At 37.9% G+C, this 72,089-nt stretch overlaps 1 pseudogene across 1 annotated transcript; it reads right to left on the minus strand.

Moving 5' to 3' along the window:
* Positions 1-15,142: 15,142 nt before the first annotated feature.
* Positions 15,143-15,628, minus strand: LOC311601793 (small ribosomal subunit protein eS10-like; annotated as a pseudogene). The gene has a single exon. The product of its transcript is annotated as a small ribosomal subunit protein eS10-like (transcript).
* Between the last annotated feature and the right edge of the window lie 56,461 nt (positions 15,629-72,089).

Genomic DNA, 72,089 nt, shown 5'->3' on the forward strand with positions numbered 1-72,089 from the left:
TTGTTAAATCTGACAAGTTGAATCTTAAATGTGTATAGAAAAACAGAAGTCCAAAAATAACCAAGAAAATTATATAATACACAGGAAGAAATTGTTTGCCAAATAACAAGGACCTTTATAAATCTACCTCTAAAATAGTCTACTGAGCCAGATATGGGAGAGTGCATCTTTCTAGCACTCTGGAGGCCAAAGAAGCTAAACTTCTGTGAGTTCCCTCCAAGACCAGCCATGGTAGCAAGATAAGACCATGCCTCAAAAAAAAAATAGCAAACAAAAACTGTACCATGATAAGTCAAATAAATCAAAAGAACACAGAGTAAAGCCCAATAGTTGATTCAGGAGTGGATTGTAATTATATTCATATGGATAAATAGCTAGATCTCTAGAACAGTAAAAAAAGAAGAGACTCTCCATAAGTAGGACTGAAGTAACTGCAATACCCAGGGAAAAAAACTGACTACTCCCCTTTCTTTCACCATATAAGCAAGCAAGCTCTAGGAATATTAAAAACCTAAATAAGAAAAACAAAAATGTAAAATGATTAAAAGAACATATACATGAACACATTATGGCCTCAGTGTTTCTAAAATAAAAGAACACCACAAATCAAGAAATTCTTGGAGCCAGGTGTGGTGACGCATGCCTTTAATCCCAGCACTCAGGAAGGCAAAAGCAGGTGAGTTGAGGCCAGCCTGGTCTACAAAGCAAGTCCAGGACAGCCAAGGCTACACAGAGAAACCCTGTCTCAAAAGACCAAAAATAAGAAAAAATCTGCTTGGCAGATTAGACAAATCAAGATTTATAATATATAATAGTCAAAATATTGTGAAAAGTCAAGCAGGAAAATGTATTTGAAGTATATACAATAAACAAAGAATTCATATCCATAATATCCGTAATACATAAAAAGATTCTGATTTTTTTAAAATGATATAAGCTTTGTAAGAATGGACAAAGGTTATGGTTAAGAAATTCACAGGACAAGACAAACCTAGCTGGCAAACGAAGGACAATATGGAGAGATATTCAAATGCACACCCCTAATCAGGTATGGAGGGGCAGCGCTGAAGGTCAAATCCCAGAACTTGCATATGGTAAAAATGATCAAGCACTCACTACAGCCCCAATCTCTGTTTGTTTGTTTTAGATGTGTGTGTGTGTGTGTGTGTGTGTGTGTGTGTGTGTGTGTGTGTGTGTGTGTGTTTTATTTGCTGTGTTTCTGAAAAAGATTTTCACTCTGGAACCCAGGTTGGCCTTGATCTTCACATCTTTCTGCCCCTGCCTCCCAGGTTTTGTGATTTAGACATGTATCACCAATCCCAGCAAACGTTTTTAAAATAAGATACCATTTCACATCCATCACATGTATATGTAGTGGTACATAGACTTTGAAGAACTGTAAGGCAGATAAATTTGGGAGACAGTGAGGATTGTCTCTGAATGCTGTCCTAGTGTCTCTGTCATTGGCTTTCTTTGCTAATTTCACTTTTTAGCTTTCATTAACAAATAATAATTGTATGCATATGGAGTGTGATGTGTTATATTGATCCATATATACATTGTTGGATGATAAACACATGTATTACTGCAGATACTTGCCTTTCATAATGAATACAGTAGAAATCTATTCTTTTAGCAATTTGAAAATAAACATTATTAGTTAACAGTTGCGTTGTGTCTTAAAATCTTATTCTACCATTTTTTTAATCCTTGAACCAGTACTTTCTAATTGATTCCTTTCTATTCTCCTGAGTCCTTGTGATCAACATTCTCCTCTCTACCTCTAAAAATTCAACGTTTTAAGATTATGCAAATAAATAGTACCATCTATACTTTTTGCCTTTCTTTATCTGGTTTATTTCACTTAGTTTAGCATCTTTCGCATTCATCTATGTTGTTCCAAATGACAGATTCTCTTTCCTTTTAAGGCTGTATAATGTGTTTACACTGGTGGGAATTTATACTGATTTCATCTTAGAAATAATAAATAATACTGTAATATTTCATTGTACATAACAATGCAAATATCTCTTCAATCCTATGATTTAAAATGTTTTATATATCTGCTTAGTAGAATTGCTTGATTATATGGTAATTATATTTTTATTTTGGAGGAACTTCATGCTGTTCTGCACAATGGCTACATTAATTTTAACTCCCATGAACAATGTGCGTCAGTTTACATTTCTCTATATCCTCTTCAACACATATAATCTTGAGTCTTCCTGGTAACTGCTGTTGTAACTGGCTTGAAGCTCATTGCAACTTTAATTTTCACTTCCTTAATGTTTAGTGAGAATTTTTCATATTTTGTTGAGACATTTGTGTGTCTTCTTTTGTGAAATTTCTGTACAAATGTTTCTCCTACTCTGTGGCTTGTATTTGCATTGCTAGTTATTTCCCTGGTTGGCTAGACCTATAGAGTTTGCTGCAATCCCATTAGTCTGTTTTTGTTTTCATTGTCTGTGTATAGGGGGGGTCATATTTTTTTTAAAAAAATAACTTTCTAAACTCTTTACATATTTCTCCTATGTTCCTATGTTTTTTCTAGAATTTTGTAGTTTTAGATATTACACTTAATGTTTTTATCCATTTCAACTTAATTTTAGTATAGCTGATAAATAAAGGCACAATTTAATTGTTATTCATGTAGAGATCACGTTTCTGCAATGGTATTCACTGAGAAGACAGTTCTTTTCCATTGTAAGTTCTTGGCAACTTTGTCAAAAATAAATTTACCATAAATTTGTGTGTTTATTTTTGAATGTTTGTGTATTTTTTAAGGCATAAGGCATACTTAAATCCATATTAGTAATCTGAGAAAGCTACAGGCTGTGTCTCATTCTGGAAAAGGCAAAATTATGGAGACAGTGGTTGCCAGGGTTTGGAGGGATAAGTGAATAGATAGAATATCGAATATTTTTAGGGCAGTGAGATTATATGATACTATAAATTATATATATATATTTTTTTTTCCAAATGCACAGCACTAAACATGAATCTAAGTGTAAATCATATATTCTGGATGATAATGATGTCTAACTGCAGGGTCATCAATTGTAACACATACATAGTCTGGTACATCAGGAAATGTAGCGAGATGATCTGTACATGAAAAGGGGAGTGATGCTTTAGTGACACTGTCTTCCCAGTCAAATTTGCCATGAACTTAACACTGCCTTAAGCACGAAGGTCTACTTTAATTACTGAAAAACCTAATGCAAAAAAGAGTTATAGGCTTTAAAATAACAAGAGCTCCCAGTCATGCAGAGTACCAGCTTCATAACATTGAACACTTTGCTTAACTTCTTTAAATCTTGGGTTTTGCATTTTTTCAATGAAGATACTTCATAGTAATTTTCATGAGAATGAAATAAGATAGTATAAAGTTAGGTTGGTGTAGGTAACAGGATAGGAAATTCCAAACCAGCCTGGGCTACATAATAAAATCCAGCTTCAAATAGAATCAATATAAACTTTACAATTTTGAGAATTGACATTTCAATGACCTTTAAAATTGTGTAAATTGCTTTTGGTAAGATGGCCATTTTTAATAACATGAACTAGGGAAATCCTTCCATCTTTTGATGTCATCTTCAATCTCTTTTTTCAGAGATTTGAAGCTTTTTTTTCAAACAAGTCCTTCACTTGCTTGGTTAGAGTTATTCCTAGATATTTCATTTTGCTTGTGGCTATTGAGAAGGGTGTAGTTTTCCTAATTTCTTCCTCTGCATGATTGTCATTTGTATATAGAAAGGCTACTGAATTTTTTGAGTTAATTTTGTATCCAACCAATTTGCTGAAGGTGTTTATCAGCTGTAGTAGTTCTCTGGTGGAATTTTGGGGGCCACTTATGTACACTATCATTATCATCTGCAAATAGGAATAATTTGACTTCCTCCTTTCCCATTTGGATCTCCTTGACCTCCTTTTGTTGTCTTATTTCTCTACCTAGAACTTCAAGAACTATATTGAAGATATATGGAGAAAGTGGGCGCCTTGCCTGCTTCCCAATTTTATAGGAATTTCCTTGACTATCTCTCCATTTAATTTGATGTTGGCTATTCACTTGCTGTATATAGCCTTTATTATGTTGAGGTATGTGCCTTGTTTCCCTGATCTCTCCAAAGTTTAAACATGAAAGGATGTTGGATTTTGTCAAAAGCTTTTTTTGTATCTAAGGAGATGATCACATGTTTTTTTTTTCAGTTTGTTTATATGGTGGATTTCATTGATGAATTTCCATGTATTGAATCATCCCTACATGCCTAGAAAGAAGCTTACTTGGTCATGGTGAATGATCTCTTTAATATGTTCTTGGATCCGGTTCATGAGTATTTTTTTGAGCATTTTTGCATCAACGTTCAAAAAAAAAATTGGTCTGAAATTCTCTTTCTTTCTTGGGTCTTTGTTATGTTTAGGTATCAAAGTGACAAGCAGGGTGTGGTGGCACACGCCTTTAATCCCAGCACTCAGGAGGCAGAGGCGGGCGGATCGCTGTGAGTTCGAGGCCAGCCTGGTCTACAAAGTGAGTCCAGGACAGCCAAGGTTACACAGAGAAACCCTGTCTCGAAAAACCAAAAACAACAACAACAACAAGAAAAACAAAGTGACTGTGGCCTCAAAGATGGTGTTTTACAATGTTCCATCCATTTCTATCTTTTGGAATATCTTGAAGAGAATCAGTACTAGCTCTTCTTTGAAGGTCTGATAGAATTCTGCACTGAAATCATCTGGCCCTGGGCTTTTTTTTTTTTTTTTTTTTTTTGCTTGGGAGACTTTTAATGACTACTTCTATTTCTGTAAGAGAAATAGAGAGCTATTTAATTTGTTTATCTGACCTTGATTCAATTTTGGCAAGTGGAATCTATCAAGAAAATTGGCCATTTCCTTTAGATTTTCAAATTTTGTGGCATACATGCCTTCGAAATAGGATTTTATGGTTCTTTGTATTTCTTCAGTGTCTGTTGTTATACCTCCCTTTTCAATTCTGGTTTTGTTAATTTGGATGGTGTCTCTCTGCCTTTTAGATAGTTGATGGTTTGTCTATCTTGTTAATTTTCTCAAAGAAACAGCTTCTGGTTTTGTTGATTCTTTGAATTTTTCTCTTTGTTTCTACTTTATTGATTTCAGCCCTGAGTTTGATGGTTTCCAGACGTCTACTCCTCTTGGGTGTTTCTGCTTCTTTTTTTTCCAAGAGCTTCCAGATGTGTCGTTAAGTTGATTATATAGAATATTGCCAATTTCTTTATAAAGACACTTAGTGCTATGAATTTTCCTCTTAGCATCACTTTCAATGTGTCCCACAGATTTGGGTATGTTGTTCGTTCATTTTCATTGAATTTCAGGAAGTCTTTAATTTCGCTCTTTATTTCTTCCCTAACCCAGGTATCATTAAGTAGAGAGTGGTTTAGTTTCCATGTGTGTGTAGGCTTTCTGTTATTTCTGTTGTTGTTGAAGTCCAGCTTTAGACTTTGGTGATCTGATAGAATACCAGATATTATTTCAATCTTCTTGTATCAGTTGAAGCTTGCTTTGTGACCTACTATATGATCAATTTTGGAGAAGGTTCCACGAGGTGTTGAGAAGAAGGTATAATCCTTTGTGTTTGGGTGAAAAGTTCTGTAGATATCTGTTAGATCCATTTGATTCATGACATTAGTTAGTGTCATTATTTATCAGTTTAGTTTCTGTTTCAATGACCTATCCTTCAGTGCAAGTGAGGTATTGATGTCTCCCACTATTAATGTGTGGGGATCAATGTGTGATTAATGTTTTGTTGATAATCCTTTTACAAATGTGGGTGCCCTTGTATTGGGATTATAGATGTTCAGAATTGTGATGTCATCTTGGTTGACTTTACCTTTGATGAGTATGAAGTGTCCTTCATTATCTCCTTTGATTAATTTTTGGTTGAAAGTCTATTTTATTAGATATTAAAATGGCAACACTGGCTTACTTCTTGTGCCCATTTGCTTGGAATACCTTTTTCTAGCCTTTTACCCTGTGGTAATGTCTATCCGTGTGACTGAGATGTGTTTCTTGAATGCAGAAGAATGTAGGGTCTTGTTTATGCATCCATTCAGTTAATTTGTGTCTTTTTATTGGAGAATTGAGACCATTGATGTTAAGGGAGATTAATGATCAGTGACTGTGAAGTGCCTTGATTTCTATCTTGGTTGTAGTAAAGTGTGGTTATGTTTTTGCAATGGCACAGTTATCTGTTTCCTATGTAATTTTGGTTGTAGCTTGTCACTTTGGTTTGGAGTTTTCCTTCTAATAACTTCTATAAGGCCTAATTTGTGGAATTTGTGGAATTCACTGTTTGAATTTGTTTTTGTCATAGAATATCTTATTTTCCCCATTAATGGTTATTGATAGTTTTGCTGGGTATAGTAGTCTGGCCCGGCATCTGTGGTCTCTTAGGGTATGCAGGACCTCTCTCCAGGCCCTTCTGGATTTATGGTCTCTGCTGAGAAGTTGGGTGTAATTCTAATAGGTTCACCATTATATGTTACTTGGCCCTTTTCCCTTGCCACTTTTAAGTTTTTCTTTGTTCTGTACATTTTGTGTTTTGGTTATTATATGGCAGAGAGATTTTCTTTTCTAGTCTGTTCTATTTGGTGATCTGTAGGCCTCTTGTATGTTTATTTGCATTTACTTCTTTAAATTGGGGAAATTTCCTTCTATGATTTTGTTGAAAATATTTTCTGGGCCTTGGAATTGGGCTTCTTCTCTTTCCTCAATACCTATTATCATCAGGTTTCATCTTTTCATGGTGATTTCTTGGATGTTTTGTGTTAGGAATTTTTTAGATTTAGCATTTTCTTTGATGGTTGCTTCCAGTTCTACGGTTGTATCTTCTAGTCCTGTAATTTGTTCCTCCACCTCTTAAATTCTGTTAGAGAAGCTTATCTCTGTATTGCTTGCTTTCTTTAAGTTCTCTTATTCCCATTTTCTTCTGTCTGTTCCTTTATCATTGTTTCCATTTTCATCTTCAGATCTTGAACGGTTTTATTGATTTCCTTCATCTGATTGTTTGTATTTTCCTGAATTTCTTCCAGTGCCTCTCTATTGGCCTCTTTTATATCTTCAACCTGTTTGGCTGTATCTTCCTGCATTCGTTTACAGATTTTATTCATTTCCTCTATTATCATCTTTATTACTAAGGATCTGGGGTGATTTTCTTGTATTTGTGTTTGAGTTCTCCGGGTTGCTTTCTTCAGGATAGCTAGGATCTAGAGATGCCATATCGTTTTGGTTTTTGTTGTTTATGTTTTACACTGGCCTTTAGTCATCTTGCTGTCTCTGAGGTAGCTTCTAGTGTTCTTCACTGAAAGTTGAGAGTGGATTGTTGGTGAGTGATTATAGGTTGTGGGCCCTTGCCTGTAGGGAATCAGGGAACTCTTCCCTGGAACAGACAGGTGACCTGGTTTCAGCTCCAGGAGACTGCTCCATACCCTGGGCTCCTTCCTGGGTCAGCAGAGGTAGGTGCTAGTCCTCTGCAGCCTCAGGATCAGTTTGAGGTTGTGTAGGTAGAGCTAGTTATGGTTGTCCTGTCTTTCTCTAGGCTTTGAATAACCCTGCCCTTGGGCCTTGGAGTTTTGGTTCCTAGGCTCAGATCACCCTAGAGTGCCTAAACCCCTGCTGCCTTTTTGCAGTTGTTTAGGTTTCTGCCTGATCCCTCTAGGTAGTGTTGCCTAGGTTCCACAGGCCAGGGAGAGAGCAGTTATTGCCTTCTGAATGTTGGTTAGATTTCTGTCCTATCCCCTCAGGACTGCCCAGCCTCTCCCGAGAGTGTGGGAGGCCCTGCTGGGCTGTGGAGTTTGGCTATTCCAGGTCAGTTCTGCCCAATTGTTCAGGGACAATCTGCTGGGGCAGTTCACTAGGTTTCTGCCTGGTCCCATATCGAATGTGCAGCTGTGGCTGGATAACGTATCCGTAGCTGCCTGGGTCCCTGTGTGACACCTGGGACTCTCTGTGGACTGGCGTGGGGCAGGTGGCAGTGGTCTTAGGACAGATCCACCCATTTTCTGAGATTTCCCCAGGTGGGTTCCAGTCCAAGCCCTGGGGACTGGGCCCCCCTCCTCCATGGCCTGTTGGATGACCTGAGGCCAGACCCACCTGTGGTCTGCACTGTGTGTACCCGTCTCACCTAGTGTTCTCCATATCTTGCAGTCTGTGGCTCCCAGTCAGGTCCCTAGTCACCCTCCTGTAGATCAGAAACAGTACATGTTCGGCACTGCTATCTTGGAATTCCAACCTCTTCTTTTTTTATTTCAAATATTATGCTGAGTCCATTTGTTGTTGCTCATATATGCTGTTTACTGGTGACTATGTAGAGTTATATAACCTAACAGGAGAAGACTGATTCTTTCTCCCAGCTCTTCATCTAGGTAAGGGGAGTGGTGAGATTTCCCCACCCACATTAGTATGTCCAAGAGTATTATCCTTGGTCAAGTCTTGATTATGAAACAGAATTTCTAAGATTGTATGAGTGGAGCTTCCCTGTCATATATAGAAGATATTGACTCATAGCAGACATTCTGATCCCCTGACACTTACAATCTCTCTGCCCTTTCTTCCAAAAATGTTCTCTGAACCTTAGATGTAAGGGTTGTGTTGTAGACGTAGCAACATGGACTGGATTTCTGTAAGGACCTCTGTCAGCTGTGAAAAGAAGCTTCTTTAATGAGCAATAAAAGCTACACCTATCAGTGGATTTAAGAATAAGTGTCTATAGTGCAGTTAGAAATTATACCCTTAGGAAAGTGGTAATAGTAGACTCTCATGGCTTCACTAGTCACAGGAATTTTTCCAGGTTTACAGTACCAAGCATGAATTCTCTCTTATCAATTAGACAATTGGACAACTCTAGATTATTCCCTAGCACCCTTGGGAATATCTTCACTTACTGGTAATTGTTGTGGTTCATAGTTTTTAAACTGGGTATGGTTGTTGATTGTTCTTGTTGTCATTTGGCACCTTGCCTAGCACCTTCAAATACTTTAAGAGTTAACACTCAGGTAAGAGGTTTCCAGGTCATATCCAGTTTGATTCTTACAAGTTCAGTGTATGAAATGTGTGGTGTATTCAAAAATGGGGATTGACCTTCAAGTTCTGTGAGGCAACTAAGAAAAACATCAGTAGCCTATACTGTTTAGGGAGTCTCTTCATTTCCCTTGACTAACTGGAGGGTGTTTCCCATGCCTGGCAGTGGAGTTTTTGCTAGCTATTCTGTAGATATTCTAAATATTCTATGGGGGAGAGCATTATTTCCCCAAGTAGCGTTATTTTATTCAAATTATATATGCAAATATAGTATTTATATTTTATATTAATTTATGTAGTATATTTTTATGTGTTACATAAGTTTTAAGTAAACATAAAAGGTTTGGCTGTGTCCTTTTGAAAAATATTGTTTTGTGTTTATTTTCAAGGTTGTATTTTAATCAGAATATTTCTCCCTTCCCTTTCCTCCCTCCAAACTCTCCCATAGAGCCCTCCTCAGTCTCCTTCAAATTTGTGGCCTCTTTCCTTCATCAAATATAACTGGTGCATACATTTACAGTTGTATATACATATATATTCCCAAATATAGTCTGTTGAGTCCCTGTAATGTTGCTTATATGGGGACCTAAAAATACAACCTCTGCAAGTAGCTAAATTAATTATTTATATTTTATATAATCAAATACTTATAGTAATTAAAATAATTTCATGTATTTTCAATGAATCTTAAACACAAGAGCAAGGTTATCATTCCCATTTGAAAACTTCAAGAGCACTGTAGAGAAATCTAAAAGACTAAGACTAAGTTCTGATCATAATCCCATGGCTACATCACTAAATCCTCTTGAGTATTTTGCTACCTTGTAAGAGGCCATGGATAATTCCTACTCCACCCAACTTGAAAGGTTGCTGTAAATGAGAGTATAAAATAATGTGCCTGGTTATGGTTTGAAAGTTTAAAGGGCCATAAAAATGTAAAGGATTAATAGTAATGTAAAGAAATGTATTATTTCTTAGCCGTCTCCCTTTAAACCTATTTAATCTCTAACCCATTCCATATTTGTTCATTCCACAAGTCTGCACTGAGAGCCAACTTTGTGTCAAGCATGCTGTTGGGTCTTGGAGGAAGAAAGATTAATAAGAACCTGCTACAGAGACATTTAAAGTTTAATGGAAAGACAAACATGACAAAATCAATTTGTTATAAAAGTGTAATAGAAAAACAAACATGAAAATCCTATTTTATAATGTGATGAATGCCTTGGGCTACATAGTATATATGCTATGAGAGAACAGATGAATAAGGTAATTATTATGAGGAATACCATGGAAAGCTTCACAAAGAAGGTGACATCATTTCTGAGCTCTGAAGGATGAACAGCACATTTCCAGATGGAGAAGATAACATTTCAAGCTGAAGGAAATGCATAAGTAAGTTCATATAGGAGTACAACACAGGATCTGTATAGAGATGATGCTATTTAGATGAAGCAAATAAAGTAAAATGGGAGACTGGCAATAATTAATTATGTCTGAGAAGAACCAAGAAATGGTAGTATGTACCTATAATCTCAGGACTTAAGAGGCTGAAGCAGAAAGATCCTGAGTTCAAGGCCAGCTGGAGCTACATAGTTAACTTATCTCAAAAGGAGATATGCCTATGAAGCATCGTTTTCATTGTGGAAACTGATGGGACTCTATCCATGTGAAGATTTGCATTAGCTAAAGTAATGGAAATTGGTGAAATTACTCAAGTATAAGGCAGGCGACAGTAGAGTGATTGCAAATGTCAACATTTAACAACTAGGTATAATGAAAGGGCTAAGTAAAAAGACATCAAGTTGAAACTAGGAAGATTTTATAAGATAGAGGAAAAGGGGCTATGACAAAAACTGAGAGAAAAGGTTTATTTTTTAAAAAAGTGAAGTGTGAAGTGCTAAATAAACACTGAAAGTTTAAGTAAAATTAGGACTAACGCGTATCCTTTGAATCTTTTTTGGACATTTAATTTTCACTTGCAATATTTTTTAAAAATACAAAGGTCTCTGAAAATGTCAAATTTGCAGCTAGGAAATGCACTGGCCAATAGCTCCTTGTTTTCTACCCATGTGGTGTGACCCTTCCCATACAATACTTTCCAAGTTCACCAATTAATGTGTGCTCCAACAGCTCAGTTCCCCCCTTGTTCCTGAGCTGCCAGACAAGGAAATCGCCTGCATGCTTCTTGCAACACTTGTAATCAATTTCAGCAAAGTAAAAAAATAAAATTATAAAAAAGGAAAAAGAAGAAAAGAAAAGAACCTTAGCCTCTAATGGAGCTGACCATACAAACCTCCCCAGGGTGCAGGGGTTTATGTGCTGTGCCTGGACTATGTTAAGAAAATTAAAACTGGATTTGTAACAAAAGGGCCAAAGTGTCAAATCACTAAAAGCAGAAAATTCCACTTGCAGCACAGATGCCAACTCTCACACTGGTTTATGATGAGAGAAAGTGAAGATTTACAATATGCTTTCCATAAAGTACTGACAGCCACTCCACTAGGAACTCAGGGGGTGGCTCAGAGGTTCTCCCTCATTACCCAGGAAACAAGGCAAAAGAGAAGACGGTGCTTTGTTACAGAACAGTCTTTGTCTTTTTTGAGGAAGGATCCACCTCTCACACCAAGACTTATGTTCTGTGCCTTGTGAGTTTTCAGTCGTTATAACAGATTCAAAGCAATAAGTTGGTCCCTCCACTCAAATTCATAGAAGAGTTACCGAGTACGAGTTACAAAGCATTGCTTACGATTACTCTTAGGCATCTTTAGGAGCTTTACAGGCTAGGATGAGGTAGGTTACACAGCAGTGAGAAGTGATATCAAAAGATTCACAGCCTATAATAACATTCTCCTTGTATAACTGCTTCTCTTATCTTTGGAAAAAAGGGAACTATTGATGACTGAAGAAGAAAGATCTGTGACTTGTATATTACAAAACCAACAGGCAGAGATCAGCCAAGCTATATTGCTTTATCTTTTAACTGAATCTCTGAGAACATACACCTACATTTCCAAGACAAAAGCATCTGCTATAGACATAAACAAGCATAATAGATTACGACAAATTACCACAAGGGCTGTGAATAAAATAAAGAAGGGTACAATTGAGGGCAAAAGGGAAGGGGGCTTCTCTAGGCAGGCACGGTTGAAGGAGGCAACTTCAAGGAGGGATGGTCAGTTGCATCTTGAGGCTATGAAGATTCTAGTTCAAGCTTTGTAGTACTTGCATGGCCTCAAAATATCACTCTCCAAATTTCACGTTGTGCACTAAAGAGAAAGGAGCAATGCAATAGTGGGAAAACAATATATTCTTTTAGCCAAGCAGCCTCAATTAACATCACCTAGGATGACTAGATAAGCATTGTGTGCCTCCATATGTAGTATTTTGAAGGAAACTCAGCATCATTTATATAATATCTTGACATTAATTATATTTATTAATGAGGAAATAGTAAAAGCAACACAAATGGGGAATGATTTGGTTTTTGTTTGGTAGTTTCCTAAATGAATATAATGAAATTTGGTTTTTTCCACCCCTATTATCCTTATTTCCAGATCTTCTGCTATAACTTTTCTTCTTCACTAAACCTCCCCTGATTTCATGTTTTGTGTGTGTGAGTGTGTGAGTGTGTGTGTGTGCGTGTGCGTGTGCGTGTGTGTGTGTGTGTGTGTGTGTGTGTGTGTGTCTGACTTTAATAGGTGTTGCTTGCATGAGCATGGGTGGGTGCTTGTTTACTGGAGCACTGGCAACTTATCTGGGATTAATGCTGAAGAAAGTGACAAGTCTTCTCCCTCTACCATCAACTGTCAATAGTTGCTTTGGAACGGTTTGCAGCTTTATGATCCTGAACCTATTCCTTGATGAAATTCTGACAGACTCAATCTTGTGTAGCTCTTATACAGGTAAGTATCAATGCAGTTAGTTCAGGACCTCAATGGCCATGTGAGAGTCAAAAGACATCTTTTTGGAAAAAACATCCCTAGTACTTCTATTCTTTCTACTTACTCCTGTTGAAGCTTCTGTAACAAAATGCCACAGATGGGGATGATGTTACCTACCAGGTATTCATTCCTCACAATTCTGGAGGCTTGATAGTCAAAGATCAAGAGTGGCCAGCTGCTTCCTAAGAAGGCTACTTCTCTTTGCTGGAACATGCTCTCCTACTTCTTGTGTACTTAAAAGCCTTTTCCTTTGTCCTCAAGAATATGCAGAAGGTTTGATAGTGACTTGTTCTTATGAGGACACCTTTATTATTGGATTAAGCCCCATTTAACTGAGAGTAAAGATCTCAGTAAACAAGTTTCATGGGTATGGATGGGTACAGTATATAATAGGGGCTGTATTCTTTTTTTTTTTTTAACTTGTCAATAACTTAAAAGACAAAGAAAGGATGAGGTACTGTGCAAAAAATCAGAAGGGAGACAGCAGTGAATCAATATGTCAATACTAAAACATCTGCTGAAGGGAGAAAATGTGATCAAGAAAATTTCAGGGTCAAGTGTCCAGACAGCAAGATTGGATAAAATAGTTGTAACCATTTTACCTTATATATCTATGGAATCATATCTAACTGTTAGACCTAAGATATATATATATTATTGTGATAATATTAGACTAGTATTTGACATGGCCATGATTTGCATCAATATATGAAATTCTATACAAATGAATTTTTAAAAACCTTATTAGTGAGTAACAAGGCCTTGAGTTGAGGAGTAGATTCAATGATCTACCATTTGTTCTATTCTCCCTCTACATTTCTATATTCCCATTTCTTTCTTTTCAGCTCCTATCTCCTTACCTACAAAAGAGAGATAAAGGAAAAGAGAGATGTCCCTGAGTCCAACTTAGAAATCTCTCTGGAAGAGCAGATAGTTTAGTCTTACAATTAAGCTTACAATTAGTTGGTTAGAGGCTAAGATATTTTTAGATCAAGATAGATATTTTAAGTTAATAGAGATGAGATATGATAGATACTGATTTTCATTCAGAAATTTAGACCTAACAAGATAGGAAAGAGGTTTACTTCAAGTTTGCCAAATACAAATAGCCAAATCACTATGAATGTAGCATTCATGTAATTACTAATTGTCTCCTGGTTCATCCTGCTGTATGTAGTTTATTTTATTCATGTGTAATAAAATAAATGTATATGTTAAAAAAGAAACATAGAAATGCTTATCTATAAAAAAAGTTGTAACCATGTTATGGACTTGTAATTTGTAACTGGCACTATGGTTGTCAAAGGAGAATATCATAAATTTAGCTTTCTAAAAAGCTGCCAAAGTATTCTCCAAAGTAGTCATACAATACTTAATTGTGCATTATAAGAAGCAAAGTAGCAATTGCATAGTTTCTCTATGTAATTTCTGCTATTAGCTTTCCCACTACTTATTTTAGCAATTCTTGTAGAGTTTTTTTAATAAAAAAGGTGATATCTCACTGTGATATTAATTCCCATTTCCTGATGATTAATTTTGTTTCATACTATTTCATGCACCTACTTGACTACCATATTCCCTTTTTAGTGAAATGTTCTTGGTGCCTTTTGCTCATTGTCTATTCATTTTACTGTTGACTTTGAAGAATGTTTTTGCATGCCCTTATCCAACTCTTTGTGGGCTATGTGGTTTGTAGCTTTTGATTAGATTTAATTTATCAAGTTTTCCTTTATGGATCAAGTCTAAGGACTGTTTCCTATTCCTGATTGGAATAGCTTCCTTCTTGTGTGTTTTTTTTTATAGTTTTATATTTACATTTACATGTGTAATCCATTTGGAGTTCATTTTTCATATTATCAACAATATCTAAAGTGGTAGAGAAAGTTTTCTATGTTGTTTGAAGTTTAGGTCAAATCCTTCTTATCATTTCATTATTGCTGTCATTATTCATTGAAAGGGCTATCTTTCTTACATTGGATTACTTAGAAACTTTTTCAACATCATTTTGAGCATAATTGTGTGATTTGCTAATGTTTTTATTCCGTGTTACATTCTATATACATTTGTGCACCATACCATCTTTATTAGCTTAGCTATATCAAAAGTATTTTTTTCTTAAAAGTTTATTCAACACAACACATTCTCCAATTTCACTGGGGTGGCTGACAACATCCAGGACAAAAGCCTCCTCTAAACTTGAATTCTGTCTGTGAGCCAGCCCCAGCCTTGGCTTTCTTGTCAGCACAGTGGGCACAGCGCTCCTTCTGTAGACATCTCTGTCTGCCTCCCCTCTAGTGAATTGTGCATGTCTCTCACCTTCTGGACTTTTGGGCCTAGGCCTGCCAGTCTCAGGATGGCTGCAGCGCAGAGTGGCGGGCAAGATCTCCAGAGGTAATTTTGGAGATACTGGATGCCCTCATTCATAAGGTACCAATAGAAATGTCTCCAGGAAACTGCTCCTTCAAGTAGCCTCAAGACTTGAAAGACTGCATGGCCTTCATTACGTGAAGGTTGGGCACATTCTTATCTTCCAGCTTGGGGTGTTTGGGTATATGGACATCTTTCTTGGCAACCATCACTCCTTCTTTAAAAAGGAGTTCATAGATGGCAATCCAGTTCTTCTTAGGCATCCACATTGCAGAGGCTGAAGAGTCTGAGGTGGATGCTGGAAAGGCTATCTCAAAGGTCTTAATGCCAAGTACTATAATTCCTCCCACTTTCTTTTACAAAATCATTTCAGTTTTACTGGGACCTAGGATTCACCACACAAGTCTTAGAAAATTCTTGTACATGTTGACAACATATCTAAGTTATATTTTTTATAACAATTGAACTAAAAGTACAGATAAATTTGAAGACAATTGACATTCTTTACTCTGCTGGCCCTTTTGATATGTGGACACACATTCAAGTCTCTCTGTGTGTGTGTACTTGTGCAAGTGTATATATGCACACATGTGTGAGTGTAAGAGCATGCATGCCACTGTGTACAAGCCACAGAGGAAGTCATAGGACAGCCCCAGTTCTCACCTTTTACCTTGTTAATGATATGGTCTTTTGTTGTCATTGTATATGACAGGGTATCTGGTCCACAAGCTTCTTAAAAGTCTTCTGTCTCTATACTGGATTAACAGGCATGCACTACTGTGTCAAACTGCATGTGGTTTCATGGATCTGAACTCAGGTCCTCACATTGGACAGCAAGCACTTGACCTGCTGAGCCATCTCCCTAGCTCAGTCTATGCATTTTCAGGTCATATTGGTACATGTATTATATAGATTTAATTTATTATAGTTATTTTATAATTACTACAGTTAGTAGTTACTGAGTGCATTAATTTACATTATTAAACCATTATAACCATTACATGAGATAGGTACTATTATCTTTAGCCTACTTGTGCAAAGAAAACAAATCACTCAGGTTAAGAACCTTGTTTAGTTACACATTCATTAAGTGGTAAACCTGGGAACTCAAGATTAATCCATACTGCTTCCTGTCTTTTATTTTGCTAGCTTTCCTTCGGGTGCCAACCAGAAATGCCTTAATGTAGATTTTTCTACTACTGCTTAAATAAGGAGACAATTTGAGTCTACTGAGTAGGCACTTCCCAGCGATAAGAAAACCAAGAGAGTTTGATCCTTCTCCACCATTCTCTTTTAACTTGAGTATGAATCCCTTTCTTGGAAATCAGCAAGATTGATGGTGAGTCAGAGCCAAAGATCTGCCTCTCTAATATCCATTTGGTGAGTTGGGGCAATTACACACTCAATAGCTTCAATTTCCATGACTGGGTATAGTGGCTGACAGTCTCTCATGACAAAGGAAATCTTGCCTATCAAGTTGTTAGTTAAAGGATCTGTGTGTGTGCGTACCCAGCCCACCAACTTGTTCCTTGTTTAATGTGCTAGGACTGTAGACCCTCTGTTGAGTCAGAATGGGCGTTCACAGCAAAGTAGGAAAGGTCACTTCAACAATTTTCCCCCAAATGAATGGATTAAACACATTTTTTTGAAATTGAAACTGGAATTTTTTTCTTTTCTTTTTTTCCAAATAAACAACTTCAAAATATTTTTCCTGGTCTCCTTTATACTATACCACAGATTAAGAAGACATCTGACACAAAGGAGGACTTACAGTGTTTATTAGATTTCCCTTTGTTTTCATGGTTAATCGAAATAAATAAACATCTCCCTCCTCTTTTAAAGGAAAAATGAATCTGGAGCCAACTTATTTAGATTCATATCCCCATATTTCTTTCTTCTTCTTCTTCTTGTCCTTCTTGTTCTTGTTCTTCTTGTCTTGTTCTTCTTCTTCTTCTTCTTCTTCTTCTTCTTCTTCTTCTTCTTCTTCTTCTTCTTCTTCCTCCTCCTCCTCCTCCTCCTCCTCCTCCTCTTCCTCCTCCTCCTTCTCCCCTCCTCCTTTCTTCTCAACCAGAAACCCCCACCACCTCCTTCATCTCATGAATTTTGTCTCTTCATAAGCTTTTCTGTCCTTTACTTTTCCTTTGATTTCAAATATAAGTTTCATAGAAAGGATAAAGATATATGCCCTGGCTTCTTCAGTTTTTATATATTCACAAATTGCCCCACTGACTACATTTTACACTACATTGCTCAAAAGACTTGAGTTTGGAAAATATTCCCTTGACCAAAAGAACCCAGGCTCTGACCCAGCCACAGGTAGTATGCGACCATTTCTGTTTTATTATATAAGAAAAGAAGGTTTTTTTTTTACTTCTACCTTCAAAGTGAGTCCAAAATCTAAGGTATTTCCTTTATTCTGCTTCTTAGATTTCCTTAAACTATCTCGTCATTTTTTCCTTTTTCTTTGAAGGCTACAGTCAACTGGAAAAGTTCCTATATGTTCATCTATATGAACTATCATGATAAATAAGGTAGTTTTGTGCCTAATTGCCTATTATCTAAATTCTATGGGGGAGGTGCTCTCAATGGCCTTTCTTGGGAACATAACTGAGTCAGGCCAGAACTGTTTTCCAGTCAACATTAGCAAAGGGAACACACAATTGCCTCCTGAAGTCTAATAACCACCTCTGCTTACTCAAGGCCAGGCTTTCAAGCACTTGCATTCCCAGGCACACAGAGAAAGCACTCACAGGCTATATCAGATGTCATTTTATTAAGGAGGAGAATAACCTGAGAAAGGATGATTTTAAAAAAGGTTAGGGAAGAGGGTTGAAGGAATGTGGCCTTGGCCTTGTAAAGGGTGAGCAAAAAATCACCTTAAAGAAAAGGGGAGGCCTCAGGGCAGGCAGAATGCTGTGGTCTCACAAAAACGAACTGTGGTAATACTGTAGACCTTCTCTTGACTAACCCTATCCAACTTCTTTTTTTCCATAAAAATTTAGTTTTTAATTGAAAAAAAAACTGTTTTATACAATATGCTCTGATCATAACTTCCCTCCCCATAGCTCCTTCTCGATCCTTCCCACCTCCTCAACTCCAGCCCCCCCCCCAACAAATAGACAAGCAAACTAACATAAAGTCTTAAACAAGCCAGAAAAAGCCACAAGAAACACACACACACACACACACACACACACACACACACACACACACACACACACCATAAAAGCACAAAATTAAAAAACTGTAATATATAAGCAAAAGACCAATAAGGTAAAAAAAATGTCCAAGCAGAATAGTATGAAACAAAAACTTTACAAAATACTATGAAGTTTTTTCCACAGATAGGCATGGGACCTACCCTTCTCAGCACTGTGACCCCACCTGCCTTGAACCTGTACAGGCCCTGTGTGCATCACATGGAGTACCTGGAAGAGACTATTTCCTTGAAGTTAACCATTCCCCTGCCTCTCAGACTCTTTCTGCCTCCTCTTCTGCAGGATTCTATGGTCTCTGAGAGAAGGATTTTGATGAAGAGATCCCATGTGGGACTGAATATTTCAAAAGCTCACTTTCTATACACTCTCCAGTTGTGGAGAGTTACCATGTGCAAAAGAAGTCTCTCTAATGTGATGGTGGCTGAATGAAGCACTAATCTATATGGATAGCAAAATGTCACTTGGAGTCATTTTACTGCTATGTTCCTTTTGCCAAACAGTAGTATTTGCTGTTCCAGCCCCATGTCTATCTAACCTGATCTCATGGCCATTCAATTAGTGTCAGATATGGGTTCCATCTTGTGGAATTAGTCTTAAATCCAATCAGAGAGTATTTGTTTACTCCTACAACAGTTGTGCCACTATTGCACCAGCACATCTTTCAGGGATGCCACCATTGTAAATTGTAAATCCAGTTTATAACTGGATTAATGGTAATCTTTCTCCTCTGGTATTGTGCAGAGTACCTTCTAGGACCATGAACATTAGTCAGGATGGGTAAAGGCTCTAAGTTCTCCATATTCAATGAGATAGTTAAGTGTTGTCCTCCACAACAGACTTTATCATATGTTCATTTAGAGCAGCCAATAGCCTTGTCAATAGCCTGAGATGTTTGGGGTATCCTATGAGGTCCCTTTGGACAACAACTGAACTAGATGTAACTTCTAACCTTACTCTTCTGTCTTGCTTAATAAAATCCCCTACCCTCCCCATGTTATATAATGCCTATTCAGAAACAGGGGCATATTCTAATCATCTTCCACACTGTGACTTCTGTTTCTTTCATGTGAAAAGATCTCCAAGAAAGAGTACTATGGAGTTGAATGAACCATTAGATGATGAGATATTCTGGCTTCTGACAGCTGCAAGAGCTCAGTTCCAGGCCATTATTAGTCAATTTCTTCTCTGTGGCTCCAGAACTGCATCTCCAAGTAACAAATATGCTAACAGGCTAAGCCACTGCAACTAGACTGTATTATACCAGGACAAAGTAGAAACAAGAATTGTTAGGCATTGCTCTACCTTCCCTCTATTGTTCACCTCTGTTTCTCTGCCTAGGGAAATAATGGGTCAGGAAGGAGCTAAAACATAGTTGGAGCTGGCACAGAAAAAGTTAAGTATATAAAAACGGAGTCCATGTTTATGAAGGAATAAGAGAGGCTCTCACATAGGAAGAGGCTCAGTGGTCCAGAAACTATCTATACCTGATAAAAACAGTGGTGATATTCTCAAACTCTGAGGAGCACATAAGTCTGTGCATTAGATAAAGCCAGGGCAAAGACCTGTGGAGATCAGAGGTTTTGAGGAAGGCAGAAGAGTCAGTCTGAAGAAGACCTAACTCCTAGCAATTTTTTTTTTCTGTCACAAGAATACCCCTAGACATACTGTGCCAGAAGTTACTAAATAATATCCATTGAGTCTATGCTTGATTGCTTGATGGGAGTACAAAGATGCTAAATCATGAGCTCACAGTTCAGTGGTAGAAGTTTAAGCATAATCCAAAGCAGGCATTACCTCCCAGCCACTGAGTTCAGTGTAGTATTCAGTATTCAACTGTGAATAACAAAACCTGGCTTCTAGGTGTGTTTAACTAAATCTTTCCCATCCTTTTCAGCAGTAACCAGCCAGAATAAATTTACCAGCCTTCTTGGAAGCTACATATGGTTATGTGTTTGAGTCCCAGCCAACATACATTGAGCAGAAGTTGCATGTGTCACTTTCAGACTTGGCCAATCAATCGATTAATAAATACATAAATAAATAAGGGCAAGAGAGACAGCTCGGTAGTTAAGAGCACCAGCTGCTCTTCCAGAGGGCCAGTGTTTGGTTCTCAGCACCTACATGGTGGTTAACAACCATTTATAACTCCAGTCCCAAGGGATCCAATGTCCTCTTCTGGCTTCTCCAGGCAGTGTACACATGTGGTGCACACATAAACACTTGGATAAAACACTCATACACATAAAACTCTTAAAAAGTTTATTATTATTTTTGAAAAAACCTAAAACGTAGTATCTTCTGTCTTCTCTCCCATTAGTGAGCTGTATAGAGGTACTTGAAAGCACAAGTCATGGGTCAGTATGGAAGCTGAATAGTTTTGTATAGCAGAATGCACAGCAACCCCAAATGTCACTGTTATTGATACCTGGACTTTCTGTAAGTGATAGGAAGTTTATTTGTTAAAATATTGAAATTGAAGTTTTTTTAATCTATCTGTTACTATTACTAGCATCATCTTAACACCAAAATCTGTGGTTCGTGTGTTCGGAAAACTTTGAGACTAATGGCTACATACTAAAAGATTTCTCAGAATCCTATGGAAACATGAAAAAGGAAGTAAACAACTTGGAGTACAAAAATAGCAAGAGATTTCACAAAGAATATACATTTGGGATGGATTTTTAAAGAGAAAATGATTCCCCTAAGGAAACAGTGAGTTGGGTTGACAGCAACACATAGAAAAGTCTCCAAAATTTGAAGGCTGAGAGGAAAGTCCAGCTGAACAGCAGAAAGCACTGAAGCAGGGGAGGCATATGGGAGTTTCAGGCACTGATAAGAAGCAAAAAAAAAAATATGCCAGACCACTGTATGAATATATGTCTGTGTGACCCCAGGCACCAGCATCTTTGGAAAGGTCTGGAAGATTACAGTAGGACAATGTGAGACTGTCTCCTGTATGACATCAATCCAAGTAAATCCTCTTACAAGAAAACAAAAGGTCAAGAAATGAAGTCTGTGACCTCAGGTCATACTGTCATTATGTCTGGATTCTCTGACCCGTACCCTGTACCCTTTCCATCAGCGTTCTCACTCCTCACCCCTCCAGGAAGATCCAACCAAGTGAGCAGTATTGCCCTCGCCCCTCCTATTCACAGAGGTTGCACTTCTGGGCAATACTCCACAGGCTTGTGCTCTGCAGCTGTGGCCTATGAACACCTTCCAGGATGCAAAATCCCAGGGGCCAGGAGTCGAAGGGAAAGAGCAACCACCTGCATGTTCTGTTGTGTCTGATTAATTTCAAACGAATCTTCCAAAGTTTCAGATGTTCCTGGACAGCTCGCCAACATCCTGCAATTAGCCTAAATGGATGTGCTCCATGAAGGAAGATGGAATGAGGATGACTCTGAAGTGAGAGGTGGAGAAGAATAAGTAAAACCATAACCTGAACTCTGAGATCACCCCAGTTCCAATGGCTTGTGTAACGGATGAGAAAACTGAGGTTCAAAAAGGGGTCGTGGTTTGCCTTACGTCAGAGTGAGTCAGTAGCACAGACGGGGCCTCTGGGCCTCAATTCCCAGCCCAATGCTCTTTCCACTAGTCTAATCAAGCATCTAGACCAGTTGGAAGGAGAATACTAAAGGCTACTGATGAAGGAAATAGTGAGCCATTCCAAGGCTGGGAAGCTCAACATCCAGCCAAAATGCTGCAGACAAGGGCCAGTCACACGCTTTCTGTTTATAGTCTTTCCACTGGCTATGTGTGTCTGGGAACAACAGGCAGTGGAAACATTAATTTCAGCCTGTGCCTGGCCTACTTTGTAAAAGGAGAAAAGTCACCTTTCTGATCAGATTTTAGGAATGTTTAAGAAATCTCTCCTGCCCCAACAATCTTCTCTGTCAGCCGTTTATTTCAGGTAAGCATTGCCTTGCCTGAAGACTGTCTTCAGGAAGTCTGTGTAAAGAAAATACACATGTTGTTTGCAGCCATTTCAATACTGCAACCTAAATATATTTGGGTTTCCAGAGGTTCTGCCTATCTATATTAAGGAAAGTAACAACTTATATAAACCAGGGACCTGAACAATACATAGAGTACTTTCATTTCCTTAGAACTCTCCTACCAACCTAAAGAATGCACTCCTGTTTAGGAGACTAATTATAGTGAGAAAATTACCCAAAGATCTAGAAGGGACCTACAGATCCAGGGTGTCTCTTACTGAAAATCAGTCACCTCTATAATGTATGCAAGCTAGTGTGTTTCACAAAGTTGTGGGCAATAGTAATCATGGTTAAGTCAGACTGAACCCAAGTGTCCTTGCTATCACTAAATTCTTTCTTCTTTCTTTCCCTACACTCTATTTTCCAAAGTATTCTCCAGGGGCATAAACTCATTGTTATTACTGGTTGATAGAAAGAGAGAATCCATACTGTAATAAGCATCTGCTTCCTTTTCTACTTCCCTTGTGGTGCTAGACTATGCTACCCTAGTAGGTTGGGTGCTCTGAGCAGTTACCAGTAGAATCCAATTTCCAAAGGATATTTAAGAATAAAAGGAAGTCGTAGTAACCTAACCATGTGCTGAGCATTTTGGGGTGCATCATCATAGTCTATCTTCTATACAAGCTTTGACTCTGTGCATTATGCAACCCCTACTTTACTCAGTGATGGCATCAAGGCTCTAATTTGTCCAAGGTCACAGAGAAAGAGTATGACCAGGAATGACCTTATGCTTAGCCATTGGGCTCCTGTGCTCCCTTTGTATCCCTCACAATTAGGCTCCTACAGAGGCAATTCTAAGAAATGTAATATCTTATTCACCAACTTAACAATTTTGTCTCATTTTTACGGTTTCATTACAGTGTTGCTCATAGAATTGTCACATGGCTTCAGTTTTTTTTTTCTATTCTGAAAGTAAAGAAGTTACCACAATCTTAAATATATTTGATGAAACATTCTCATTGTAATGGATGCATTCTATAGAATTAAAAGTAAAAGTTAGTAGGAAAGATATAGATAGACAGATAGATAGTAGGATAGCAGGGAGGGGAGAGAGAGAAGTGCACTATAACATATAGCAGCTTCAAAAAATGAACAAAAAGTCTACTACTAACAGAATGATACATTTACTAGCTTACATCTATTTAGTGGAATATAGCTCAGGTATTTTTCATGAATTAAATATAGAGTAATTAAACTTAAGGACTACTTGGGAGCTGTTTGAAGTAAAAAAAAATAAGTTGTAGAAATGTGTGTGTGTGTGTGTGTGTGTGTGTGTGTGTGAGTGAGAAAGAGAGAGAGAAAGAGAGAGATTAAAACAAAAGAGGGCACTATACCTTTATATATGTGAACATATAGAATTGTAGGGAAATAAATACATAAAACTAACAATATTTATTTACATTGGGAAATATCATTTGAGGAGGAAGAGGGAAACAATTTATTATTGAACACACTGCCTTACTTTTTAAAATTCAAAGAAAGAGAGAGAGAGAGAGAGAGAGAGAGAGAGAGAGAGAGAGAGAGAAGTGCAGAAGTCGCTCCTTTCATTTATCCATGTAGGACACAGGTATTGAACTTGGGTCTTCGGGCCTTTGCAAGCTGAGCCATCTCCCCAGCACCACACTGCTTTATTTTTGTTACAACAACACACATTGGTTTTTGAAGTTGAAGATATTAGCCTAAAACTAAAAGTGAAGGAACTATAGTTTGGTTACCAAAAATGAAGTAAAAATACTTAAAGGAATTTTCCATTCTTTACATAGTTAACCTAATATTCCAAGGTTTAATAGCTAATAACACACAGCATTTTTCTACTCCAAGAGCCATTCAGTGAATGTACAAGAGAAAAAAACCCTTTCTCCCCACTGATTAGAAAGTCTGTCATAGTAGAAGCTGGCTTCTTTGGAAACTATGCTGTGGAATTGAAGCCAAAGGCCAGGGCTGATGGCAGGGATCAGATGACAGAGGGTATGTTCATCATGCAGGGTGTGTACAACTTGAACGGAAACATGAAGAAAGAACCTAGTTGCTTATGGGGCTCATAAACCCATTTTAAAGGTATGTCTCCAAAAAGAAGTCCAAAATATTTGGGCAGTAGCTGCTACTTTAGTGTACACACTTTCGCTCTAGGTTGCTATTTGGAAGGACAACACTTAACCACTTTTGTGCAGTTCTGGGCTATTGATGTAAAAAATACTCTGTCCTGTTGATAATGTTTTAAGCACAAAATGTCACCCAAATTAGATAGTCAGACAAGTCCTGAAAAGAGCAATATAAGCTAACCCTAGATGATTGTTAGTTTCAATCAACCTTTGAGGAAAAATACCATACATCTTTCAGATGACTTTTACACTTCCTGTGAAAGCAGAGCTCTCCTTTTGTCACTGCTGCCCCAGTGCACTGAGCCAACACAGTAAAAATGGATGTCATCCTGAAAACCCAATTAGACAATGTATTTTCTGCCTCACCTACTAATATTAAAAGAGACTAGTAGTTTCTTTAGTGTGTATATACTATGAGCAAAGCATCTTGAGAAGTGACACCACGAGATTAAATAATTTGCCTAAAGTCTCATACACTCTCAGTATGATTTGGAGCTAGAGCCTGAAGCCAGTCTTGCGCTACTGTCCTTTGCTCTTTCAGTCTTTATTATTTTTCCCTAAAGAGCCACTTAGCCACATTCCTGCGTGGATCATACATGCATTTTGTCTACCAAATTTATTGAGCAGATATTATATCTAAGGATTATGCTCGGGGTAAAAAGCAAAATGAGACACCATTTCCTTCCTAAGAGCCATATGCTCTGGTATATTATATGTGTAAGCAACCACAGGTATGGACGCATTCTATACATGGAACAGGAGTTGTTTGGGAACAAACACAAGAAGCAGTTAGGCCTGTTTCGCAGGGAGAAGATAGCTTCAGGATTACAGAAGGCTCAATTAGCAAAAAGCTATCTCAACCTGCCTACAGGTCAGCTCAGAGATACTGACTCTGTTTCATTACTTTTGCTAGGATCTGGAAAATATAAGACATAAGAAAGCCTCTAAAAGAGGGAAAGGATGGGAAAAGCCATGTGGAAAAAATGTCTCCCTTTAACGCAAAAGGTGGACATCCTTTAATTTTCTATGTTTACTAGGATGTGATTTACTTGAGGAAATTGGAAACAAAAGCCAAGCACCGGTGAATTATAAGAAATCCAAAACCATCAAAGCATAGTAGCTGCTTGGATGCCAAGGGAACTGTGGCTCAGCTTTTTGTCATTACCCCAGAATTAATTCTGCAAAACATTGTTTCATTAGGATCTGCCCATCCATGCACATGAGATGCTCCTCTATTTAGCACCACTTATCACTCATCCTTAACCCTATTCCAATCTTTCTCCTCCCTATTCTTTACTAGTTTCCACTCTACTTTCATTTCTTTTATTAGGTTCTATATAGAAAATAAAAATGGGATGCATCTGATATATGAGAAAACCCTTTCAAAAAGAGCTCCATCTTATTTGAAATTCACAGTGAAAATGTGAATTTGGTATGTCTCCTTTAAATCTAAATTTTTATTACCATTTTCTTAAAATAGGGAGATTTTGAAATATAATCGATATTGTTGTGGTTGGGTATTTTTTTTTCTTTCATGAAATAAACAGATCCTGAGTCAAGTTAATCTAGCATCTCTGAGTTTCATAATACAAGATGACCAGGGAGACAGCTGACAAGGCTCAAATGTTCACTTAAGCCAAAACAATCCTTATGTTTACTGTAGGTCTAAGCAGTGAAAGGGATCAGTTTCATTCCAGAGGTTAATGAATGCTGCTGAAGAGGCCAAGATTATGCATGTGGGCTCATTAGGACTTGCCAGGTGTAGAGAGTCCTGTTATGAAAAGCAGCCATATATGAGAACAGTAATGGAAAATTCTCCATTGCCGAAAAGAAATAACAAAAAGTTTTAATTTAAAAACGTATGTCCCACCACAAGTCCTCTTGAACCACTCTTTCTAAAGAATGATACGCCATCATCAGCAAATCAAGAGTAAGCACTGACTTGGAAACTGTGGGTTGTGTGGGGAAATTTTACTTTACCATTGTGTCAGAAGTTCTGTTGTCAGGGAGTTATTAACTTGACTGCATGTACCATTAGATTCCTACAGGGCTTGTTCTGTTCTCTTGAAAAGGGAATAAAGGAAATGATCAGTTATCTGTTGCCACTTAAGAAAACACCCTCAGATTTTGTAATTTGTAAGAACCATTTGTTTGAATCACAATTCTGTGGCCAGCCAAATGGCTCTTAAGTCCAGTGAAGAGACACCCCTTTGCTGGTTGTCTTTTAAGCAAACTTCATTCAGTTCCTATGATACAGTCACCACAGCCATTTTCTATTTGAATAATTCACCTTAAGGCCTCAAGGTCTGTGTAGTGATGCCCTCCATTTGTTCACACCTCAGTGGGAAGGTAAAATGATCTACTTCGTTCAAAACACTAAAGGGAGCACTCTTGGCTCATAAAATACTCAGCCGCAGACTCAGATAAAGCTATGTGTGATTTGTTCCATTTTGTACTCACTTGAGTCATCCTACTCTAGGACCTGGTGCTTCTCCTGTCCTAAGGTAACTAGAATGACCTTTGGGGGGGTTCCTCATTTTTTTCACAAAATGTCTTCCTTTTTCCTTCTTGTCAAGTAATTCTAATTCTAAACATGCTATTTGTTTCATAGACCATCAAAAGGCTGTTTTCTGATTTAAAATACTTTTTTTCATTTTTCTCTACAAGAATTGATGTGAGTTGACAATTATAGAAATTAGCACTTGAGAATTACTATTTGACTTATTGTTGAAAGAATTGGAATAGATTAATTAAAGTACAATGTAACTTCTCCTATGTCTGAGGCAATGGAGCTATTTGAAGTTTCTTTTGCATTCACATCTCCTATTAAAGTAGAATACTAATTACTATGTGCTAAAGAATTGTATAAGCAAAATATACTTTGAAGAATATTAATTTGGGAGAAATTAATCAGATAAGAGAAAACTCTCTTTTTGTATTAACTAGATATATTAATATATTCACTCCACTGCTTTAACATTGTAAGGAAAAAACGATGTAGAATTCTATACCCAAATGTGATATCAACTTCATATTGTAGATAACCACTTTTCTCTAAGTTCCTGCAGATGCTTGATTTGAAAATGGACATGGTGGTGCATGAAGGACTTCCAGTGTTGGGAAAATAGAAGTAGAATCTAGAACTCAAGGGCAGCATCAGTTACATAGTGGACACAGGTCATCCTGTACTACACCAGACCCTGTATCAAAAAGACACAACAGATACGATTGAAATAGTGAATTCAAAAAATATAAGTATTCAAAATGTAAAGTCTGATTCTTATGCCTTTTTAGTTCTACTGCAATATGTTTATACTATGGTTGTGAGCTTGTAACTGGTTATTTGTTAGACTGTCTAAGACAGCCTTATTCACATGTCAGGTACAGTGAAAGCTGCTGGCTGTGACAATAGGGATGCTGAGCCACATGGTTCTCTTTATTAATCAGACTAGCATATTTCTTCATTAGCATCTTCAACAGGACACGTACACACAGTGAGATAATAAATGTCTCAATAGACAAGCAGCTTGCACATCTGGCCTAATTACATGTGCTATAGTTCCAATGTGATAAAGAAAGTCTCATATCTAAAAACATAGGTAGTGTGGTGTGTGACTGTACAAATACATGGATTAGAACAGTGAAAAAAATGAAGTCATCTTTATAGCAATCTACTACAAGACTAACATAAACTACAAAAAGAAAGAAGAAAACTACTGTGAACAAATGAACTGTATAAATTTTAGTCAAAGATACCAGAAAGATTTTCTCCAGACTGCATCAGCCACTTACGAAGGAACTTACCCACTAAAGCAATAAAATTGGATTAATATCACATATGCAGCCATCAGTTTCACACCTGGGTTTGCAAAGGATATTTCTCAGATGTAATTTGCTCACTAAGCCTCTACCTAGTGAGAACTCTATGAAAGACAGTTCCACCACTCCAAGAGGGCATATAAATAATACAGAGGGGCTAAGGAATTTTACCCACAGCAACTTCTCCTTTAAATGATATTGAGAACCCTTCATTTAGAGAGGAAACAACATTAATTTGTAACCCTATACAAAAAGAAAAAAAATTTGGCCATCAAATAAAAATTCTACTTCTGTAAACTGTAGAAACTTAGGTCTTTCCAAATTTGTATCCAGTTACATAAATGAAAAAGTTACCTTTTTTTCTAATTTAATCCCTGAGAGATTCTGGAAATAACAATATGTTCTACTAGTTCTGACCGGATCTCTCTAGCTAAGCCATTCCTATATCCATGTGCAATTTGATATCTGACACAATCAGTTATAGTGTACCAAATGTGTCTCTGTGCAACTCTATGGTCTAGTTTGATGTGAAAGAAACATGATTTGACCCCTTACTGGGAACTCCAAAAACCAGATACCTAAGATCATGTTCCTTTGTTGTCTGAAATGCTGATAACACCAATGTATACAAACAGCAAGACAAAGGAACAGTTCGACAACTATATAATCTGTCACATTACTATATTATATTATATTATATTATATTATATTATATTATATTATATGCAAACTTTATCCCCCAAATAAGCCACTTGGGGGGCAATTGTCAAAGGCATGGGTTGTTTTTTGGTAGTGGTGGTGGTGGTGATGGTGTTTTTTGTTTAGTTTAGTTTGTTTTTGTCTTCAGAAAAAAAGTGTCAGCAGTCTTGGTCACTCATTCATCTCTGGAAATCATTCCAGACAAAAAAAGACCTAAGAGGATCCTTTCCACATACTGGAACCACACAGCACATTATTCACTGGTGAGATGAGCTGCCTGCATTGTATCCATTGACAGTTATTCCCCAGGCAGATCATCAAAATGCAGCTGTTGGAATAAACCTGGGAAATGTATCCACACACATGTAAGATGGTAATCTTCAGATACAATCCATTGCCACTGAGGCAGAGCTTATTTGTGAGTAAGCACTGGCACTTATTTGAAGAAAATGCCCCAACTTGTTGGTTTGACAAATGGTCTCATGCACAAAGGGAATAGTAGAAGAAAAACTAACCCGAACAAGATACCATGGACAACCTCCTTGAAAGATGAAGCAGCTTGACCAGCAGCCAGTTCATTCTCTGAAACAGTAGTATTTTCCTGCCATTACTAGGAGCAACTCTTCCCTTTTTTCCCCCAATTTTGACTGTAAATGAGAAAGATAAATAGGCCCTTTTAAAACCTAAAGCCATTAGGTCTAGCATGCAGCTTCTAAACTGTGTATATGACCTTCCCTATGATCCTTAACAGCATTGCTCATTGTAGGGAGGAAAAGGCATTCATTTAAGTGTGTTCTTTTGGACATTCATATTGATTTAATGGGTGCTGGTAAAGTAGTTGATCCATTTTTTGCAAATGCAATTGATTCTGCTTGTTTTGGGCAGTTGTGAAATGAAATGGTTTCACTCATACATTAAACCCCATTAGAATTACAGTCTTCAGTATTTTTCTTTTACGAAGAAGGTCATTGCTTGATGTTCTGGTTGTATTTTTTTCCAAGTTGGCATTAACTGTAGTCATCTGGGAAGAAGGAATATCGTTGGAGGAGTTTCTTCTGTCAGATTGTCCTGTGGGGCATTTTTTGATTAATGATTGATGTGGGAGGGCCAACCCTGTGCAGGTGGTCCTGGGTTGTATAAAAAAGGAGACTGAGCAAGCCAGTAAACAGTTTTCCTCTATGGTCTCCGCTTCAGTTACTGCCTCCAGGTTTCTGTCTCAAGTTCCTTCCTGCCTTGGCTTTCCTTGGTGATGACCTCTAGCCTGTAAGCTAACTAAACCCTTTCCTCCCTAAGTTGGTTTGGATCAGTGTTTATCACAGTAATACAGAAGAAAGCTAGAACAGAAATGAGTACACAGCTTGCTGTAATGGACCTAGCCATATTTATTTGGGGGAGGACTGTAGAAGGATTTTGGAGCTTTGAACTGTAAAAAGGAACTAATTTTTCAATAAAGTTCCTTTCAAGGCAATTGATGAGAAAGATATTTTGGGGGGAAACTATGTGTATAGATTGTTCCAAATGGGCAGAGAATGTGATGACACCTGTGTCCAGTGTAATGCATCAAAGGATAACCTTAGCAGAGTAGGAATTCAATAATCAAATAGATAAGATGGCCCATTCTATAGACAGCTATCCTCTTTCTTTGTCAATCCATTCTTTCATTGCCCAGCAGACCCATGAACAAAGTGGCCATAGTGACAGAGATTGATATTATGCATGGCATCAACAGCATGGAATTCCACTAAACAAGGCTGATCTGGCAACTGCTGCTTCTGCTGAGTGCCAAATCTTCCAGCAGCAGAGACCAGCGCCATTTGAATGGAGCCTTTGATATGGCACCATTCCCTAGGGTTACCAGCCAACATCTTAGCACTGGGTTGTCTATATTAGATCACTTCCATCAGGGAAAGGTCAGCACTTTGTCCTTGCTGATTATAGATTTGCCTTTCCTGAAAATAATGCTTCTGCCCAAACTATAATCCGAAATTACAGACTGTCTTATCCACCAGCACAGCATTGTTTCTGATTAGAAACTCATTTCATAACCAGAGAAATACAACAGTGGACTCATGTTCATGGAATTTACTTGTTTTTACCTATGCTCACCACCATCCTAAAGCATCTGGATTGATAGAATGATGGAATGGTCTTTTACAGACATAGTTACAGTCTAATTAGTTTGTAATAGCCTGTAGGACTGGAGAAGGATTCTCCAGAAGGTTATGTATAGTTGAGTTAACTTCTAATATGTGATACTGGTTCTCTTATAGCCAAGATTTACTGGTCCAGGAACCATGGAGAAGAAATGGAAACAGTTCCACTCAACATCGCTCCAGTTCCCATGATGTCATGCTTTGATAGTCTAGAAGTTTGGCTCCAAGAGGGGAAAGTGATTCTACCAAGAGACACAACAAACATTCAACTGGAAGCTAAGACTTCCTGAGAGCTGGGCATGGTAGCATACGCCTTTAATCCCAGCACTCAGGGAGGCAGATGCAGGCTGATTGATGTGAATTTGAGGTCAGCCTGATCTACAGAGTGAGTCCAGTACAGCCAAGTCTACACAGAGAAGCCCTGTCTCAAAACACCAAAAAAAATTAAAAATAAAAATAAAAACAGTCAAGAGGAGTGATTGATCCAGACTCCCAGGAGGAAATTGGATTACTTCTCCACAACAGAGGTAAGAAAGATTATGTCTGGAGTAGAGGAAATCCTTTAGGACACCTCTTGGTGTTAACTTCTGCTGTGATTAAAGTCAATGGAAACCTTTCATCAAGGAAACATTTTTTTTTGTTACAGATGAAGACATTACAGAAAACCACAACTAATCAAAATTCAGAATGTGGAGCCTGTCCCAACAGATACATTTACAATATAATTCCAGAACACAAGACTCAGAGATCATTGCAAAAGAGGAGGAAGAAAAATTGTACGATCCAGAGGAGCAGGGAGTTTGGTGTAAGACTGTGTCTCCTATAAGAGTCTACACCCATAAATCTCACCAACATGACCACTCAAATATAACCTGAGCAAGAACAGCAATAGACATGTTATTATGGGTGAAGGAAAGTCTGGAAGGCCTCAGCCCTCCATAAAGAACTACAGGCAACTAAGGAATGCTAAAAGTGGGAGGACTATTCTCCAGGGAAGAATACAATAGGTTTTCCAATACCAAGTACTCCGAAACCACATACATACAAGTTACATTATACAGACTAAGCAGGCTATATTTATGTGTTTAGGAACATATATAATAATTAATGAACAAAGGGTCATAAAATTTAAATATAACAAGAAGAAGTATAGAAGAAGGTTTGGAGGATGAAAGGGAAGGGGAAATGATGTAATTATGTTATAATTTTTAAAAAGACATTTAAAAAATAAATGGGAAACTTCAGCAATGCAACCCAGGCAAAATGGCAAAGGGCCTAGATTGTTCATGGTTGAAGATATGGATCACTCTTCAGGAAAAGAAAAACCTAGTGAGGTACTAGGTGAGGTTAGAGAAAACTCAGAATGAATTATAGAGGAGGGTAAACAACTACTAAGACCATGTGACCAGTCGCTGAAATAAAGATGATAGTTGACATGAATTTTTCTGTCCTATTTTGTTAAGAGCAAGGTCATGCATACATACCTATATTGTAGGCTTATGTTTACAGTTTCTTCCCTCTGTTTCTTTACCATGTAATTCATGTAATGTAGTAACAAAGACAGTGGCAGTGGTTAAGTGATACGAATCTATATTGTGATGTTTAATAAGACACTCAAAGAACAAGCACTTCTCAAAGAACATTGTTACCTACTCTAAAGATTAAATGCATTTGAGATTGTATATGGTACAGTTACACCATGATAGGTGAAATTATAACCTGATTGTTGTTTTCATTTCAAAATTAAGCATGACATAAGATATTATTATGTTTCAAGTTGACAAAGGGTGAACTTGTGATGGCTAATCTTGATTGTCAACTTGTCAGGAATCAACTAAAACACAACTGGCTGGCACTCCTATAAGGGATTTTCTTGATCAGATTATTCTAAGCAGGATTACCTATCCTATATGTGGGAGGCACCTTCTGTTACCTAGATAAAATGACATTGAAGAAAATGTTGCTTTTGGCCTGACTGCCCTCTATATCACTGGCAAGTTTAACTATGCTGTTGCTGACATATTCCTTCACCAGTATCCAAATAGCTTCTTGGGCATTCCAACACAGACTAAAAACCACAAGCTCTCCAGGAATCCTTCACGACTTCAGTACTAGATTAGGACTACAAAGACATCCAGACTTGTAGACTGAGCAATTACCAGAGCTCAGCTTCTCTGGTGTGAGACAGCCAATGTTTTACTCAGACAGCACCCTGTAAGTCAATATTATAAATTCTTTTTTAATATATATGTATTTATAATGTCAATTTCATCTTTTCAGAGAACCTTGACTAATATAAATGGTATCATATATATCATGCTGCATGAGAGAAAGGAAGGGAGGGTTGCCATACCAACTGAATGTGAGCTGAGCTTACCACAACCCAGACATACTGTCTCCTCCATGCAAACTGGTTGTATTATTATTGATTCTAAACTTAACTTCACATCCCTATTTTTTCTTTGCTTTTTCTCTAGTTTGAAAGGCTTTCCTCTGCTTCTTTGCCCATAAAATATCTAAATTTGTTTTGGTTTGTTGAGACAGGGTTTCTCTGTGTACCCTTGGCTGTCCTGGACTCACTTTGTAGACCAGACTGGTCTCAAACTCAGAGATCCATTTGCCTCTGCCTCCAGGAGAGCTGGGATTAAAGGCTTGGGCCACTGTGCATGGTTTACTTAGTCCTTTTGAAATAACCAATCTGCTGTTTGCCAACCTATTACACACACACACACACACACACACACACACACACACACACACACATGCACACACACACATTTATGGTTTTTGGTTGGTTTTTGGTTTTGTGTTGGTTTTTTGTTTGTTTGTTTGTTTGTTTTGTTTGTTTTTTGAGACAAGGTTTCTCTGTGCAGCCTTGGCTGTCCTGGACTCACTTTGTAGACCAGGCTGACCTCGAACTCACAGCAACCTACCTGCCTCTGCCTCCCAAGTGCTGGGATTAAAGGCGCGCGCCACCATGCCTGGCAAAATATCTAAAATTTTAAATCATTTTTATCTTCCAATAATTAATAACACTGACATTAACGTGTTGTTTTATACATTGTGTTCTGTGCCATGTTGTTTTCCTAAGTTTTAACCTTCCTTCCTCAATCCAATTCTAAGGTGTGTAATAATTTTCTCATTAAATGGTCTCCCTTCTACACACAAGTACAGTTCCTACAAGAGTCTTCTTTACACAAGGAAGTAGTAAATGTTTCCTAACTATTCCTATCAGTAAGGGGCATTGAAGACTATACTACAGGTAGGCACTTAAGGGAGAAAAGTCTTCAGAATCATTTGGAAACAAACTTAAGGAAACAAATATATCACATTCACCCCAAAACTGATGAACTATACTGCTATACAATTAGCTAAGCTGATTAGTCGTTCGTGAATATGTGGCTACTTTGAAGAAAGGTGATGTCTTTCATTTCTCTATTTGTGTGCATGATCATTTTGGTTTGGTAATCAGTTAAAGGATGGTGTAATATGGACCATTAATTTCTACTTTTCTTTTCTTTTTTTTTCTGAGACAGGGTTTCTTTGTGTAGCCTTAGCTGTCTTAGACTCACTTTGTAGACCAGGCTGGGCTCAAACTCACAGTGATTTGCCTGCCTCTGTTGGGATTAAAGGCATGTACCACCACGCCCAGCTAATTTATGCTTTTCAACTAGTATTTATAATGTCAGAAGGATACAAAATTGCTATTGTGAGACAAGCATAAGTACTAAGCTAGCCTAGGCAAATGTCAGTTAATATGGCAACAAGAGGAGATCAAAAGAACTCTGAACTGGGAAATCGGAAAAGCCAAGGTCAAGTTTAGCTCTCAGTCTAGAGAAAAAATTGATGGATTGTCATTTCACCTAAGGTATTAAAAAGATGATATTTTCAGTATTAACTTTTTAGTAAGTATACAAACACTGAATTTCTTGATAGCATTTAATATATACATATTTTGAATTTTACTCACATTAACTTCTTCTTTCACTCCACAAATAATCTTTTCTATTTTTATGCTGTATTTGTGAGTCTCCATGGGATATATGAACCCAAGCTGTGTGGAAACTCCAGCCAGTGTTGAACTTAACTGTGTCTTAGCTCTTCCTTCTGGCATCCAAGTCCTCATTGAAGGAAATGTTCTTTTCGGGCAGGAAGTTTATCAAATGCGAAAAATATAAGTTGTCATTTCATCTAACAATTTTCAAGTTTGACGTTACTAGAGACTCTTCTTTTTAAGGGAAAAATCCAAATGTGTTTAGTTGCATATGTCATAGGCTGTGTCTATGTACTACAGAAATAGAGGGATGAACAATCACTGTGATTGAGCAAGTACTAAAACAACAACTAAAACACTGATAATCTGTAAATTGACAAATGTGAGTTTTCTTTCATACCTATGAAAGTAAAAGGGGGAATGAGTGGGGGAAAGAAAATATCTAAAGGGAGACAAAGAGGCAACAAGAGAATAATGGGAGAGAGGAAGAAAGGCAAATGCATGTATTATCTTTTAATTGGAATCTGCATTCATCCCCTCCCCTCTCAGAGAAAGATTAAAGCAGACATAGGACAATAGGGACAAACAAAGGGACCAATGAGAGGGGAAAGAGAGTAAAAGAGAGAAATACATTAATGAGGCAAGAATGGGGCAAAGTACGAGGATATGCACATACCAAATATCACAATTAGCTCTATTCTCTTTTTTATTTTTTACTTTTTTAATTAATGGATTCATATTACATCTCAACTGTTATCCCATCCCTTGTATCCTCCCATTCCTCCCTCCTGCTTTCCTCCTATTCTGCTCCCCTATGTCTATGACTGAGGGGGACCTCCTCCCCCTCTATATGATCATAGGGTATCAAGTATCTTCTTGGTAGCCTGTTATCCTTCCTCTGAGTGCCCCTGGGCCTCCCCATCAAGGGGACATGGTCAAATATGGGGCACCAGAGTTCATGTGAAAGTCAGTCCCCACTCTCCACTCAACTGTGGAGAATGCCTTGTCCTCTTGTATGCTAAAAAAATATATATCAATTTAAATTTTTCTTAGGAAATTTCCACCTTAAAAATCTGCAGACAAGGCTCTTGTAGATTTCTAAGATCATCTGGACCCTTCTATTTCCCCATCTCCTATATTTCTCTTACCAAGAGTCCCAGTGTGATGTCTTCACATCTATCCCAATCTCCTGGTAAGTGAAGACTTTCATGGGACATGTCTTTTGGGCTTGTGCCCAATTATGAGTGAATATACACCATGTGATTCTTTCTGCTTCTGGGTTAACTCACTCATCATTTCTATCATTTCTAGTGCCATCCATTTGTCCACAAATTTCGGGGTTTCCTTGTTTTTTATAGCTGAGTAGTATCCATAGTGTAAATGTACCACAGTTTCTTTATCCATTCTTCTACTGAGGGACATTTAGGCTGTTTCCATGTTCTGCCTATTATGAATAAGGCTGCTATGAACATGGTTGAGCATATGTCCCTGTTGTGTGATGGAGCATTTTCTGGGTATATTCCAAGGAATGGAATAGCTGGGTCTTGAGCAAGCCCTATTCTCAGTTTTCTGAGAAAGCACCAGTTAGATTTCCAAATTGGTTGTCCACGTTTGCATTCCCACCAACAATGAAGGAGTGTTCCACTTTTTCCACATCTTTGCCAGCATGTGGTGTCACTTGAGTTTTTGATCTTAACCATTCTGATGGGTGTAAGATGGAATCTCAGAGTCGTTTTGATTTTTAAGTGTTTCTCAGGCATTTGATATTCCTCTATTGAGAATTCTCTGTTTAGTTCTGAGCCCCATTTCTTAATTGGGTTATTTGGTTTGGTGGTGTTTAATTTCTTGAGTTCTTTCTATATTTTGGATATTATACATTCGTCAGATGTAGGGTTGGTGAAGATCTTTTCCCAGTCTGTAGGTTGTAGCTTTGTTCTCTTGACAGTGTCTCCTGCCTTACAGAAGCTTCTCAGCCTCATGAGGTCCCATTTATTAATTGTTGACCTTAAGGCCTGGGTTGTTGGTGTTCTTTTCAGGAAATTGTCCCCTGTGCCAATGTGTTCCAGGCTCTTCCCCACTTTTTCTTCTAACCAATTCTATTGCACTAACCAAGGACATTACAAGTAGTAAACATCGAACCCCTACTAGGATCTAGCCAATGGACAAGACAGTTCCCACAGTTGGGTGGAGAGCGGGGACTGACTCTGACATGAACTCTGTTGCCCCATATTTGATGACCTCTCCTTGGTGGAGAGCCCTGGTGGCACTCAAAGAAAGAATAAACAGTCTACGAAGATGACACTTGATAGGCTATGACCATCAAGTCAGGGAGAAGATCCCCCTCAGTCATAGACCTACGGGAGGGGAATAGGTGAAAGCGGGATGGAGAGAGGAATGGGAGGAGACAAGTGATGGGATAACAATTGAGTTGTAATCTGAATAAATTAATTTTAAAAAATAAAATGTACAAGGAAAAAGGACAGAAAAAAATCTGTAGACAAAATTAATTGTATGAGTTAGCCAAACTGCCATTTGAAAAGTTCTTAATGCCATTTATTCTCTTAACACTCTTTCCTATGATCATACAATGTTCTTCAGGAATTCTTCTAGGTGTTCCTGAAACTAAAAACCAAGAATGGTTCCCACTTTCCATCCAGGCACCTGTCTCCTGTTCCTACTCTTTCCTAGATGTCCTGGTTATGATACTAGGGAAACTAGCACTGTAGTGTGAGTTCTTTAGGTCTCTAAGGCAAATATCCACAGCTGAGGCCAGAATTAACCCATCCTAGCAGGTAGAGCCTCCTGCTTAAGTCTTCATTGTGTTCTCAGCCATTAACTGCCGAGTGCAAAAACTAAGAAGGAAATTTAAAGGCAAAAAAGAAAGACAAGCAAAATGATGTTAAGAATGTAAATAGAAGAGAACAAAAATAGCCATGAAGATCATATTAGTCGACCACAGAAAGGTCAGATGAGTCAACATTTCCACGGACTATATGATATTTCTTTCCTTGGCCAAAGCCAGTGTTCTTGGACCTCCCAGGCTCTCTACTCTATTGTGGGGAAACCTAGAGAAAGCCATTCATGACCTAGAAGCCCCTAATATAGACATCAGAAAGGGAATTTTCTGCAGGGACTCAGTGATTATTTGCCCAGTGGTTCATTAGTACACATTAGTGCTTTGAAAATGATGGGTAGTAGGCAATAGGTGTCCCCTTGGCTGAATAGACTATCCAGAGGTAAGTGGCATTTAAAAATCAGGTAGGTACAGGCTGTTGAGGATAGTAGACTATACAAGTTAATTATTAGTTGATCAAATCATGGTCATGTCAATTACTAGTCTAGTTTTATCACAAGAATATACATCCTAGGTGTAACAAATAGATATGATTCCATATATAGATGAGGTTAAAAAGAGTTAGATAAGGTCTTCAAAATCCTCAGAGACCTACAGAATATGGCACTTAAAGATGTTTTTATTCTTCTAAGGATTCTTTGACAATAAGACATGTTAACTCCTGGTAACACCCAGCCTACCTCAAAGAAGATGATGAGCATCAAAGAACCTCCTTATGGAGGTGGCTTCAAATGTGGCAAAGAAGCCACTGGGGAAAATGTCCTCATTTTGGCTACAGACAGAATTCTGCCTAAAAATAAGCAAGCTTGGATGCAGACAGAGTCAATGGGCAAACTTTGCCAAGACAGGATAAGCAAGTATTCAATAGTTCCTGCCTCAAAAATATGTCTGTCAGATACACTGGGCCAGAAGGGTGAAGACGATGCTCCAACATTGTAGTTTTGGGTGACTGTGTAGGCAGCAAACTCTCTCTGTCATTTTTTTCACTTTGAAAGCTACTAATCTGCACTTCTTGTTTACTCAGGTAATTAATTTTATTCCTTCTGAAGTCTCTGGTGGGGTTGAAGACCAGATAGTTTAGTTTTACAATTACGCTTAGTTTTTTAGGGGTTCAGACGTTTTTAGGTCTAGATAGACTGTTTAAGTTGATAGAGATGAGATATGATAGGTGTTGATTTACATTCAGAATTTTAGACTCACTAAGATAGGAAAGATGTTTTCTTCAATCTTGCCAAATACAAATAGCCAAAACACTATGAATGTAACATTTATAGAATTCCTGATTGTTTCATGGTTCTTCTTGTTGTGTGTAGTTTATTTTACATATGTTTAATAATACCAATGTATATGTACAAAGTATTTTTTAAAAATCAAGTAGGAAATAAATACCAAGAAAACTGAAGGCACTTGCTAGTTATGAAAAAGTTAAAGTAAGAAATCAAAGTAGCAAGGCACTTGCCAAATCTTGAACACAAAAATCAAGGCTCACCTGAAGCAAAATTAAACTAATACTTTTGCCAGACTATCTAAGAGACTATCCTGACCATTATTAGGATTGGATCTAGAGAGACAACACAGCAGAAGTGTGGAAGGAGTCAGACATTAAGTGTGGAAAAAAGACAGAAGCTTAAAATCAGAACATTTTATACTCAAGACTTCAGTCTTCTGATAGAAAATTAGTGGAATAAACTGTGTTAAAACTTTCCAGAGCTTTGCTTTTTTGAAACTACTCAGATATAATCCAAATGGGTATTAGTGCATGCCTTTGATCCCAGCACTGGGGAGACAAAAGGGGGTGGATCACTGTAAGTTTGAGGCCAGCCTGGTCTACAGACTGAGTTCCAGGACAGCCAGAGCTACACAGAGAATCGCTGTCTCAAAAATTCAAAAGAAAAAATTATCCAGATGCTTATGTAAAACCTAGACCCTCTGTTCAGATCTAGCCAATGGATAGCTCATTCTCCACAGTTGCTGGGAAAGTGGGTACTGCCTCTGACATGAACTCAGATGGCCCTGATTTGATCACTTCCCATTGGTGAGGATGCCCTGTGGGCACACAGAGGAAAGGAAAGCAGGCTATCCAGATGATACCTGATAGGCTGTGGTCAGATGGTGGGGGAGGAGGTCCCCTTCTGTCAGAGGTCTAAGGGAGGGGAATAGGGTGAAAGAGGGAAGGTGGGTGGGAAAGGGAAGATCCAAGCAAGGAGATAACATCCAGGATGTACTCGTATAAATTATAATAAATTAAAATTAATACTATTTTACAACAGGGTAGAGGGGAAGGATGAATAAGATACGGAAAAAGCCTAGTATCTGGTATCATCCAGTATAGAAGTCACAGAGAGATGGATTACCTATTGTGTATAATGAGAGCACATGACATGTTTCATTGTATTGTATACTGAGGCTCTATTATACAAAGGTGAACATTTAAGGTATTGAACCCATCATCCACTGCAAAATCTGAAAGAAAAGAAAAACTACAGAGTATGACAATCACCTGCAGAACTGAAAGCAGCTGCCTGAAGCCCAGTTAAATTGGCATATTCCATTTGAGAAGTCAGAAATTATTGATCAGAAATTGTGGGAGATTCAGCAGACACCAGGGCTGGCAGAGTAATGATCAGCATGAGACAAGAAGAAAATCCAGTTCAGCAAGACTCAAAAGCTGGTGTTGGTTCAAACTTCCAGAGTCTGACACCAGGTAGTTTATTTTAGGCATAGTATGTACAGTACAATTTGGGGAAGAAAGGTTTCTTGGTATAACACAGTCCCACGTGCACAAAGAAGCATAATTACATTGAAACTCATTTCAAAGTACATGTCTCTTCTTCCATGAAGATGGGTTTAAGATAGACTACGTGTGTTATCTTTAGGGCCTAGCAGAAGGATCTAGTGTGGTCTCCTCCTTCATACAGAAAGCACAGAAGACATCCAGACTATTAGCCACCTTCAGTCCTCATTGTGGGAGCTTGCGAGAGCCCTTGGGCATATAAATAGAAAAAGGATCACCCAGGCTATTAGCCAGCTCCATTCCCAGCCTTCAGGGAAGAAAACAAGTTCTATATCTTTTTCCTTGAAGAGACAATCCTTGTGTTCAACATTCCTGGTTTCTCTAGAGCTACCTCCAAGCACAAGGGCCTTTGGGTTCCCAGTAAGAAATCATTACTTATGTTGTAAGTTTTTCTGCTTGGTCTTATGTTTGTTTTTGGCTTCATGTTCCTGCCCTGACCTGCTCTCTTGTAGCCATTAACTTTTAAACTTCTACAGCAAGGATCACAGAAGCATTTCTTTGTGTTTCCAGATAGGAAACATTTCAGGCATTGTAGAACATACAATGTTTTTATCCCAACTACTCAATGTTTTCACTACCAGTATGTGCAAAAGTACTCACAAACAATACATCAAGCACATGGATGCAGCTATGTTCAAATAAAACTTCATTTAAAAAATTCATAGTGCCCCATATTTAGTCAATAGACTATAGTTCACTGCCCATATTTGTTGCTTTTAAACCCTAGGTGAACAGTGGGGTTTTCACTAGAAGCAGCAATTTACATAAAATTCTTGAGCTCAGCCTCTTCATGGAAAGAAAAAGCTTTTAAAAAGATCTGGCTCTTAGAAGGCACAATAATATTGACCAGGAGAAATTTTTCAGTGGGACTCTCTGGTCAGTGCCTCAGAAGGTCCTTCTCGAATCATAACGCACAGTTACTCCTTCTGTTTATTCATTCTTGGGAAAATTGGGGTAACAAAACTTGAACACATAACTTAACTCATGGAAGCTTTGAAACAAAGAAATCTGACTGCCCACTACTGAAGCAACACGGGCAAGAGAAAACCCAAGAGTACCGAAGCCTAGAGGGAGATTTGAAATTGGCAAATCAGGATTATGACTGTAGTAGCCAGTGAGTAACTGGCAATCATTAAAAGGCTGGACTGTTGAGCTTTGCTTAAGATGCTTTGGGGTTCAAATATTATACTTTGTTCTTCAGGGCTCTGAGAGTATGCAGACAAACTCTAAATCACGCTTAAATTGCAAACTAGATTTGTGCTGGTGAAACAACATGTACATATGCTCAGAAATTGTCTACAGGGACATTTTCTCAGCTGTGCTCTACAAATAACAACTGGATCCTAAACTTACAGCCAAATTTTTTAGGATCCAGCAATAGTCCCCACAGGAATAAAACCTTCTGTTTCTCACTATATCTTCTGATATCCTAGTGACATTCAAAAAGACGAGAGCCCTTAGAAGATTTGCAAGCCTTAAGAGAAAGAGGAATAATGGGATAGCAACCCCAACTTCAGTCTGCTCCAGGTCAAAATGATCTGACCGTGCTTCTTCTGAACTCTCTCCAGAAAGAGAAAGGCAAACCCAGGAAGACTGGTCCAACATAATCACCACTATAGATGGGATAAGCCAACTAAGCAACTTGGGGCAAGAGGGGAAGGGCGGTTTCCAAAACCATACCCACAGCATGTGCATCCACTCTGGAGCCAAAATGAACCTAAAGAAGAAACAACTCCTCAGTTTCCACTTAGTTCTCAATACTTTTCTCTCTTGCATAAGGATATGACAGTCTCTTCGTTGAATAAGGAAGACTTTAAATAGAATCTAAACAGAGCTCATGAATTAGACATGTCAGAAAGTTGGGGGCTCCAATTCATTAACCCAGGCCCATGGCCTCTCAATGACAAATAATTAGAAATCATTTTCTCCTGGTTTATGGAGTCAACTGGGTAAGCTGGGGCAACTTAAAAACTGAACCTTTTCAAATACCCTCAACTCAGTTGTGTGCCTGTAGATTTAGCTTAAGTGTCGAGAGATTTCATCTTGTTATCACAGAGAGATGTGCTTGTCTATGCTCTGAACCATGCTTTGCTGCATGTATATGGCTTTTTTTATCCACCACCCTAAGGGTGTTTTTTTGTAGCTTCCTAGTTTTAAGTAATATCCTTTCAATAACTACTTGTTGAATTTAAGCATTATTCAGTCACAGTGTCCCTCTCCCTTTTTTTCTTCCTTCTTTTCTTTCCTTTCTTCATTTCCTCCTTATATCAAGATCAAACATACAAAACAGTTCAGTATTTTGATTAAGTGGGTGAGACATGATGCTTTCCAATTTATGCAAAATTATAACAAATGAGATTAACTTATGGTAGGAGATATTTGGCATTAAAAAACAAAACGTCCTTTGCACTGCAGTAGTGTTTACCAATTTCAATGCATTAGTAATTGATAGTAGAGATGAGTGGGCATTTGGCTTTTAATCATAATGTACTACACATTTCCCTATGTAAATGTGGGTGAGCCACTTAGCCCTTTGAGGCTGGAGTTCCTCTGTTATGTTGTGGAATGGGGAGTTAATAACGACTGTTTTGCGTGGTCCTTTGAAAGGATGGACATTTCCCAAAACATATATATCTATCTGAAGAGACAATATGGAACAGGGCAAGCCCTGATGAAAGAAAACCATGATATTGAAAACCATATTTTCCCTCTCCATATGTTAATTAAACAAACTGGGAATATGCAGAATATTAGGGAACCTGTAGAGGTCTGACCTAGGTCCTCTACATACAAGCTACCACTGAGTAGTTCACTCTTCTTGTAGAAGTCCTAAAAACGGAGAAAAGGGGCTGTCCCTGACTCTCTTGCCTATTATGGGTCCCTTTTCCTCCTACTGTCCTGTGTTATGCAGCCTTGGTCTGATGGTATGTGCCTGGTCTTACTGTAGCTTGTTATGTCCTGTTTGGTTGATGCCCCTGGGAGGCCTGCTCTTTTCTGAAGGCAAGCAGAGGGGGGTAGATCTGGGGGAGAGGGGAGATGAGTGCAGAGACTGGGGGAGAAGAGGTAGGGGAAACTTCAGTAGGTATGTAATATATGAGAGAAGAATTTTAAAAAACTTTTAGGAGAACAAAATTCAGACATAACATAAAGTTGTGTTTTCTCAAAGTATTCTTTCTGTAATTATCTTGATTTCTCCCAAAGACTAATACAATATATCTTTAAAATGAGGGGAAACAAAGATTTCCACCTACTTAGAAATCATCCGGTAAACTCCTGAGTACTTATCTATAAAAATAAAAATACACCATTACATGAAAAAAAAAGAAAGTATTGCAAAGCTGTGAATTTCTTCAAGGAAATAACGGGAAAGTATTATAATTATAATATCAAACATAAGAGAAATATTTCAATTACAATGCTTATACTATTCAAAGGATTTTACTCTCTAATTTATTTAATCTTTGTAGCAACACTATGAGACAGATGCCATTATTATCTCCCAGGTTACAAATAAAAACTGGCTTATATAGAAGTTCCGTACTTTTCACAAGATCATACTGTTGAAAGGTATAAAAGTTAGAATTTTGACCGCAGTTCATATTATTAGTATATTATACAACCTATTTGGACTTTATGTAAATGTCTTCATGTTTCTCAAACTATGATCTGTGTCATTATATGATAAGATTATTGACGCCAAAGGCCACGCAAGACCCATCTCCTTCAAACATCAATTTTATTCAAGCATGTATGCTTAATATATGAAACTAAAATGGTGCCTCCTTTCCCTTTTTCCTTTCCTTCCTTCTTCCTTTCTTTATTATGAGCCAGTCATTTAGGCTTCGAAACAATTATGTGAAGTTGGTAATTTCTACTTTACTGATGATGAAACTGAAGCCTGTTGAAAATAACTTCTCCAAGGTGACTTCATTGATAAGCAGTTGGGAAGACTAACTTGGAGACTAATATAACTGATAAAAGATTATCTTAATTACTATGTGTTATCTCTTTAAAGCACAACTATATGGTAGAAAATATTTATATATAACATTTTTAAAAATATATCAAACTTCTAGTCAGCTACTTTAAGACACAAGCTAAGATTCCACTAACGGAATAAAACTTCACTAACTTCAGTCACTATGGCTACTGAGACAGAAAAAAAGTGAGAAGTCTGACATAAAGTGTACACAACCAGAATTAGATGAAATTGGGAGATCCATTCATACCAACTACTGGGGACTGCCTTGTGACCATTTAATTCAAGTTGCCAAATTACTAAGAGACCCAAAAAGAAATAGGTGACATTCACATTGGGAGACAGGTTAATTCCCAAGATGACTAATATTAAAGTTTATAAGAGGTAATGGACACATAATGGATAGAGCAGGAACTCTGGACTGGTAGCAACAGAGTTTTTCCCAAGCCAAAGCCCATGGAGACAAAAGGAACGGCTACTAAAAAGCAGAAGAAAAGAGTGGTGTAGAAAAAGCTGCCTTGAAAGCAGCAGCAGCAGCAACATTTGGTTAAGTGACACAGCCATCCCAAGAAAATTTTTTAGGGAAAAACCAAAGGAATTCCAACATCTTGACCTTATCTTCCTCTTTCCCTCTGACCTCCTGAGGGAGTTCACATTAGCCAAACTCAGCCAGATGCCAGAGGGCAAGGGAGCTGGTTGATGTAATCCATACAGTTCAGATTACAAAGGGCAGAGAGCAGCAGGAAAGGACAGAGAATGGATTTGGGAAGGACAAAAAGAAGACACTGGCAAAGTTCCATTGAAAGACTGCTATGGTGACATTGAGAGACTGCTATGATGACAGAGACCTCCCAGAATGACCTCCACTTGCTGTTTTGGTCTATTGATATTATAGACATTCAAGGATCTGAGAAATTAGTAGATAGTAAAACTCAAAGTGTATACTTAAACCTATTGCTAGGAGCTCTGATAAATTGCATTTAAACTCCTGGTGTCAAAATGCACTACAAGTATTTCATAGTTTAAAATGCGTGCTCTCTGCTGTGAAGATCTTCTATGTGTCCCTATGTAACAGTAGGAAGGCTGGAAAATGGAAGCAAGAATCTTTAGGGGGTCAGTTAGGCATCTTTACTAAAGATATCTTTGCAGGCCGAGACGACCGAAGCTCATACTATATCCTACCAACCACTTAGCCAATGATATGCTGCTATATGGTAGGTACTATCCTGAAGAGAAAGGGACTTATCAAGCATGGTGACAGCCCTTAAATTTTTTAAGTATTTTTAGAGACATCTAAGTAAAATAGCAAAAACTGAAACAATTGCTCAGTTGTTTCTCCAATTCCTGATGTTGGTACTACAGAAACATATGTATATGAATGGTTCATTTAATCAGGTCATTTTTTTCAATTAGATGTTTGCATGGTCTCCACACAAATTCAGACAATTCTATTCTGACTAAAATCTATCCATTGATTTGTTATGCTATTAGTAGCTTGTTTATGCAGAAACTATGGTCAAGCATCTGATATGGGACTTTTACCTTAGACTTGGGTTTCTTAAATAACTGCAGACTAGTTTTCTCCAGTTTAGTGTCCCAAGGGCATTCATTTAATCCCAAGAAATTATTATTAATGGGGCTAATATTATTATCTCCTGAAAAAAGGAATTCTAATTAGTCATGTGTAATTTTACCCCAAGATTCTAACCTTTAAATCAATTTCTACTGAGTTGGACCTTTTCTGCTTTTCAAATCTCCCTTATGTTTTTTAAGAGCACCTTGGTTGTATCATATTGTTCAGTGAGGATTTAATTTTGTTCAAAAAGGGCAGTGACAAATAGGTCAGATTTGGTTTGTGAAAGTGAAAAGCTATTCAGCAAACAATGAGCAAAATAATTCTGAAAAGGCTAGAATCCATAGATATAAGATAGCTGCATCTTTCATGTGGCAAGCCCATATTTTGCTGAGAAAAAAATTATTTTTTGATGAAGCAAAGGCTGTAATGATTTATCAAATTAATAAAGCACTACTACTGCCTGACCTGCAAATAAAGACATGACATGAAGTCTACGGAGGCTACAAGAGGAGCCTGGATAATTGAATCTGATAGTTATTTTAAAACCTTAAAAATTAGTCTGCCAAATATCCAGCCTACTCCTCTACCTACACAAGAGTTCCTCATGTGGAGTGTATGTAATAAGCACTTTTAAATTGCACCTCCTTGGCTTGAATATGTCTGCCAAAGTTTATGTTTTGGAAACTAACCCCAATGAAACAGTGTTGAGAGGTGGAATTTTTCAGAAGTCTTTAGATATTGAGCAATCTGTCCTCATAAGTGGATTAATACTGTTATTGCAGGAGTGGGTTTAATTCACAGGTAGATTTATCATAAAAGTAAGTCTGATCGTCCCTTGCTTGAAGTTGTACTTTCTTGACTTTCTACCATCTGATATGGGGATAATACAGCTCAAAGGCAGTCATGCGATGCATTCAGTTGAATTTTGAGAAGCAAAATAAAATTCTTTTCTTTATATATTACTCTTGAGCAGTAGACAGCATATCAATATTATAAATTTCCCAGTCTATGGTACAGTAGTCTGTGGAGGATTCATTCCTAGACCTCTTAGAGATCATCTAAAATCACAGATAGTACAGATGTTATGTGTACTGTAACAGACTAACAACTAATAAAAATAGAACAAATATATCAATATACATATATATATATATATATCAGTAGACCGTAATAAAAGTTTTATGAATGTGCTCTCATATTCTTTCTGTAGTCCATTCTTACATATAATACATATAAGGCCATGTATATATATATATATATATAGTTTAAATGAAGTTATGCCACTTGGACAAACAATGCTCCCCCTACGAGAAACAGAAAGTAACAAAGACCCCAGTATTATACATAAAACCCCCTTTAAAGTTACTGGTAAGATGTGTCTCAGAGACTCACCAAACAATATAGGCTACTTCAGTTGCCCTTGACTGTCTCCCAGAGGTTGAAGGTAAGTTCTTATTGCAACAGACCCCTTATACTTCAGACACAGGTCCCAGAAGGATTCATGATGGATCTGGTCTGAAAGCCTTCTTCCTTGGAACAAGCCCTCATGGTACTAGAGAGCACAACCTGCTGCCATCTCCAGAAAATACACTGGAGACATCGGATATAACTATCAGAAGAGACGGGTACGGGATGCGTAAATACATTCAGTCTGATATCAAAGTAGAATGGAAACCTTTATACAGCAGGACAGGTACAGTCCAGAGCCCACTGTGGAGGGATTGATTCAGTTTGAGAAACTCCCCTTCCCAGTGAGAAGAATGAGTCACCAGAGAGGCTCAGAAAATTGAAACCGCACTAGCAGTAACAGACATCTAAAAGAATGAGGGGGAAATGGGAGAAGAAGGGAAGTAAATGTTACATGTGGCAGCGGTAGAGGGAAGAGAGACACCGGGAAAAGCCCTCTCCTCTGCACTTCACTAGAGTACCAGTGATAGGCCATTTGTAAATGACTAGAGGCTTCTGGGGAAATTGCATATTAGAAACAGCATCTTGGAAGCCAGGAGTTTGGTAGAAAACCCCACAAATAGAGAACTGAGAGAAGGAGCCACAGAAAGCAGAAATGAGACTAGGTAAGACATTTTTCCCCACAAGGAGGGCATCTGGGACAGTTAATCCAGACACACTAAGCACTATGTGTGGAGCAGAATCCCACCAGTGAATGGCCTGAAGGACCGCAAACACATGGCACCGTTAGAGCACTAAATAGACGGTGTGTACTACTGAAAATCTGAAACAGAGATGAATTTAGCCACGGAGGAGAAAGTTGGACCACAATAAATAACAAACACACCATTAAAGAGTCATAGAATCTTTTTCTCTGGAATATTCCCAAATACTCAACTTTCTTCTTCCCCATCATTGCCCAGAGGAGGTAGTGATCAGACAGTTGAACCTTAGGAAGGACTGAAGATCTTGAGACAGGCTGAACCCAGCCAGACTGAATGCAGTAGCTGAAGACAGTACCTGAGCATCCCACAAACACGGCTCCAGAGACAGAGTAAAGAAGCCTAAAGTTGAGAAATCAACAATAGTAACAGGTTGCACTACCATGCCCCACCCTTACCAGTTTCCTTCGGAATACATATGTGGGAACACATAACATGGTGTAGGTCCTGGATGAGAACAACAGACCACAAGCTGAGCAGAATATAGGGCTCAAAGCAGAAGTGGAGCAAGGGGGTCCGGAGAGAAGAGAATTTCAACACTGCCCCACGCTGTCCCAGTGGGGAGAAGCTATGCAGATCACAGGATGTTTGGAAGTGAGCTTGGTGCAGTAAGTATACTGGTAGTCAGAACTAAGGTAAAGACAGGCTATAGACTCTCCGCCAACAAAGATGAAGTGCTGACTTAGAATATACTTTGTGTTTCAAGTTGTTACTCATTTGTGCTTATATGTGTGTATACATATGTATGTATATATGTAATTGATCAAGTTTTGATCAAGTCCATCCTTCCATGACTTCTGTTCCAATTCTTCCCAAACCCCGACTAATATACCCTCCCAAATTCATATGTCCCTATTTTTTTAAAATATTCTAAATGCGCTGAGCATTGCCAGTATGCACAGGAGTATAGGACAATCCACTGGTGCATGGGCAGCCTTAAATTAGGAGCCACATCCTTAAAGAAAACTCACTTTCCCTCAGCCATCAATTACTAGTACCTCCTCTGCTAGGGTTGAGATTTCATGGCTGCCTTCTGTCCCATGCTGGGATTTTGTCTGGCTTGTTCATTAGAAGGTCTTGCACATGCTGTCACAACCTCTGTGAATTCATATGTGCAACTGCCCTGTTGTACCCCTAAAACACTGGTTTATTGTGGTTCTCCAACACCTCTAACTCTTAAAATTTCTCTGTCCCTTTTTCTGCAATGATTCCAGAGTTTGGGAAGAAAGGCTATGAGGTAAAGGTCCTATTGAGTTCTAAGCATTCTTCAGCATCTTCACCCATGCATGCTGATAAGATATGGATCTTTGTGTTAACACCATCTACTGATGAAAGAAACTTCTCTTTCTGTGGGATGAGATATGCACTAATCTATAGGTATAATGAGGTCATTAGGAATCACTGTAATACTACATATATTTAGCAGAACAGTGGTATTAGGTTCTCCTCTAGGGCCTATAACCTCTTTAGTCATAGGTTCTTGGCCCTAGTAATGCTTTCAGGTATGGGTTCTCTTTTATGAAGGGGTTCTAAATCCAATCAGAAACATGTTCGCTGTTCCCATAATACCCAAGTCACTATTGCACCTGACACTTGTATATCCTGACAAGCCAGTCTTTATTGTGACACAGGGGTTCACAGTTGGGCAAAATTTATGACAACATTTTCCCTCCAGTAGCATTCATACCACCGTCCAGTACTACAAAAACTAGACAGTAGGGGTCAGGCAGTAGGGGTCAGTGCCAGGCAGTTTGGGATGTTTGTTTCAGTGTTTAACTTTCTCAGCTCTTCACATAGTCTAGCTATGAGCTCTTTGTCTGAGATATAGGTTGTGATGATCTTTGCATGGTCTATAGACTGAAATGTCAGTATGTTTAAAGTTTCTTTTACTGTGTAGAATATTTTTCATTTCATACAATGCCATCTATCAATTATTGGGGCTATGTCTTATGCTAATTGTACAAAGAGATGGGGAAAGAAGGACTCTCCTCCTCCATGAAGAATTCACCACTGGACACGAGGCTTGACTGCTTGTCAGGCAGACACATACTCCTGGCCATCGCAAGCTTCCACCATTCACTGTGTGTCAGCACAGATCACTGCTACCATCTTTCTCACCCACCTCCACCGCAATGCCTGTCTGTGAAGGCGAGCCGGGGGGTGTTGTCAAAGCAGCTCTTCTGTCCTCCTGAACCAAACCAGGCTCCTGCCACTGCCTTTTGATTTTGGAGTTCTGAGCTTCCGTGACCAGCTATTTTCGAAGCAGTTACCAACTCACCCAAGTCAGGCCAGGAGCTAGTTGCCACCTGGCTTGGGTTTGAGAACCCTGAGCTCCTTTGACCAACATAGCCCTGACCTTCCAGAGGAACACACACTTTCAGTTTGATGCTTGACAAGGCCAGAGCTTCCTGAGAGAGTACCCGACAAGACCCAGGCTCCCTCCAGACACAGAAGGACACCCACTATCTCTTTCAGCCTCGTGGTTGTGTCTTGATATGTCAACTTTCAGTTGCTGCTCCACCGCCATGCCTGCCTGCCCATGCTTTTCACCATGATGGTCACAGACTCTGAAACTGTAAGCCCAATATAAACCCTTTCTTATCTAAATTTCCTTGCTCATAGTGTTTCATTATAGCAATACATTACATAAATGGAATTGTGTCCAGCTTTTATACAGGGGTCTAGAAACAGGGAAGGGGATGGGTGAGGGATAAGAGATGATCCACCAAACCAAAGTATGTGTGAGCATACCATAAGAAAACATGTTCCTTTGTATTCCACCTAAGTAAAAAAGGAATAGGTATAAAAATTAAAGACATTGAAGATAATCTCTAGAAAGACATGAGTTTGGTCTTGGGAGTCCTAGATTCTCCATGAACTGCCGTCTCAGATAAGTCAGACCATGTGTTAATTGTTGTACACTGAAACATGGTCCACAGAATGCCCCCAAACTGATTGGAACTTTGTATCCAAACTGCATAATACTTTGTAAGACACACACATGGTCGATCCAGAATATATAAGGGGGCATAGGCTCGGACTCCAAGCAGTGTAACATAGGCGAAAGTCCTGCCTGGAGGGGAAGACAGCATTTATATTCATCCCATGAAGATAGGGGCCATATCAGTGGTTTGATCTCAGAGAGTATTTCTCACAACAGTATTTTCTATGGGACTTCTGAAGAATTCCCCCCAAAAGGCTATGGGGGTGACTGTAGTTGAGACCTCTACTAGAGGCAGATATAAAGACTGAAGAGGCCACCCTCTTAACCAGACAAGACTCCTAGTGATGGGAAAGAAGCACTAATCCACCCACAAAAACTTTGACCCAAAATTTATCCGCCTAAAAGATGTGCAGGGGTTTAAAAAAAAAAAAGCAGAGACTGAGGGAACATCCAACTAATGCCTGGTCACCCCATGGGAGAAAGCCAGCCCCTGATACTATTAATGATACTCTGCTATGCTTGAAGACTGAGCCTAGCATAACTTGTCCTCTGAGAGGCCCCACCCAGCAAAAGATAGAAATAGATGCTGAGATAGAAATAGATGCTGAGACTCACCGCCAAACATTGGGCAGAGCCGAGAGAGCCTTGTTGAAGAGTGCAAGGAAGGATAAAAGGACCCAGAAGGAATAACAGCTCCAAAAGAAGGCCAATAGACCCAACTAACCTGGGTTCTGGGGGCAAGTCAGGGGTGTGGAGATGAAAGCTCCAACCAAGGACCATATATAGACTGGACCTATGCCTTCTACACATATGTACCTGATAGGCAGTTTGATCTTCATGTGGGTCCCCTAGTAAGGAAAGCTGAGGCTGTCTGTGACAAGGACTCTGTAGCATGCTTTTTGATCACTTCCCCTTGGTGGGCCTGCCTTCTCAGGCCACCATGGAAGAGGATGTGTTCAACCCTGATGTGACTTGGTGTGCTGGGAGGGGTGGGTGGGGGAGGGGTTCCCCTTTACTGAGGGGTAGGAGAAAGTGGAAAGAGGGAGGGAAGGTGGGGCCAGGAGGAGAGGAGGGAGGGGCTACAATTGGGATATAAAGTGAATAAATAATTTTGAAAATTAATTTTTAAAAAATAATGAATAATTTAAAATACCCCCAAAGATGTGACCAGTATTCTATGACTCAACTCATGTAGGACATGTACCCACTTATAGTACTTATTTGTAATCTAGCATGGTTCTCACAAAAGACTCAATAACAGCATTTGTAACTGAACTCATGAAGGGCTGCTCAGAGGTATGACCAGCAATTGTGTCCTCAACTGACAAAGCCACCGTCTGTAACCTGACTCCCCAGGGTAGTGACAGGTATCTGGAAGCCGGACAAGAAACACTGAATTAGTTGAAACTACAACCATCAGTTAGTTGAAACTATATTCATACTCTGCACCCCCATGTAGCTCTCTTTTCTTTTAACTTACTCTTCCTTTACTTAATATCTAATGTCAAATTAGTAGACCAGCTCTGAACTGCTCTATTTTTCTCTCTTCCTCCTCCTCCTATTCCTTTTCACCATCATTGTCTTTTTCTCATTCTTTTCTTTTTATTTTCCTTTTGTTATGCTATACCAAAGAACATAGGCCACCCTGGTTTGTGGGGCCTCTGTGTCTCAGACTCTTGAGACTTGGGACTTTTGGAGTTTATCTACACTTGGTTAACTCTTTCTTTTCATTCCACTATTATCGAAAACTGTATCATTCTCTATTGTTCCTTGTTCTCCTTTATATTTACATTTTTACCTTTGCATTTTTTACAGTCACTAGTCTTACAGTTTTTTACCTTTTCATTCATATCCATAATACTTAATATTTTAATGCATGCTATAAAATCAATAGTCTTTTAATTCCTAAAATGACTAGCATTTAAGGATTTATTGTCATTTGATTATTCCTGTAGAGAGGGCATACAAATTTTATTATTTTTACAAAAAATATTCAACTTTCAGAGGAATCCTATGGAACAAATTTAAAACCCCAAATACTAAGGTAGCAGAGAAAAATATCATTTCATTGCTAAAAACTGTAGTCCCTTTTGAGCATTTAAAATATTTCCACTGAAAGAATATAGCTGACATTTTTAAAATGCAACTAATTATCTGTCCTAAGTGAACAACTCTCAAGGCATCTCACACACACACACACACACACACACACACACACACACACACACACACGCACACACACACCATGAAAATCAAAGGCAACATACCTTTCCTGAAAATTCCTAACCCAACAGTAATAGTGTCCCCGAATGAAAGTGAGTTATATGGAATTCCAGACAAAGAATTCAAATGAAATTTTAAAAAGACGCAAATAAGTTATAAGAACAAAAATAAGTGAATGAAATAAGAAAGTAAATTAAGGATACGAAACTATAATTCAATAAAGAGACAGAAACATATTTTTTTTAAAGTAAAATACTGAAAAATCCAATGATTCAAATAAAAAGATCCATAGGAATCTCATAAGCAAAACATATCAAAGGGTGGACAGGAAGTCAAATATAGATGACAAGATAGACGAAAGTCAACATTCAGAAATTGACAGAGTAATTGTACCAGAAACCCCAGTGACCATATTGGACTGGGACATAGGTTTCCAACTTTCACTATCCTTCCTGTCCTCTATTCCAGTCTCTCCAGAATATAGCTAAACGTATGGATTTACTCAAGCCAGTCCTTAAGAAGAAGGTTATAACTACAAGTGTTTACATTTTTAAAATAGTCGTACAGCAGGGTTCAAGAGATTGCTCAGCTGCTGAAAGAAATTGCTGCTCTTGCAGAAGCCCTGGATTCAGTTCTTAGAACAGACATGGCAGTTAACAACCATCTGTAATTCCAGTTCTAGGCGATCCACTACCTGCTGGACTTCATGGACACAGTGCATGACAGAATGCATGCGCAATAGTACATGCTCTTAAGTACTGAGCTCTTACCAAACTTCTTTTTTTTTTTTAATGAAGTCAGTATTGGCCTGAAAACAAAACCAGATAAAGACACACAGAAAAAAAATCATAAATCAATCTTGATGAGCACAGATGTAATTTTTTTCAATAAAATACTTGAAGACTGAGTTCAAGAAAACATCAAACAGATCATTCACCATGATCTACTGACGTCTTTCCAGAGATGCTATAAACCCTATGTGCTATAGCACTGACCTGCCCGGGAAGTAATGCCCACTGAAGCAAAAGTGGCATTATTGTTTGGGGGCATTGTAATCAACAACAGCTTGATTATACCTAAGACCTGCTTTTTGGGTGCAAATGCATAGCTGCTACTGTAAACCGGGCCAAAAGTTTATCCCTGGAGAGATAAAAAGGTCTAGAAATGAAATTATAACTTAAGTTTTGATAAGTGGCCATGTATTTAACCTTCTAATCATGTATATTTTATACCCAAGACTAAGGTTGTTCTCAGCCTTAATCAGAGAAGCTTCATTTTGCATAGGGTGGGGGTTAGTGCAGAGATTCATGATAGGTCACAGTGATGAGAGTGACTGTGTAGCTTTGGCCTATTGTGGTTCATTGGTTATACCCTGCCAAGGACCAAGAAACAGCATGGAAGAAGGATAGAAAGACCATAAGAGCCAGAGGGTAGGAAGGAGTGTTATGATTGCTGTCCTCTGAACAAAAACACATGGCCACTGCAATTATGAACACACTGCAGGTGTGACTACTTGCAAAAGACCAACACAAACACATTAATGTAGAAGGGAGACTAGTTAGTAAGAGGAAACATCAGCAGGAATAGGAGGGTGTTCAGAGAGAGTAAAGGGGGTAAATACCACCACAATACACTGTGTACACATACAGAACTACACATTTAAAAATAAACATTAAAGTAATACAATAAAAAAATGAAGACTGTCCAATAGAAAAAAACAAAGAAGATTCAGATGATCAGAAAAACAGATGAAAATAGCACAGACATTTTAAATCTCGAGAAGCTATCAGAAACAATTGTTATATTCTGAATTTCTTAGTAATACACATTTAATAAATGTTGTGTTTTATTTTTCTTGGTTATATCACAATTGTGGGTTTTCACTTGTGTCTGTTTTTAATTATGAAAATTTCCTAACTGTTAATATTATACCTCTTCATTATTTTTATTTTTCTTGTCTTAAAACTACCAGTAGATAAACTTTGTAAGTTCTAATTCTACCTTTAATATATATATATATATATCAGTTTCTTTCTCCTTAGTTCTAATTCTTCCTTAATTTATCTCTCAGTTTCCTTCTCCTTAGCCTTTTCTGCTATGTTATTAACCTAAGTCCATTTTTCTTTCTTTTTTGCAAATTTACTAAAATACAATATCTGTACAATAGAATGCAACCACTTGAAAGCATGGTAGAATGGCAAGTGTATATGATGGTGTAATGATTACCCCAATTAAGACAGAACATTTTACGGCCTTTGCTCTTCCTCTCCCATATTTCTCTCCTAGTTATGCTATTGCTGTGAAGAGACACCATGATAAAAGCAATTCTTATAAAAAGGGAGCATTTAGTTGGGGTTTGTTTACAGATTCAGAGAATTAGTTCACAATCATCATGGTGGGAGGCAGACAGGAGCAGTAGCTAAGAACTTTTATATCCTAATTTATAGGCAGCAGGAGACACTGGGCCTGGTATGGGCTTTTGAAACCTCAAAATCCACTCCCAGAGACACTTCTCCTCCAACAAGTCCACACTTCCTAAAGCTTCCAAACAATTCACCAATCGGGTACTAAGTGTGCAAATACATTACACTTCCAGGGAGCATTCTCACTCAAAACACAATGCCTAAAGAAACTCACTAACAAAGAAACTCCTATTGCTGAGTTTCTTTAGAGAGATTGTCCAGTGTTCACAAGTACATGTTGCTCTTGCAGAGGACTGAGGTTCAGTTCTCAGCACACACATGGTTGCTTTCAACCACCTACGACTCCAGTTTCAGAGCACCTGGTGTCTTTTTCTGACCTCTGCAGGCATATGGTACATTCATGCAAGTGGACATATACATCCACTCAGGCAAAACACTCACACACATGAAATAAACTCTAAAACCTAAAAAAATATACAAAAAATTATAAATGCTACTTCTATATCATAGGTCACTTACACTGATCTAAAACATATGTGTCTGAGTTTTTCTCTTCGTTTGTTTAGCATACTGATATTGAGATTTAACTATTTTGCTGAAAGTATCAGAAATGAATTCCTGTTTTATTGCACTATAGAATCCCATTGTGTAGATATCATTATTTATTTACTAGCTGATATGTGTTTAGCTTGCTTCCAATTTACCTATTATGAGGGTAATTCTACATACATTCGCAAGACTCTGTGTGAACATATGCACTCATTTCTATTGAGAAAATATTTCCCATTATAATTAATGAGTCATGAGATAGAGTTGTGCTAACCTTCATTTAAAAAAAAAAACTACCAAACTACATTTAAAGTGACTATACAATTTTAGTATCTTCTAATACTTTCTGCAGTTCCAGTTATTGTACATCCTACTTTGCACTTGTTATTCTCAATCTCTTTAATTGCAGAAAACCTAGAAGCCATTAAGTAATATTTCATGATTTAATTTGTTTTGTTTTGTTTATGAGACAGAGTCTAGCAATGTGGCTTTGGCTTAACAAGAACTCCTTACATAGCTCAGTCTGGCCTTGAACTCTCAATCCTTCTTTAGCCTCCTGAATATTTACAGGCATGGACCATAACACCCAGTTTTTATTATTTTAGTTTACATTAATCTGGTTATTTCTATATTTCAGTCATCTTTTCATGTATTTTTAGCCAACTTACCATTCCGTTCATACTTCTTATGAATACTTTCAATTGTTTACACATTTCTTCTAATGTGGTATGTGACTACTATTGAATTTCAAGAGCTCTTTATAGAATGCCAAAATATTTGAGAATGATTTCCCAAAGTATGCCATCCCACTGTTTTACATGTGTCACTTGAGAATCATATGGAAATTTTACGTGTGTGTGTGTGTGTGTGTGTGTGTGTGTGTGTGTGTGTGTGTTAGTACTCACATACCCCAGCATATATGTATAGGTCAGAGAACAACTAGTGGGACTTGGTTCTATACTTCACTATGTGTTCTGGAGATTGACCTCAGATCATCAGGCTTGGTGGTAAGTGTCCTTATCTGCTAAGTCATTTAATCAGCTCAAAAGATTTATTTTATGTAGATGGGCATGTGTTTGTGTGTACAATTGTATGCATATATTTGCATAGGTTTGCACCTGCGTGTATGGAAGCACAGAGAGAGCACTGACTTCCTCTTACTGGAAAAGGTGTTATATGGGTACGGGGATATAAGTTCCAGTCCTCATGATTGCACAGGAAGTGCTATTATCTAGTTAGCCATCCCTACAGCACTGAGTCATGATTTCAAAATGTTTGATAAAGATTGTTTTGGTGGCTTTACATACAATATATATGAGCTCATCTAGTAGTTGAAATCCAGAAATTTGAGCAAGAGGCAACTTCTTTACCTGCTTGTTGAAGCTGAAGCACCAGAGCTCTTTTTCCTGTCTTCAAACTCCAATTGTAATCTTCCAAATCTCAAGCTTGCCAGGTTTTAGATTATAACTTAGTTATGTATCCTTCCCTCCCTCCACCTGCTGTGTGTGTGTGTATGTATCTACGTGTGTGTGAATGTATCTATGTGTGTTTCCCCATCCAATTTGTTCTAGTTTGATGAAGAACTTTGACAAATAAAAGTAGATACATCACTTTAAAATATAGTTGATGCTTATTATACATCTAAAAATATAATTTCTGGCCTGTGTAGATGTTTTTCCTAGGTAAGAGATCTTACTGTGAAATCCCAAAGACCTGAGTCCAGAACTCAGCACTCATACCAAAAACAAAAACAAAACAAAACCTTGGCATTGTCTTAGATGCACCTGTTACCCTAATGTGCAGACAATGGGAGTAGAAAGTTATCACTGGGCCTTGTTGGCTACTGGCTTAGCTTCAGGTTCCATGTAAGATCCTGTCTCAAACAAATAAAGCAGAGAGTAATAGAGCAAGATACCCAATAACCCCCTCTGGCTTCTGTGCAGATAAGGACACATATCACACACACACACACACACACACACACACACACACACACACACACACACACAATAAAAGTAAACTTTGTTTACCACAATTTCAAGAAAATATATCTCTAAATTATTTATAGGTCACTTTTTATATTGGTCTCCATGATCCACACATTAAGTCACTTTCTCTTCATACTCTGTACAGTGTACAGAAATAACTTAAGGAAAGATTTATTTTGACTTACGATTTTCAAAGTTTTACATCCTAGTGTTTGTCTCTATTGGTTTAGGGCCTATGAGAAGGCAGGACGTTGGGTCAATAGGAACATAGAAGACTAGTCACTCCACGATAGAGAAGAAATAGAACAGGTCTTTGCTCACAGGCTTCCATCATCTTTCTGTTTTATTCCATCTGATCCCCTCAATGTGTGAGATGAGGACAGCCTCATTTACCATGTATACCCCCCCCCCCTTAACATTATCTTCTCAGGAAACAGCTTCACAGACTCACCTCATGCTGTGCTTTCCTAATCTCCTAGGTTGCTTCTCAGTGAAATCAAGGCAACCATCAACATTGACCACCACAGCCCCCTTATATTTTGTATGTGAATTGAGGTATAATCTCTATGTCTCTGTCTCTTCTGTCTCTCTGTCTCTCTGTCTCTCTCTGTCTCTCTCTGTCTCTCTCTGTCTCTCTCTGTCTCTCTCTCTCTCTCTCTCTCTCTCTGTCTCTCTCTCTCTCTCTCTCTCTCTCTCTCTCTCTCTCTCTCTCTCTGTCTCTCTCTGTTCTTTTTATATTTTATGAAATTTATTTATTCATTTTATGTCCTGATCACAGCCCCCTCTCTTCTCTCCTCCTGGTCCCACTCTCTTCCTCCCATCCTCTTCTCTGCAGAAAAGGGGAGCCCCCCCTTACAAAACCACCTCAGCACATCAAGTAACATCATGACTGAGAGCATCCTCTTGCACTGAGGCCAGGCAAGGCACCCCAATTAGGGGAAAGTGATCCAAAAGCAGGCAACAGAGTCCATGTCAGATGCAGCCCCTATTCCACTTACTCTAGGACCTACATGAAAACCAAGCTGCTCATCAGTTGCATATCTGTCAGGAGCCTAGTTCCAGTCCATGCATGTTCTTTGGTTGGTGCTTCAGTCTCTATAAGCCCCTATGAGCCTAGGTTAGTTGACTCTGTTGGTCTTCTTAAGGAGCTCCTGTTCTCTCAGGACCTACTATCATTCCCCCTATTCAACCACCAGACTCTCTAAGCCTAATGTTTGGCTGCCGGTCTCAGCATCTGTTTCAATCTGCTGCTGGGTGCAGCCTCTCAGAGGACATTTATGTTAGGCTTCTGTCTGCAAGTATAGCAGAGTGTCATTAATAGTGTCGGAGTTGGCTCTTTCCCATGGGGTGGGTCTCAGGTTGGGCCAGTCATTGGTTGTCCACTCCTTCATTCTCTGCTCCATCTTTATCACTACACATCTTGTAGACAGGCTTAATTTTGCATCGAAATTTTGGTGAGTTGATGTCCTTCCTCCATTTGAATTCTTGCCTGGCTAGAGGCTACTTCAACCTCCAAGTCCCCTGCCACTAAGATTCTCAGATAGAATGACTCCCATATCCTCCCAGGAGCCTACCCTGTCACAGGTCTCCAGCTTGTCTCAAAGATGCCCTCCCTCTCCCTTAGTTTCCCTCCAGTCCTCTTGCCTCCCCCCACCCCGGCTCTCCCCACATCTGATCTCGACTCTCGTTCTCCTTCCCACCCCTTCTCCCACCCAGTTGCCGCTCATCATCCACTTCCAATGTCTATTCTATTTCCCCTTCTGAGTGAGATTCAAACGAATGGGGGTATGTGTGTGTTCTCAAATCATTTTTCCTTTTTTTAAAATATACCTCAGTGGTACCATATGTGAGACAGCCTTTGGTTCAATAACCAGGTCTGAAAAAATTAAAAACGAAGTCTAGAGAGATGACTCAGAGATTAAGAGTACTGGCTGTTACACACATATCAGCTCGAAGCTGTCTGTAACTCTAGTTCAAGATGATCTGACAGTCTTCTGGCCTCATGAATATTCTATCTGCATGTACACCTGCATGCCAGAAGAGGGCATCAGATCCCTTTATAGATGGTCATGAGTCATTGTGGTTGCGGGGAATTGAACTCATGATCTCTGGAAGAGCAGAGAATGCTCTTAACAGCTGAACTATCTCACCAGCCCCCTCTTAAATCATTTTTATCAGTTAATAGATGTCACCTTTTGTTGTGGTTTTAAATTCATGTGAAAATTGGATGCAAAGTACAGGGAGTTCTCATTCCCTTGTCCTCACAAACATCCCATCAATATCACATTTGATAAAACTATATTAAAGGCATCATTATCAACCATAAGATAGGTTTGGATTAATCTTTAATCTTGGTATTTGTTATACATCATATTGATCTTGGTCAGTGTAGAAAGACTTGTGCCCCACTATAAGAGCATTATATAGGACAGTGTCATTGTGCTAAAATGAATTTGGGAAAAAGAGGAAGGCACTGGAAAAGTTAGATGGGGAGAGGTGTGGAAATCATGTAAAGAATTTAACTTTAAAAGAAATTGTCAGACTAGGAGTATCGCTCGGTGATAGAACATTTACCTCTCATGTGCAGCATCCTAAGTTTAATCCTCAGGAAAAAGAAAACATAAAGAAACCGGCCATTCTCCAACATATGTATTCCAGATGTGCAGACACATCCAAGCATACTATAATAATCAAACACAGATACTTGATCGGCTTCTTTCCACATTAGACACTCCTAATGTCAGTGGACTAATTACACAGCTCTCATTCTTCAGTAGGCTCAATCTAATGGCTTTTGGAATCTTGTCAGATCTTCATTCCATGAAATTCCAAGGAGAGTGTTTGGGCTTGGAAAATAAGGACAAAATTGTCCCAGGAAATGTTCAAAAAGTACTCAACTGGGTGGGTAAAGGGCATCTACCTGAAAGAAAGTCCTGTGTAAATTAAATAAACAATATTTCTCCCCAGCTGTGCACTCAATTGTCCCTAGTGCAATGGCATGTATTTGATTTCTGATGTGTCCATCTTACTACTAAAAAGGCACTAGAGAAAATTAGAATCTGCCATTTCCTAAACTTACTCCAGAGGAGAAGTCTTATGCAAAGGTGTTATTTCAGCATCACCTTTTAAATACCTAGCCATTTCTGAAAAGTCCTAGCTACTTCCAATTTTGCCTGTTGTTCCTCCAGACTCTAAAAGCTTGAATTCTAAGTATGGTTGTAAAGCTTTTCTTGAGACTCAACGCTTAAGTGTTTTATTTGGCCTTCTTGGTTTCTACTAATTCATGTTGGCTGCTGAATTTCAATGGTCTAAAAATGCAGCTTCGTGTAACTTACTCAGATCTCTGCCTTCGCTTACTTTTAGCTGTTTCAAAGATGAGGTCTTCTTTCAATAATAGGATTTAAATGTGGTTTTTTTTCTATCATACTAACATGAAATGAAAATGAATTACCATTTGTTAAAAGCTATGTAAATGACAGAACTCCTTTACAAGAGAGTACTGGAGGAAGTAAAAAGGGAGGGTTACTTTTATATGAATCTGCTCCTCAGTGGAAATTCTTATCAAATTAGTGATTAACACAAAATTCTTAGTTTGGCCCAGGTTATAAAGAGTAAACAACTCCTCCTTAATGTCTACCCTCCAAAACGACTTCTCCTTCTGCACTTGCTCCGTGGAGACAACACAGCTATCCTTCTTTGGCAATGCTTGCATGGTGTTTTCTCTGGATTTGTTCTGTATGTTACAGAATTAAGAAAGAAAGAAAGAAAGAAAGAAAGAAAGAAAGAAAGAAAGAAAGAAAGAAAGAAAACTGAGAAGGAAGAATGGAAAGGCTAACCCAAGATTTATTGGTGCCAAGATTGTGAATATTAGTGAGTCCTAAGTATGAATGGAGGAGCAGGAACTGCAATCGCTAAAGACAGGGGGAAGGGTAAACATTAGATGAGCTAGGTTGTAGGAGTCAGCTATACAACTGTACACCACATATCAATAGAGGAAAGTTGCACAAGGTTGAAGTGTCCCTCAAAAACTAATGGCCTATTATGTGTAAGGTACCATTCTAGGTTTTTTGAGATATAACAATGGACAAACAACTCCTCCTCTCACTGCCTTGGAGATTATATTTTAATTGCCATTTAGATGCTATTTCCTATCACATTTATCTCCTAAATACTTTGTCTTTGGCAGTTCTTCTTCGTTATCATTGCCACAATTGCTGAGTTGTTGTTGTTGTTGTTGTTGTTGTTGTTGTTGTTGTTTTGCTTCTTTCTGGCCCAAATTGTAACTATCTTCTTAATTATCTTCCCTCTATGCAGGTTATAACCTTGAATGCCTCACCTCCTAAATGTCAGCAAATTAGTATTTCTGGAACACATCTTTTTGTTTGTTTGTTTGTTTGTTTGTTTGGATTTTTGCATTTTTTATTAATTCATTCATATTACATCTCAATTGTTATCCCATCTCTTGTATCCTCCCATTCCTCCCTCCCTCCCACTTTCCCCCTACTCCCTTCCACTATGACTGTGACTGAGGGAGGCCTCCTACCCCTGTATATGCTCATAAGGTATCAAGTCTTTTCTTGGTAGCCTGCTATCCTTCCTCTGAGTGCCACCAGGCCTCCCCATCCAGGGGACATGGTCAAATATGGGGCACCAGAGTTCGTGTGAAAGTCAGACCCCACTCTCCACTCAACTGTGGAGAATGTCCTGGCCATTGGCTAGATGTGGGTGGGGTTTGAAGTTTACTGCCTGTATTGTGCTTGGCTGGTGCCATAGTTTGAGCAGGACCCCTGGGCCCAAATCTGCCTATCATAATGTTCTTCTTGTAGGTTTCTATTCTCCCAAGTAAGAGATTGTATTAAGAGGTTAGAGCTTTGAAAGGTGATCATTCATCAGGGAAGAGCACCCAGGAAAGGGATGAGTGGAGTGTCCTTATAAAACAACCACTAACTCTTGCCAGGTGAGGATACAGCAAGAAAATGCCATCTTAGAGAAAGTAGGCCCTCACTGAACACTGCTAACACCTTGACTTTGGATTCCTCAGCCTCTAGAACAGTTAGAAACACATTTATGCTGTTTACGTAGAAATCACTCAAAAGCCCCTTTCACTAGAATAGCCTGTGTATTTTAAGACATGATCTCTGTGAAATTTCCTATATTTCAAACAAAAGCCAGCATGACAAAGATGGCCTTTATTTCATCTGCTAACTCTAATATGTTTCCTCCTTCCCTGGCTTCCTTGGCTGGTTAGTTGCTAAAACCTAAAGAATAAAACTTGATCAATTCTGCATGAGGAAGGTAGCAGTAGTGTGGACACAGAGCTCACCCCTAGCACCCAAACTTACAAACTTCTATATTGCCTCTCCACCAGTCTCACTTTGCAACTTGTCCCAGGCTTCCCCAGATCTAGGAAGCTAGTTGAAACCCACAGCATTATCTAGTTACTTGTGACAGCAGTGAATGTGTGGTCCCAAAAAGGGGGTCCATGTCTATTGCTCTGTGGACATGCTAAATCTGACCCCAATTATACCCTACCAACATTTCCAACCAATGGTAAAAGAAAACCCTGTAGAAACACAAACCAACAAGTGTGTGTGTGTGTGTGTGAGTGCCAATAACAACTGTAAGTTATCACTTTAGTTATTCTTAAGGTGAAGAGATTCTTTTTAGGGAGATTGGGAAGTCTTCAGTAAAGCTAGGAATAAGAGCTATTTTGACATTTGACATTTGACAATGCCAGCAATATGAAGCAGTAGGAGGAATGCATTGTCAACTAAACATTAATATATTTTTCTAGTTTAGTGACAAATGTTTGTGAGTGGAAAACATCAAAATATGTGCTTGAACTACAGTACACAAGTCCTAATTTAATTTCGAACATTTAAATAAACTTGTTTTTGAATCTTAGGGAAAACCACTTTGTTCTGGAATCAATACCTAATATTCTACAATATTACAATAAGGCCTAAAGTCTAATGCCTTAAGTAAACTTTCTGTGATAAAAGCACAGAACAGAAATATTGACACATTCTTATTCTTTACTGAAGAGTACATGATCTCAAATCAGTTCCATTGGCATTCGGGATTCTGTAAGTCTTTTTACATATTTATAATACTGCTAAAAGAATTGTTGGCAGTGTTTTGTTGGATTTTTAACTTCATAGAGGAGAGGGAAAAGGATATGGGCGTTGAATCCTTTACTCAAACAACTTGTCTGGTCAACTGTTATTACAATTTAGTGCTTGCTTACGTGTGTGTGCTGAAAGGTCAGATTGTGCTCTAATTACTGCATCCTACCTATAAAAAAGGGAAACAAAAGCAAAAAAATAGAAGCATTGTCCTCCCTGAAGTATAAAAATTTCACTGTCCTACCATCTGGATCTTTTCTTCCTCTGGGACACTCGTAATTTTTCTTACGTAGAATTTTACAAAAGAATCTTGACTTTATGGAGTATGCCCTAGACTCTGGCACCCACAAAAGAATAGTTGAAAAACAATGATACTCTCGTAAAAAGGAGCATTCTATTTATGGCTTTTATTCTTTGTGAGGCTGCTGGTCTTTACCATGGCTCATCTCATCCATATTCTTTCTTCCACTCTGCACACCCTTAAAATCTACAGTCTTCTTCTTCTTCTTCTTCTTCTTCTTCTTCTTCTTCTTCTTCTTCTTCTTCTTCTTCTTCTTCTTCTTCTTCTTTTTCTTCTTCAAGAATCCGTTCTCCCCGAGTCTCTATCCCAACCTCATGACTGTCCTGGCCTCTGGCTTTTTTTCTTGATATTTCCCTATGGATGTGATTCTCAGCTCTGGCACTAGCAGAAATCTTTCTACAGAAAACTTGTTTCTCCAACTCTACACCGCACCTGTGATGCTACCTTACAGTCACCTCAGAATCAAATTCCTTCCATTCTGAATCCATTTCCTCTTTAGCCTCCCACAACTGAAATCCTGGAAGAAGTTGTCTTTTTTAATTATTTTATTTTTTTGAGGTTGTAGTATAATTACATAATTTCTCCCCTCCCTTTCCTTCCTCCAAACTTTCCCAAACATTAGTGCTTGCTCTTCCAAAAATTCATGGCCCCTCTCTTTATTGTGACTGCATGTATATATGTCATATATATATATATATATGTGTGTGTGTGTGTGTGTGTGTTAAATGTGTATATATTACTAAATATAATCTGTTCAGTCTGTATAATGTTACTTGTATGTATATTTTCATGGTTGATTATTTGATATTGGATAACCAATTCATAGGCTCTTCCATGGCGAAGATAACTGCCATTCTCAGCATTTCTTGTTGCCTGTAGTTCTCTGGAGTTTTCTTTGATATTATGTCTCCTAGGAATGTCAGAATCTACACCCATAAAGTCTCACCAGCATGACTGATTGAATGTGAGTTGAACAAGGACAACAACTATAGACATGCTAAAGTGGACAGGGGAAATCTCACAAAGCCTCAACCCTGTACAATTAAATTACCATTTTAATTCTTCATTCATTTTGTTCTTTTAGTCAGACTTAATTGCTTCTAACAACCACATAACTTAGAGGATGCTTCCCGCTCACCCACATCCCATCTAAACAACCTCATGGCCATTGTTTCATTTGTTAACATGTGCTAACACTGTCAGTTTCTCTGAGCACTCCTTACTCCAGTACATAAGACTCCCATAAATCACATTGGTCAATTCAGAATGGCCACTGTGCCTTAAACTAAACACTTTGCCTTCTTGTCCTGTCTGAGGTTAAGGAAACTGACTATTTGGGTAACATAATGTTATGTTCTCTTAAATCCTGTTTCTAAGTGGTAAAAGCCCAAAGGGAAATGCCACATCCACAGTATTATTTACAAGAGAGAATGATGCATAAAGTTAATAATGAAAGTTAATATACTTTGTAAACATAATGAAATAAGTTAAAGAATACCAAAACAAAGCGAAAACAAAAACAAAAACAATACATTTTATAACTAAACTTAAAATGCCAGCTTTGATCTTGTTCCCATGCTTCATTTGTAACTATTTTTTTAAAGCAGCTCAATTTTGTTTACAATTCTAAGTTAATTTTGAGTTTTACTCTGTTTCTATTTTGCTGTGAGCCTAGATCTGGATTTCACAACATCAATGGCCACTTAACAGAGTTTCTTTAAAAGAGGAGGGGGAGGCTCCACCCAGGAATTTAAGTTTTATGCCTTCTCAAGTCGCTGAGGGGCATTGAAGGCCAGATACTATAGTTTTACAATCAAGTTTAGTTGGTTAGAGGATAAGATCTTTTTAAATCAAGATAAAGAAGTTAAGTTACTAGAGTTGAGATAGGATAGATATTGAATTTCACTTCAGAAATTTAGACCCAACAAGACAGGAAAGACATTTACTTCAAGCTGGACAAATACAAATAGCCAAACCACTACAAATGTAACATTTATAGAACTCATGATTGTCACATGGTTCTCCCTGCTGTATATAGTTTGTTTTATACATGTGTAATAAAATAAATGTATTTAATTTAAAAACTGGTAATTTAAAAAAAGAAAAAGAAAGAAGTACCAAATACTGGATTCATGTAGAATAAATGTTTCATTTAAATTATTTATATTTATAATACAATATTTTCTAATTAAAGTAAAAAAGGGGTTCTATTCAAAATTCATGTCTACAGATCTTCCTGCTAGAAGAAATCTTTGAATTACTAGCTAGAGCAGATCTATGCAGCAACTACATATCCCATATCCTAGCTACATTTTTCTCTGAATCTATAAGCTAGATATAAAAAATAGAGAGACAAGGCCTTCTGCTTCAACAGAATTTCCTCAAGATCCTCAAAATTATTACTACTTAATAATTTCACATTGTTAGTTTTGAAAAAGCAAACTTAAAGCAAGATTACCAGTAAGCAGGTAAAACACATTCACCAACACAAATATTAAAATTGTAAAAAAGCTTTGAGAATCACATCATAATAGTTTATGTGCATAATCCAAACTAGGTTGAGGTCAGCAAGCTCCAGGTCAGTGATACTCTGTATGTTAAATGAAGGAAAAAGCATTTGGGGAGTAATTTGCATTTCTCTCTCTCTCTCTCTTTCTCTCTCTCTCTCTCTCTCTCTCTCTCTCTCTCTCTCTCTCTCTCTCTCTGTGTGTGTGTGTGTGTGTGTGTGTGTGTGTGTGTGTGTGTGTGTGAGATCAAAAGCAAGGAATATGAAATAAAACTTTATTGAAGACTATTCAACAAATTTATGTTGTGTTTAGGGAAGTGTTTTTAATTGTAATTACATATAGAAATGAGTCCTAAAATCTCTTCATTATTCTACTTGAATGCTATAAATATCTTAATTTTTCCTTGGGGCAGGTTTTTTAAAGGTAAATCTAGATTTTATTGAATGAAATTTTAATCATTTCTACACATTTACTGGATCTAGGTTTGGTTTGTTCTTATTTTCTAAATTTGTGAGTTTCACATAAATGTGTGTCATTTATTCGTGCTGTTTGGACGTCTTAAAATATAGGTGCTTGGAGCTATAATTTTTCACTTGGGATGGCTTTTACTATATCCTAGAGGTTTTCATTTACTTTCAGGAACTGTTTTATTTATTGCTTGTTTTCTTCTTGATCCATTCACCATTTAGTAACGTATTGTTTAATCTCCATAAAAAAATCTACCAGCCCTTATGCTTGGTTGGTCTTAGGATTCACAATATGCTCTACTAATCAGTGACACTTTAACAATCTACAAAGCCTGTTAAGAAGTGTGGTTTTTCAAATGTACATTTTAAATGATTATATATATATATATATATATATATATATATATATATATATATATATATATAGAGAGAGAGAGAGAGAGAGAGAGAGAGAGAGAGAGAGAAATAAGAAAATGTGACTGAACTAGAAGAAGAAAATACCACTGCAGAAACCATCTATCCTAATTAGCTTTAACCATCAATTTGCCATAGCCTAGAGTCATCTGAGAACTTCAATAGAGAAATTTCCTAGATCAGACTGGACTGTGGACATATTTCTGGACACTGTCTTATCATAGGAAAGCTTAGCCCACCATGAGTGGCACCATTTCCTAGGCAAGAAGGCTAGCCAAACATGAGACAGTAAGTGAGTCAGCAAGCAGTTCTCCCTCATGGTTTCAGTTTCAATTTTATGCTTGAATTTTATCAGCCTCTGTGGACCCAGAATTAAGGCTGACTCCCTATAAATACAGGATCCTTGCACAATATACATGATGACAGACTCCAGGCCCATCACTCTGGATCATATCAGCAGGTATATATCAATAGACCTGTGCTTTATTTCCAACCATATAGACCTAAGTACCAGCTCAGTGTTCCCAAATACTGTGGCAACTACCTGTGTACCAAACTAGACAGCAATCTAGACTCTCTGAACAAGCTGACTGGTAAAGGTATTTTCCCAGATAGAGGGATAAGGTATAGAAACAGGAATAGATCTTTATGTCTTCAAATGTGCAGATACAAACATATGGCCCAAATGATCAAAAATAATCAGGCAAATATGCCATTGCCAAAGAAACAAAGACAATGCTAGTGCATGATCATCTGATCTTGAATGCAAGTATATAAAATCTCTAACAAAAGACATATCATAGATGAATAGATTTTCAGGACTCAAATACACACATAACACAAAAGACTCACTTAACATTTAATGGCATACATAAATTTAAAGTTAAAGGTTAAAAAGACATTGCCATAACACTAAGAATATCTATTTTATATGAGGTAAAATACATTTTAAGTAAAACCTTTACAATGAAATGTATGGGTTGGCATAGACAACTAATCCCAGCAACCATTAGGTAGAGTCAGAAAGATTTCAAGTTTGAGACAGCTTGAGATTGCATAGAAATTTCCAGTCCTACCTCAAAAAACAAAATAGGACCCATAAAAGAAGATGGAGAAGAACATTGTATGAGATAAAGATGTCATGTTTCTAAGAAGATAAAACAATTTTATATTTATATATATATATATACACATATGTATATGAGAGAGAGAGAGAGAGAGAGAGAGAGAGAGAACATTCCATCCAACAATAGCAGAATACACAATACACATTTCTCCCAAGTGCAATGGAACAATCTCCTGGAGAGATCACATGCTAAGCCACAAAACAAGACTTAACAAATGTAACAAGATTGAAATCAGATGAATGACCACAATGGTATGAAACAAGAAATCAATAACAGAAGGAATTTCAGAAAATTCAAAAATTCATGGAAATTAAGTAAAACTCTCCCAAATAATCAATGAGTCAACGAAGAACTTTAAAGGAAAAATTTAACATATCCTGTGAAAAAATAGAAATGGATACACAAAATGGATGACACAGCAATATCCTTCCTAGGAAGGAAAGCATCAGCCATAAATGCTTACTTCAAAAAGAAGAAAGGTCTCAAATAAACATCCTAAGATTACACCTCAAGGAAATACAAAAAGAGCAAACAACTAAGTCCAAGAATAATATGGGGAAGGAAATAATGAAGATCAGATCAGAATAATTGAATAGAAACTAAAAAACAACAGGAAATATCTACAAAACCAAAAAATGGTTTTTGAGAAGATAAACAAAATTAACAGAACTTTACACAGACTACAAAAGAAACATAAAAAACTCAAACTAAATCTGAAATGGAAAAGGAAACATTAAAACTGATACAATGGAAGCAGAAGGGGTCTTGGGAAACTCTTGTAAACAATTTTTATAAACAAATTGAATATCCTAAAAGATGGACACATTCCTAGACACATAAAACTTACTCTTGTTAATCATGAACGTGTGGGAAATCTATACAAACCAATGACAAAAGACATTACATCCATTAAAGATCAAGAAAGATCAAATCCATTAAAGATGAAGAAAAGCCTAAGACTAAACGGTATTAATGTTGAATTATATCAAACATTTAAAAACAATATCAATTCTTCTCATGCTATTCTAAAACCCTGAAGTGAGAGTAGTGCTTCAAAATTCGTTAGTAACATTAGCCCAAGACCAAAATCAGGCAGAGTCACTAAAAATTTAAAATAAAATTCAAGCCACTATCCCTGATGAACATAGACACAAAAGTTCTAATCAAAATACTAGGAAATTATCTCACCATCCCATTAAAACATAATCTGCTATAGTTAAGTGGGATTAATTCCTAAAATACAATCTCTAGTACAAGAACCAAAATCTATAAATATATGGAACAGTATCTCATACTTATGTATTAGAAGAATTAATATCACAAAAATGGCTTATCGTCAAGAAGGAAAGATAGTCAAACATACAAATCTACAAATATGATAAAATATTAACAAAACAAAGGACAACGATCACATGAACAATATTAATTATTGATAAAATTTACATATTTTATTATTTTAAAAATTGCTCAACAAATTACATACAAAAGGAATGTGCCTCAGCATAAATTCCCAATTATAAACTCAACAGCTAACGTCATGTTCAAACTCAAAACTTGAAATCTTACATGAGAATAGTCAGGGCAACAAAGGGCAACTCATACTGTAAACAGAGAGAAGCATAGGCAAACAAATAAAAGTTGATTGACTGATCAGATAGCTGAAAAGCATGGGAAACAGGAAAGACTATACAGAGCAAGGCAGGAAACAGCCCTCGGCTCCAACCACAGCATCATGGGAGGAAGGGGAGATTGGAGCCACATCTGCAACCAGAACTAGGAAATCCTGGTAGCAGCAGAATGGCAGACCTAGCGCCAAGATAAGCACACAGTTCTTAACAGCCTTAAATGCCATCTGGAATTTTATAGAACAATGACCTCATTCTCTATATTCCAGAATACTGTCACTAGGTACTGCCTTAACAGATAGCCTACTCTGACACAGAACTACTCTGGGGACCTAGCAAATGGGAACTAAGAAATATAGAGTAATCCTTCGATCCCCTTACCATTTTAGAAATCTGAGTTAATTGGGATCTATAATAACTTCCTCCTCAGAAGGACAATCCAGTGTCCTGTTTTCTAGATGCTGGAGTTAGTATGACTCTTTTCATCCATGATACACATATGATGGCCAATTTGCAATACATTCCATTTGAGTCAGTAGGAAGAATTGGAGTCAGAGTACAATTTGTTTCACCTGAAGATACAACCACACAGTCTTATCTTTTAGAAAACAACTTTCAGATTCATGTTTTTATTCCCAGAACTCTGACTTCATTTGACTAGATGCCAGTAACACTGGTACATT

The sequence above is a fragment of the Acomys minous genome (assembly GCF_964271855.1).
Source record: "Acomys minous genome assembly, chromosome: 7".
Classification (NCBI taxonomy): Eukaryota; Metazoa; Chordata; class Mammalia; order Rodentia; family Muridae; genus Acomys; species Acomys minous.